We start from the raw sequence: 72,089 nt of genomic DNA on the forward strand, positions 1-72,089 counted from the left end.
TTCGTGCAGGTAACGCCGGTTCCAATCCCGCTCGGATCGGGTCGAGGATCGGTGAGACGAAAATAAATTTTATTAAAAGTGAGGGGGACACGTCCCCCTCGTCCCTCACGTAATCTACGCCCATGCCTGGTTGCCTTCAAATTTATTGAAATTAAAAAAATGTAGTTGATACAATGAAGGAAATTGGTTTAATAAATAGAAACTCAAAATATTATTGTATCTATCTACTGTTTTAGTTCTATAGACATGTACAAATTTGTTCAAAAACTGTGGTTACCTTGACGACTGTTGACCTTGTTTGTTTTGTGATAGTTTTTCACACATCACTTGTTTGTCCTGAGCAGTTAAACTGCCCACTGTTCTTTTCAGAAAAATCCCCAAGGTCCAGTTTTTGGTTTTCCAGCATATTTTAAATATATGAGCCCTTACCAAAAGTGATTGTATGATATTAAGATCTATCTATTCAAACTGAGCATAACTAATGGGACCCGCACACAACTATTATGAAGGGTGAATAAGTTAAGTTATAGATAAGAGTTTGGTTTTTAGACGTGTATTGAGAGTTGCTAGACGATACTCGCGGCAGATTTAGATTTGTGACAGTAAGTGATTTCTGTAAAAGCCTGAGGGGCTGTGTTAGATATTGCAGCCCTGTGCACAGACAGAGGTGCAATCTTACTCAAATCATTCAGAGTTATTTTGACAGGGATGAGGCACTTCCTGACACAACATCATATTTATCTGAAAGAAACACACTTTGTAGAGTGTAGAGTGCTCAGTTATGTAGAGTGGCTTTGTGTTTACAAATTAGGCCACCGTTACAGCTCACATCAGCGTGAAGCTCAAAAGAAAACAGGCACTTGCTTATTTCTTTTTTATTATTTCTCCTTTGGATTAGCTCATGGAAAAAGATGGTCCTCTGTGTTAATGTAATTTTAGTAACAAGCAACAGGGGGAGAGTGGGGTAAGCTGTGCTACCATTTAAGCAAAATAATCTTGTTTTAAGATTATTTTGCTTACCCCACTGGCAGATCATTTTGCTTATTTTAAGCAAAAACTCTCTTCATGTTGAGTATTTTTTCACCCCGAAACACGACAATTACTTTTGCTTGTCCAATAAATACTTCTTGTTTTTAAGAATTTTTAGATGTTTGGACTAGAAACAAGACAAAAATACGAATACTAAGTAAGAAAAGCATTTTTTGCAGTGCAATTCCTGCACTGTAAAAAAATTGTGGTAGTTTTTGTTGGTTTAACTTAAAAAAGTAAGTAACCTGGTTGCCTTAAAATTTTGAGTTTATTGAAATTAAAAATTTGAGTTGATACAATGAAGGAAATTAGTTTAATAAATAGAAACTCAAAATATTTTTGTATCTGAACCACATAAAAAATGTGATAAATCATGACAATAGCACAATTTGGCATGTTTCACTGCGTCATCAGAAATAACACACACATTATTACCCAATATGCTTACAAAATCTTTTAATAATCTTTTAATAAAGGTTGTCGAATCTCAAAAAATTTTTCATTGTATTAACTCAAAATTTTAATTTCAATGAACTCAAAATTTTAAGGCAACCTGGTAACTTTTTTTCTAAACAATTTTTTACAGTGTGTAATTATGTATAAATGAGTGGTTAAAAGGGTTCCTTTCTTATCTTTTTGTAGACCGAGTGCAGGTGGTACAGGGGTACATTTGAGACACCTCAAATAACGTGCATGCGCAACAAGTCTGATCTGTGATATTTGCTTCGCACATGCGTACTAGCGCCCTTTTCAATCGCGGGAAATTTGAAGTACGTGCGCCTCTCCAGTCCGAAGATATTGGGGAAAGTTTTTTAGGTAAGTTTTTCATTTCAACACATCCCTTCCACATTGAATAGCTTCTCATCCTTATGACTGTTAAAGTTAACTTACATTTGTGTAAACCAATCTGTGATCTGAAAACTGGCATATTGCATGACTGTGTGTCATGCAAGGCCATCGTAAAATCTGGAAAATGTGCGAGGTGGTCAGCGGGGTACAGTTGAGACGCAGCGTGTCAATTGCCCGCACTAGAATCCTATTGAGGCACGTTTAGTTGCACAATGTAAGATCACATTCATAATAGTCACATTCAGACAATGTACGAAGCAAATTAAAACTTGTGATATTTGAATTCTAATTGACATATTTTCTAACATGGAGGAAATAAGGATACTAGGGCATGTTGTAAGATATGTAAGGTGGTAAATGGGTACAGTTAATACGCTGCAAAAAATGCTTTTCTTAATTAGTATTTTTGTCTTGTCTGAAGTTCAAACACTCCGTTTGTTTTGTTAAGCTGAGCAAACAATTTAAGAATCTGTGAGTATGGTTTATATACTAATGGGATGAATAGCAAAACTGTGGCCACAAGTCTTGTTCTCTTACAGGGGACTTCCTTGGCAAGGGTTTTTAACAAAAAAGAGCAATCCAACCGCAGCCTGAGTGTGTGGGCCAATCAGAAATCAGGACTACCCGTTTAACAGTAGCAGATGTGAAACAGTTTCAGAATAATAATTAATGTGCTCTTCAACTCTTGAATATTTTGCTTCTAACTTTTCTTTCCTCTTATTTTTTTGTATAGGTATAGGCTTTTTGTAAGGGTGAGCCATGAGCTGTCATTATCAGCATTACATTTGCTTTTATTTCTTTAAATTGATATCATGAGTTAGTTGACATCTGACCACACTGACTTACCTCATCTTATTTGGAATCACTACTTTAGACAATGATAATACGAGTAGGAGTGGGGCATCTGACATCAGATTTCCAGAAGAGATGTGTCATAGTTACGCAGTCATCCCTACAGGACACAACACCTCCCTTCTTTAGAGATCACATTTTGCTGTCTCAACCTCTTTACTCCGCATTGTTCTCCAGACAATCCTTGAAACATGGACCTGACTGCAAGAAGACAAACATCCAGACAGGACAGGAATGATGAGAAGACGGCAAAAAGGTCAGATAAATCTAAATTGGAGCTAGTAAACAACACACAACCTGAGAAGTTTGTCCTGCACACATTGAGGAAGGACACAAACAGCCAGGCTTCGATATCAGAATATCAGATTGAGCGCTTACCACCAAATCTTGCATCCTGTTTGCCTCTGTACCACTGTTTGGGGGTCTGTTTACCTAAATCTATTGAGGACACATCAGTCTCAGTGGACTCCTGCTCAGCCACCAACTTTGTCTCTGCTGTTGGCAGCCCCATGAACTCTGAATCCCCCAGTGATATATCAACTTCCATGGATACAGAATTGATTGACGGTTCCCGTGCTGAGAAGCACACCAAGGGACAGGAAATGGCTCTTATGTCCACTCTCTTCTGCAGTATGGCCAGAGGAGGAAAGCAAACTAAGATGGATTTGTCCCTGTGGGAGATCAACATTGTGCTAAGAGTAGAACTCTGGGATACAGAAAATCAGCACGGGGCCAGACGCTACATGGCAAAGTGGCAGCTGTCAGATGGAAATACCCTGCTAGCGGAGGACTTATGGGTGCCTGGAGTGAATAATTGAGAGGATAAACAAACACTGCAAGAGTCATGCAGCATTTGTTCATGTTTTTGGAATTATAGATTTGTTTTGTGTTCCTTGATTGTAATGGTATCTTTATTGTTATAGTTCAAGCTGCTGTCCGTAACTGTGTTCAAGATTTACAAAAATTATATAATGAGAATGTATAACATTAATCCACTTTCCAAACTGTGTTTTTGTCTTACCCTGAATCATAATGGTACACTTATAATAAGTGTTTATATTGGGACTATTTCAGACCGGTCTGGTAAGAACCTCTGCGGAGGAGCACAGTCCCTGCGTGACTCGCCATAGACATAAACAGAGAGAAGTAGCTGCAATGTTCTTCCGCAAGACGCATATGCAGCTTATTACTGTCAGAGCCCAAAAGGTTACGGACTGCAGCTTTAAGGGTTAACTTACTGATTTGAAAAAACTTTAACCCCTAACAATTTAAGTGCCACTTGTAACAATTTGAGCTGCAGACATGAATGATAAATCAAATCATTCTACTTGTTGTGGAGAGGTACTGTTACTTTTCTAATTGATCGAAATTACAATTTTCACCCAGCAGTCAATAAAACATGCAGGCATGAAAACCTAGAACACACCGGCAACAGACAAACAACAACAACAACAATAAAATCACAGAATATGTTAGTCACCACATTTAAATGCCCTAGCAATCACCCACAACACCATAGCAACTGTATAGCAACAGACAAAAAACAAACAAACAAACACTCATTTGTTGTTAGCAAGCACATTTCAATGCCCTAGTAACAGCCCAGAATACCCTAGCAACTACATAGCAACAGACAAAAAAAATCACTCATATATGTTAGCAAACATATTTCAATGCCCTAGCAACCACCCACAACACCATGGCAACTGTATAGCAACAGACAAAAAACACTCATATGTTAGCAAGCACATTTCAATGCCCTAGTAACCGCCCAGAACACCCTAGCAACTACATAGCAACAGACAAAAAAAAAATCACCCATATATGTTAGCAAACACATTTCAATGCCCTAGTAACTGCCCATAACACCGTAGCAACTACATGGCAACAGACAAACAATCTTGTTAGCAAGCACATAGCAATGCCATAACAACCACCAAGAACTTATCAGCAACGGTATAGCAAAGGATAACAACAATGAAATAAAACAACTTGGAACATGTTAATAACCAGACAAAAATGACTCTGAACATGTTAACCAACACATTGCAAAGGTATAGCAACCATCCAGAATACAAAAGCAACTGAACAGAAATGAGAAAAAACTCTGAACATGTTAGCAACCACATCAACACCCTAGAAACTACCCAGAACTCAATTGCAAATGCATAGCAACAGACAAAAAAAAATATCTCAGAACATGTTAACAGCTACATAGCAACACCACAGCAATGAACAAAATAAATATCTAAGAGGTGCACTAGAGTTGAAACAATATTTTAAATTGTTCTCTGACATCTACATATAGGGTATGTGACTAATTTAAGGGTTAAAATTGTCCAGATAAGGTTTTACAGATCCATTTGTCCCTAGGATGTAATGCTCTGTTTTTGCCTTATTTGGAAGGTTCATGAATATTAATTTGGAGTTCGGCTCTGATTGGTTGTTTCACTCCGCAGTTCAGTGACAGAAAGAAACACATCTACCGTACAACTGTCAATCATGGAGAGAGTATGCATCCAATGTTTGATCCTGTTTCCGACGAAGATAAAGATTTTGAGTAACAACCAATTGTTTTGAGTTTGGAAAGGGATACTTTTAAGTGGTAAGTTTAGTCTTTATTTTCAGTAAGACCTGAAAAACGTAACGTCAGTACTATAACTTCAGCCCACATATAGCACATAACATTTACGTTAAAGGGGGGGTGAAACACTCAGTTTCAGTCAATCGCATGTCAGTCTTGAGTACCTATTGAGTAGTATTGCATCCTTCATATCTCCGAAAAGTCTTTAGTTTTATTATATTTATAAAAGAAATATGGGCTGTTTCTCTTTCCGGAAAAAAACGAGCGTATCGTGTGGCCGGAGCTAAAGAATGACGAGCGCGCAAAGCGGTGACGTCCTCAAGCGTGGAGAACCCATGGCTATCGATCTCAGCTAATAGATATATGATCCAGAATCAAATTCGGAGGCTGAAATAAATTGAACAGGAGAAACAACAACTGCAGGACGTCCGTCTCTGTGGTATGGACTGTATTTAGTGGCCCTGTCAACATTTGTGTGTCACCCATAGGAATAAAGTGGAGCGTGGCGCAGAGTGTTTATGGGCGTGCATTTCCTCTCTCGCTCTAGTCACACACGGCCCATACAAGGACCTTCTGCTCTAGTAACGTCAAGCCGAGCCATACTCGAAAAAAACTCTCTGAAACTTGTGAGAAACCGGAAGGAGTATTTTTGACACAGAAATACTCTATCAAACGTCCAACTTAGTTTTTGAAACTTTGTCTATGTTTAGGATGGGAATCCAAGTCTTTAACAGTGTAAAAAGCTCAGTATGCATGAAACAGCATTTCACCCCCCCTTTAACTCATATTGTCGCCAGTCACAGCTTTGTTTTTAACATTTTAAAAACATTTTATTCACTGTAATGCGTCACCTTTTTATTTATTACAATGATAGCTTCTTTACTTTGAATCACAAACTCTAAACAGCGAACTGGGTAACCTTAGTATTGTATAGTACAGTAACAGTTAGCCAAATTTTTTTTTTTTTTATTAAACAAATTGACGATGCCTTGTCAAATTACCGTTTCAACACAAGTGGTGGAGATGACGTTAGCTAGAAGGATCGAGTGAGCTATCTGTAAGCAACTAAACTAATATAGTTAGCTCCTGAGTTATGTGTTGTTGATGAAAATAGCCTATTATAATTCTATCTGTCAAAAGGGATTACCATATGTATCTACGGTTGTATTTTGTAGATTTGTATGACAACACTGGCAGGAAATAATATTAACTTGGACATTTGTCATTCTGATACTAGTTTCCTATTGTTACTTTACTAGGATCTTCCGTTGGATCTAGACAACACAGGGGATATTATCGTTAATGTTGTCTCAATAAGAAACTTCCAGTTTAATCAGAAATTGTTTAGACAGTCAATAAGTTGATAAAATCACTACTTACTGCTTGCGAGGATAGTTTGAATTTTCCCTTCTCCAGTGTCAGACGCTGAGTGAAGCCTGCTTTGTCCAGGTTAGAAAAACTATCTGTGGTGAAATGGGCAGAGCCAACCAACAACTTTAATGAAATTTTTGTGGTATCCGGTTATAGATAAACATGCCTGTTGACATTTTTTTTCATTGTGAAGGGTAAAGTCTTCATGTCAGCTGCACAGCCTGTAACATAAGCTATCCTTGCGTGACGCACATATTAATGATCCCCAGCAATTCCGTCACAGTTGCCGTTCGCCTGAAAATGGCCTGTTTTTCCGTGGGAATTTTTCACAAACAAGATTTACATATGAAGGAGGAAATAATGGTGTTTGAGACCCACTGTATGTGATGTCCATGTACTGAACTCTTGTTATTCAACTATGCCATAATTAATTCAATTTTCCATTGTAGGGCACCTTTAGAACATGTTAGAAAACACATAGCAACTCCATAGCAACCACTCAGAACACACTAACATTGTGTTTTGCAGTGCACTCATAAATCATAGCCAGCTTTCTTTAATATTTTTTGTTTGTTTAAAATCACAACTACAGTTTGAGTAGACAATTTTTAGTAGTTCAGCATGAGCTCTTTTCCTAATTTCACATTCTCAACACCTCTCTGCAGAGAGGACCAAGCCGAGCGAAAGGGCACACACATAAGAGCTTAAATTCATACAGTACAGCTTAATATTTTTGGCAGACCAAACAGGTTTTTATTCCTGTGGAGAGGATTATCATCCGTAATCGTGGCTATTAGGAAAATTCTGCTCCAGTGTATTTTATATGCTGCTCTTGGTGTGTAACAGAGAGCTTATGAATCACCAGAACTGAAACTGCCAGAAGGATCAAATCCGTCACAGAACGCGATCAAAGGAGGAAAGCTAGAAAGAGAAGGCAAGGGAAAAGAGAAAACTGCCTGCTGACAATGCACCCTCACAGTACGGAATAATTTCTGATAAACTCAGTCAAGAGAAAGCAATGTAGCATAGCTCGAATAATTTGGTCTGAGGAGAATTTGATAAGAAATGTGCATATTGAAATATTTGACTTTTGATTGTAGACAATCTTGGGAAATTTGAGCACAGTTTGTGACATCTCTTTTGAGACTCTAGAATAGGCAAATTATTTTTTTCTCAGGGGAAAAGTCTGTAAAGTTTGAGACCTGGGCAATTTGCTGTCAATTTAATCTCATTGCTGTCTAGGAGACCATAAACAAATATTCAGGATTAGGAGGACTAAGAATTATAATTGAAAAACCCATATTGGATGACCACTAATCTACATAATGTGTGGACCTGACTAGGAAAAACAATTGAGAGAGATCTTTTCTTTTCTACATGGTTTTATTATTTCATATTATATTAAATAATTTGTTATGAATTAATATTATAAAATGTCAATTTTATATTTTATGTGACATATTATTAATTCCTAGATTATTTGAAATGTATTTATTTATAAATAGTTAGCCCAAACAATTTCATTCTGTCATTATTTACGTACTCTCAAGTCGTTCCAACCCTATAAGACTTTTCAAAAGACAAATTAAGATATTACCTGATATTTCTGTACCTTCACCTGAAAGTCCATTCCACCAAAATATTCAAGCTTCAAAATGTTCACGTCATAATATTAATCCAAGTCTTTTGCAAGAGACAAAATTGCTTTATAATGAACATATTTAATTTAGCCTTACAGAAATGCATATTGATACGCACTGTGACAAGTGTCCCGAGCGCTCATCAGCGTCGCCCTGGAAACAAGGCGGGAACACCTGCACCCGCTCATTACAGGCTGAGCCGTCACAGCTGCAACTCATCAGCGGGCGGCTTTATAAGCCTGTCCGCCGCCCAAAGAGGTGAGAGATGTCTCCAGAAGACTCGGCTAACTGTTGTCTCCATTCTCCCTCCAGAGAGCAGCGTGTGACGGCCAGCACTCACTCTGAGCACGGATCCAGATCACCGCGAGCACCGAGGACGCAAGAAGAGACCACACCGAGCACGGAGCACCGCACTCAACGCACTTTCACTTTCACTCTGTTCAATAAATCCACCCTTCGGGGAAATTCACCTGCCCTCCTGTGTCGTGTACTTCTTCACCCCGTCACACTGGTGGAGAATGCGGGCAAGAGTGTGAAGAAGTACCGACATCAGGTTCACGTGGAGTGGTTCCCGTTTCCCCGAGACTTTTTCCCTGGATTTATTTTTTCCCCACACTTATTGGTTTTTTCCCTCTGTTTCCCCAGGTGGCGCTCCTCCCTGCAACGATGGCGGATGCCACCTTCCACCGGGAGGTCGGGGAGCGAGCGTCGCCTTTTCCCCGAAGGGTGGTCCAGGAGCGACGCACGCCGGAGGGTACCTCGCGACCAGTAGGCAGGCCGGCGGTTCCCGGGCCTCCGGACGAGCCCATGCCCACCGAAGCCCCGCGATCCCCTGGACGAGCATGGCTGGCAGGCTGCGCCGTGCACACAGAGAACGCGCCGCGGGCGGAGGTGAAGATTAACGGCCGTCCCTTCCTGGCTCTCCTGGACTCCGGCAGCGCCATCAGCCTCGTACAGGCGGCAATCCTGCCGCCGCGAGGAGATTCGAAGACCTCCGTCCCCATTGTGTGTGTGCACGGCGATACCCGAGAAGTCCCCTCACGTCGCGTGTCCATCGAGGCCGCCCCGGGCACCTGGGCCATCGAAGTCGGGATCGTCAAGGATCTGCCGGTCCCCGTGTTGCTCGGAAGGGACTGGCCGGGGTTCGACCGTCTCCTCACCGCCGCCACTCAGCCTGTCAGCCAGCCCGGGAGCCGCCCAAAGCGCCGGACCGCGCGGAGACCCAGACGGCGTCCTGTGCTGCTGGCTTCGGACAGCCCCCGAGACGGTGAGTCCACCCCCCAAGCTGCTAACCTATTCTATGATCTCTTCCAGCAGGTCTCGGGGGCCGGGGCGTTCGCCCGTGAGCAGCACGAGGACGACCGTCTGAAGCACTGCTGGGCTCAGGTACGGGTCGCGGAGGGGAAGGACCTACAGCCCGCGCCGCACCCTACGCCCCACTTCAGAATTGAACAAGGCCTGCTCTACTGTGTCGCTCAGCGAAGGGGGGAGGAAAAAAACCTGCTCGTCGTGCCCCGCAGCAAGACCGAGGCAGTGATGGAGATCGCCCACGCACACCCCATGGCAGGCCACCTCGGGGCTCAGAACACCATCCAACGGATCCGAGATCGCTTCCACTGGCCCGGCCTGGAGGCCGAGGTGAAGCGCTTCTGCCAAGCCTGCCCCACCTGCCAGCGGACATCGCCACGAGTTCCTCCCCCCAGCCCGCTGATTCCGCTGCCCATCATAGAGGTGCCCTTCGAGCGAATCGGAATGGATCTGGTGGGACCGCTGCCGAAGTCCGCCCGGGGGTTCGAACACATCCTCGTCATCGTGGACTATGCCACCCGCTACCCAGAGGCCATTCCCCTCCGGAAAGCCACCACCAAGGCCATCGCCCAGGAGCTCTTCCTTCTGTGTAGCCGGGTGGGCATCCCCGCCCAGATTCTGACTGACCAGGGCACCCCGTTCATGTCCCGGATGATGGCAGATCTCTGCAGGCTCCTGAAGGTCCAACAGCTCCGCACAACGGTGTACCACCCCCAGACCGACGGCCTCGTCGAGCGGTTCAACCAGACGCTCAAGCAGATGCTGCGGCGGGTGGCCGCCGAAGACCCGCGGGACTGGGACAAGATGCTGCCCTACGTCCTCTTTGGCATCCGGGAAGTCCCCCAAGCGTCCACCGGCTTCACCCCGTTTGAGCTCCTCTTCGGCCGGCAACCACGGGGACTGCTCGACGTGGCCAAGGAGGCCTGGGAGCAACAACCGGGGGTACACCGTTCCACGATCGAACACGTGCGGCAGATGCGCGACAGGATCGACCGCGTGATGCCCATTGTCCGGGAGCACCTGGCCAAAGCCCAGCAGGCCCAACGGAGGCACTACGACCGGGCCGCCCAACCCAGAGAGTTCCAGCGCGGGGACCATGTCTTGGTCCTGGTCCCGACCGCCGCCTGTAAATTCTTGGCCACCTGGCAGGGTCCCTTCACGGTCGCCGAGAAGGTCGGGCCCGTCACCTACCGGGTCCGGCAGCCTGGGAAGAGGAGAGCCGACCAGTTGTACCACATCAACCTCCTGAAGCGCTGGGTCGGGACCGGGCCCCAGCTCTCCGCGTTCACGGACTCCCCACCTGTGATGGTAGACATGGACCCCCAACTGTCGGCGGCCCAAAAGTCGGAGCTGCAACACCTGGTCAGTCAGTTTTCTGCGGTGTTCTCCCCTCGCCCCGGGCGGACTCACGTCCTGGAGCACGACGTCCGGACGGCCCCAGGAGTCGTCGTTCGGCAGCGGCCCTACCGTGTTCCGGAGGCTCGGCGACACGCCATTGAGGCAGAGGTACAGGAGATGTTGAGGTTAGGGGTCATCGAACCATCACGCAGCCCGTGGTCCAGCCCGATTGTGATGGTCCCAAAGCCCGATGGCACCTTCCGCTTCTGCAACGACTTCCGCCGGCTCAACGAGGTCTCGGAGTTTGACGGCTATCCCATGCCCCGCGTAGATGAGCTGCTGGACCGCCTGGGGAGGACGCGGTACATCTCCACCCTCGACCTCACAAAAGGGTATTGGCAGGTACCCCTCTCCGCTCAGGCCAAGCCAAAGACAGCCTTCTCCACTCCGAGCGGCCACTGGCAATACCGCGTCCTCCCTTTCGGCCTGCACGGAGCACCCGCCACCTTCCAGCGGCTCATGGACATCCTGCTCCGACCCCACCAAGCCTACGCGGCGGCCTACTTGGATGACGTGGTGGTACACTCCGAGACCTGGGAGGACCACCTGGACCGGCTGCGGAAGGTGCTGTCGGAGTTACGTCGGGCTGGGCTGACCGCCAACCCCCGGAAATGCCACCTAGGACTCGCGGAGGCCAAGTACCTCGGCTACCAGGTGGGACGGGGCCTGATCCGACCCCAGGAAAAGAAGGTCTCGGCGATTCTCTCCGCTCCCCGTCCCGCCACGAAGACGCAGGTACGAGCCTTTTTGGGGTTGGCGGGTTACTATCGGTGCTTTATCCCTGACTTCTCCTCCTTAGCCTCTCCCCTGACAGACCTGACCAGGAAGGGGCAGCCAGAGAAGACCCAGTGGAGCACCGAGGCGGAGGCGGCCTTCCACCGCATCAAGTCGGCCCTCACCTCGGCACCGGTCCTACGAGCGCCCGACTTCAATAGCCCCTTCCTGCTGCAAACGGACGCCTCCGACACCGGGTTGGGAGCCGTCCTCTCCCAGGTCACCGACGGCGAGGAACACCCGGTGATCTACATTAGCCGAAAGCTGACCCCAGCAGAACAGCGCTACGCAACCGTGGAACGGGAGGCGTTGGCCGTCAAGTGGGCAGTCCTGGAGCTCCGGTATTACCTCCTGGGCCGCCACTTCACCCTGACCACTGACCACGCACCACTACAATGGATGGCCCGGGCCAAGGAGACGAATGCCAGGGTGACGCGGTGGTTCCTGGCGCTCCAGGACTTCAACTTCACCGTCCAACATCGTGCCGGGACGGCCAACGCCAACGCCGATGGTCTTTCCCGGATGTGGTCAGCTTTCGCAGGTCTGTCAGGCTCCACTCCCCAACCCCCCCCAGTTTCCCCACTTCTCCGCAGGACCAGGACGTCGCTTAGGGGGGGGGAGTGTGACAAGTGTCCCGAGCGCTCATCAGCGTCGCCCTGGAAACAAGGCGGGAACACCTGCACCCGCTCATTACAGGCTGAGCCGTCACAGCTGCAACTCATCAGCGGGCGGCTTTATAAGCCTGTCCGCCGCCCAAAGAGGTGAGAGATGTCTCCAGAAGACTCGGCTAACTGTTGTCTCCATTCTCCCTCCAGAGAGCAGCGTGTGACGGCCAGCACTCACTCTGAGCACGGATCCAGATCACCGCGAGCACCGAGGACGCAAGAAGAGACCACACCGAGCACGGAGCACCGCACTCAACGCACTTTCACTTTCACTCTGTTCAATAAATCCACCCTTCGGGGAAATTCACCTGCCCTCCTGTGTCGTGTACTTCTTCACCCCGTCACAGCACATTATGGCGATTTATGTGAGATTTATACATCATCTGAAAGCTGAATTAATAAGCTTTCCATTGAGAACAATATTTGGTCGATATACAACTATTTGAAAATCTGGAATCTGAGGGTGCAAAAAAAATTGAAATATTGAGAAAATTGCCTTTTAAGGTTTCCAAATTAAGTGCTTAGCAACTGATATTACTAATAATAGTATTTTTAAAAATATATTTATGGTAGTACATTTACAAAATATCTTCATGGAACATGATCTGTAGACTTAATATCCTGATATTTGGCATAACAAATATTTTGATCATATAATTTTGACCCATACAATGTATTGTTGGCTATTGCCACAAATATACCTTTGCGGCTAGTTTTTTTTTTTGATGTCCAGGGTCACATATGGTAAATTAGGCTTAAACATGCTTGCTTGGTGAAGTATGCAAACTTTTTTTTCTCTTGCATGTCAGCAAGGTTGAGTTTTGAACCGACATGGGGGAAAGTGAATGATAACAGAATTTGTCAAACTATCTATTTTAACTATCCCTTAAAATAATATATTCTGCTATACCAGAAACTACTTTTGTGAGTCTTCTAAGTACTACAGTTTATCCATTTGCTGTAGACGGGTTAATGCTTGTAATGTGTCTACTGATCTGTTGTAGTGCACAGCTGCTCTAGTTTAGAGCCGTCAACACTCTGAGATGCTTTAATAGGGCTTAATCACCTCCTGATGTTACATGACACTACAGAATGTAATAGGCAGAGCACAATTTTCATTTCATTTGTCCAAGCAGTAACTAGCTCGCTTTAATCCCTCTGAGGTGTTAGGAAGGTTATTTTGTTGCGTGCTGGGAAATTAAATCGCATGCATGAGCTGGGCAATTTTGCTTGCGAGTCATGGCTTTTGTTTGACGGTAAGCCCTCATGCACTCTCAGTTAAATGGCTCAATAATGACCCTGACTTTAACACTCATCTAGCTGAGATATGAGCCTTAACCTTATATCGATTAACTTGTGTTTTGCTTATCTTGACTTGTCTTCTATATGACTCAAACAGCTTCTAGTGATTAGTCAATTAGCAATCCATATAGATTAGAGATAAAAACTTTGAGGTAATCTCTGATTATATTATCCACACTTCAGAGTCTGCTTTTAACACCTTTACATGACAGTAGCTATGTTTCCATCCAAAGCTGCAAAATGTTTTGTGAACTGAACTTGGAATATTGCATAAAGCTTGTCAGTTCCCGGGCATCTGACACAAATTGTCAATGATACAAGTTGCTGCAAGCCACTGAGGCTTCTTTTTAAAGGAAAAAAGGAAGAAAGTATGGATGTGAGCACAAACTTCGAATTGTTTTTGTTCTTCGAAAAGTAATTCTACCAAATAATTTTGATGACAGACATTGGCTTTCAGAATTTTCTAAAACAACATTTGAGATGGTGTGCATTGAGACTGGTCCTCTGATTAGTCCAGTTATCTATTTACATGATCTGTTAAAGCAGCCATATGCGCATTTTGTTGCATCTCAAGGAATTTATTCTGCTAATGTATTTCCATCATAGTTTATGCACATCTTCTCTGTAAAAAAAAATATCTGCCACAATTGAGAGAAGAGAAAAAAAGTTTTTTTGTTCGCATTGTAAGATTTATGGGGTATGGGGTATGGGGGTTAGGGGGGGTTGGAAACATACTGTCACAGGTGAGGTAAGATGTATCAAAACAATCATCTTAAAAACCTCTCTTATTCTCCTCCCATATTACTCACGCACAGCCTGAGAGGTAATGGCTTAGCAACACAAGAAGAAGATTTCAGGGTCATGTCTAAAAGCTAAGGCAGCTACATTTATAACATAATTTACTGCTTTCAACCGCTCCATCAGATACTTTTTTTTCCTGTCAACCTTCTGCTGAATAATAGGCTTTGTGAGATCCTATAGGCAGCAAAAGTTATGCTGCCTTTCAAAATCTTACCAAGCGAAACCATCTCCAAGACAATCTCAGTACAATGAGGATTCGTTAACCAACCACTTGTAACAAGTGTCGCAATGAAAATCATGTACATTTAGAATCAGCAATTACATTTTTTGTAATTTTCATAATCTATCCAATGCATTCGGCCAAATACAGCCTGTATTTTGAATTGAAAATAATAAGCAAGCTGTTTTGATGCAAACACTAGTGAATTAATGTATCTTGTTTCTTTATTAATACTTAGGTCAATACAAACATTCTTCCAAATATCTTACTTTGTGTTCAGCAGAAAACAGAAATTCATACTGGTTTTGAAAAACTTGAAGGTGAGTAAATTATGAAAGAATTCTAATTTTTCGGTGAACTATCCCTTTAATTTCATAGTCAGCCTTCCATCAAAGAAGGTGTAAATCCCAGCACAATCATATATATAAGAAAGGTGATTTAAGCAATTTTGAGCATGGCATGGTTGTTGGTGCCTGACGGGCCAGTCTGAGTATTTCACAATCTGCTCAGTTACTGGGATTTCCACGCACAACCATTTCTAGGTGTTACAACCCCTTGACTCGAGGAGAAGCAACATGAATAGAGAGGCCGAAATCCAATTTGCAAAATAATAGGTGTTTAATCAAGAAGACAAACATAACTACAAGGAAGGATTAAGATTACAGAAGTTACAAAACACATAAAGCCTTGGACTGAGAGGATGTCCAAGCTACCAGGAATGCAGAGATCATGCTCCCAGCCTTTTGTTCCAACACATCATATTCCTCTGACTTGTCAACTCTCAGACTTCTTATAAGCAGCATGGTCAATCACCGTCAATTCTCCACAACTGTTGCTGCGTTCCAATTCATTTTTATCATGCCCTTCACTCGCAAACTTCCCTCCGTCTCGTTCACTCGGATGTGTGTCATTGCTTACGTTGCATGAGTGCCCAATACTGGCGGAAACTTTGCAATGGACTGAACTGGAACGCCCTAAGCCCTTGATCACTTGGAATCCACTATGGAGTTGATTTATTATTTATTTTTTTCCTTTACGAAATTGTTTAATGCAGCATTCTATATGTATATGGATGTGTTTGAGTTGTTTTAACCTGTTAAGCTGATTTCTAAATTTTGAAAAAATCCTAAGAAATGTATACTCAGACTAAAACAAATACAGTTTGTGAATCCTTTGCACTAAAAGCATAATTATGGTCTCATTTGAAAGCAGACACCTGGCAGTTTACTGTAAAGTCAAAATGATAATATTTTTTATAATAAAAAAAAGCTATAATAAGCTTCAAAGTTTTGTAAAGTTATTAGAAATTTATTTGTATGATATATCTTTATGAAAATAAAATTGAAGTGGGCCTTGGAGAAATCTAGAAATGCACTACATCTAAAGCCACAAGTCTGACCATGTTATATTTCAGATCTGAAGATGATCAGTCTAAAACTCTGAATTTTATTAAACGTTTTACAAGATCGTTTCATGTGATTTTATTTTGAGATATCGCTGAAATATCAACTGATGTTTATTGCCACATCTTCTCAGCTTTCAGTCGCTGTATTGCCTCTATTGTTTAGAGGTGCAAACTGCCCCATTCAGTTTGTCTCCCCGGCATTCACACTTCTGCGGACTGGTTATGGCTCCAATTATTATTCTTTTGCCTGCATTATAATTACTAACGATTCTCTATTCAAACTGTTCTATTCAAACCTCATTTCTAAATCAAACCTCTCACTTTACCCTCACTGAGACTCTATTGAATGCATTTCGTCCAAATAAGCATTTCAGTAGTTTTAAATTTAGAAAATGTTCATAAAAATAAAGTATTTACTCAGTGGCAGGTGCCTCTAGGGCAAGCTAGCATGTTAGCTTAGCACACCAGCAAAACAACAATTTATACGATTAAAATCATGTTTTATTCAAAACTTGCTTCATATCACTTTATATTTTATATGTAGAGTGTTTTATATAACAATATGTGATCTCATATAGCTTCGGGTCAAAAAATCTGACAGAAAATATACAATGCTAAAAGCTATGTGGAATAGCATTGCATTATAAATATCATCTATTATGAAACCACCCAACATGGCATAAAGAACACAGACCAACCATATATTGCCGCGATTGTGTGTTTATTGTCTTAAAACGTGTTTATCTGCATAAAATAGCGATCTGACGATCCCAGGGAGCTGTGTGGATATGTCCATATGTCAGATACTTCCTGAATGTCACATGGTGTGTCTGTTCTTCATGTGTTCCCCATGGGGTGAATTTTCAGTAGTACAGCTTTCCAGCGCCCTCCGGCTGCCAGAATGAATTGAAAACACAGCATATCACAGCCTACTGCTCTCATAATCACACATCCGCGGATTTTGGATAAAGATTGAATAAATAATACTTCTCTGTATAGAAATTTGACTCAAACGTGTGAGAATCTATCAATATTTCTCCACATCTGCACACTTTTGAAGTAAAAGCCCTGAGGGAAGTTGTTTTGTCGAGTGTCTTCATGACGACCAAGGAGGATTTTTTTATGAATGGGAGCAAATGACGCGCATATTACAATCAAAAGGTAGCGACGCCCAAGATCATATTCATAACTCCTGGCACATATTAACACATTACGGTCATTATAAGACTTTAAAAATAAAACAGAGGTAAAAAAATTAAACTTTAGTCTTAGATCTTTTTAATGATGTATAGTTTGTCAAGGTAATTACTTACATCTGATAGTAATTTTGAGCTAATTTAAACAAAGAGACCTTCAGTGCGTCCTCGTCCTCGTGACGGTTATCAGGTTAAATGTTTTTAAAAATATCATAAAGTTGTTTGTGGTGGGGTAAATTAAACACGATATGTGGTGACGTCACAATCGCGTTGCATTGTGGTATATGAAGCTGCCTGAAGTGTACATATGAAGTAGACTCGCTCACTCGGTCAAAATCGAGGGAGCAAGGGTCTGTCCATATAAACTTCCCTTGTCCACTTCACGAAGTGGAACGCACTTCAAAATGGCGGCAGGGATTCCCCCAAGGGGAAGTGCTTAGGGAAGTTTGCAAGTGCGTGTCTAATAGTGGAGTGGAACGCAGCACGAGTCTCAGCGCTCAACCTGAAAACATACACAACATTTATCTAGAGACCCCTGCTGGACAAAATAAAGTACTACACCCCGTAAGTCGTCAGGGTTTTACAAAGTATGGTGTGAAAAGGGAAAAAAATCCAGTATGCAGAATTTCTATAGGCGAAAATCCCTTGTTGATGCTAGAAGTCAGAGGAGAATGGGCCGACTGATTCAAGCTGATAGAAGAGCAACTTTGACTGAAATAACCACTCGTTACAACCGAGGTATGCAGCAAAGCATTTGTTAAGCCACAACACGCACAACCTTGAGGTGGATGGGCTACAACAGCAGGAGACCCCACCGGGTAACACTCATCTCCACTACAAATAGGAAAAAGAGGTTACAATTTGCAGAAGCTCACCAAAATTGGACAGTTGAAGACTGAAAATTGTTGCCTTGTCTGATGAGTCTCGATTTCTGTTGATCCATCATGCCTTGTTACCACTGTGCAGGCTGGTGGTGGTGGTGTATTGGTGTGGGGGATGTTTTCTTGGCATACTTTAGGCCCCTTAGTGCCAATTGGGCCACGGCCTACCGGAGCATTGTTTCTGACCATGTCCATCCCTTTATGACCACCATGTACCCATCCTCTGATGGCTATACCAGCAGGATAATGCACCATGTCTCAAAGCTTGAATCATTTCAAACTGGTTTCTTGAACATGACAATGAGTTCACTGTACTAAAATGAGTTCACAGTCACCAGATCTCAACCCAATAGAGCATCTTTGAGATGTGGTGGAACGGGAGCTTCGTGCCCTGGATGTGCATCCCACAAATCTCCATCAACTGCAAGATGCTATGGGCCAACATTTCTAAAGAATGCTTTCAGCACCTTGTTGAATCAATGCCACATAGAATTAAGGAAGTTCTGAAGGTGAAAGGGGGTCAAACACAGTATTAGTATGGTTTTCCAGAATGCAGCTGCTTGGGTGGTCTTCCACAAGCTGTAGAAAACTCACGTCACACCTTTCTTCATCAGTTTGCACTGGCAGCCAATAGCTGCCCGCATCAAATTCAAGGCACTGGTGCTTGCCTACAAGACAACCACTGGTTCTGCACCAATTTACCTAAACTAGCGTCGTCAGACTTATGCACCCTCCCAAAAGCTTGCGTTCTGAAAGTAAACAACGCCTCGTGGTGCCATCCCAAAGAGGCAAAAAATCACTCTCACAGACCTTTTCATTAACCGTTCCAATCTGGTGGAGCTGCCAATCTCAATTTGATCTGTGGCCATTTTCCAAAAAACGTCTAAAGACGCATCTTTTTCAGCAGCAACTGACCAGTTAAGCACTTTTTCATTTTTCTTATTAAAAACAAACAAACAACAACAACAACAACAACAAAAAAAACTGCCAACTGAGACTCATTACAGCACTTGCATAATGTTGCCCCTTGTTGGTCTAATTGCTTATATTGCTCTCCTCATTTGTAACTCGTTTTGGATAAAAGCATCTGCTAAATGATTAAATGTAAATGTTTCAAATCAGATAATTCTTATATTATCAATATTTGTCAACCAACAAACACACTTTGTCATTCATAAAATAATGGTTTAGGGTTAGTTCTAAAGTACTGAGAAATGTGTCCTAGCGATTGTAAAAAATCATTGGCAAACAACATAAAAGAGCCTTATTCATAGTCAAAGAGAATTACAGAATACAAGGATGACAGAAGTTTGAAGCACTGTTGATTCCAGTTAATGAGGCAAGGGGAGTCTTCTTAATTAGCCTGTTAATCAGCAGTTTTGCAAGAGATAAATTAAAGCTTTTCAGCATAAAAGAGTAATTTGTTGGATCCCAGTATGGAGGAGAAAACACGAAAAGACACACAGCATGCACATACACATTACATACTCACTAACAGAAAAAAAAAAAGGAAAAAAAAGGCGAGAAAGCTCTGTTCTGTGTGGTTATCTAACACAAGCAATTAACAAATTTGTATTAATAAATATAGGAGTTTTTTGTGGTAGCTAAGATCACAGATGGTTCAACAAGTTCAAAAGGAAAGCTCCTCTAAACATTTCCGCCACCTACTGGATTGGAGTGTTAAGTGCTAGATGGCACAGAGGAAGAACAATGGATTGATTATGGATTAACTATTCTGTTAAAGCTGCAATATGTAAAATAAAATCTGAAAAATATCTAAAAAACCACTAGGCCATGTTATATATTTTGTTCACTTGAGTACTTAACAATATCCCAGATGTTTCCAACTATTTATAAATCATAAGAAAATGGCTTTTTTATCCAAGGAACCGGGACGTGTGACGAAGTCGCCTGTCAATTGCATCATATCTGCATTATTTTTTGCAGAAATACTTTTCTCTTATCCCGATTTTTCACCGGCTGTGAGGTGAAGACCACATGTCCAAAGACTGTGCTCAAACTTGGTGTGATCAAACTAAGCCTTTGTTTTGAATAGGATACCTCTAGTGCAGGGGTGTCCAACCCTGGTCCTGGAGAGCTACCTTCCTGCAGATTTTATCTCCAACCCGAATCAAACACACCTGAACCAGCTAATCATGGTAATCAGGGTGCTAGATAATTACAAACAGGTGTGTTGGAGCAGTGCTGGAACTGAAATCTGCAGGATGGTACTCCAGGAGGAGGGTTGGACACCCCTTCTCTAGTGGATGGAAAAGTTACATAGTGCACCTTTAAATCTTCCGAAAAGAAATAAAGAAATAAGTCTATTAAACAAAGAAAACAAACAGAATTTCAACAAGATGAACACTGCAACAATGTGACAATTTTTATTATGAAGTTTATATTTATTTGTCTATATTTTTCCTATTGCTTGTAATTTGTTTCTTTTTCTAATTTAATTACTGACTGTTTACTTGTCTTCAATAATTGCTTATTTAGCCTAGTTTTTGCTTTGGTAATCCATAAATTGTAAATGCAACGTGAATGGCATCTTAAACCCAGTCTTTTTGAGAAGTTGAGGTGAAATTAAAACATAAGTTTCTAAGCTGTGGTACTCACCAAAATGTTATGTTTAATTAAATACAGTTCCAGACAGATTGCAGCCTAATAGAGATACTTCACTCTTTGGCCAAATTTAGTATGTATTTTTTGTGTATTTTCAAAATTCAAAATACAGTATTTGTATTTAAATCATTTTCCCCCCATACAGCATTTAGAATTTTATTTTAATACATTTCAACTAACGTTTTTTTTTTTAAAAATACATGTTCATGTATTTATTCCTATCTCTGGCAATACTTTTAACCTTTTAATTGATCACACTTAGGGATTTTACCTGAAACAGGCAACTTGAGAACTGAACAGCCAGTGTGTGTGGCTTCTTTTTCATGTTTGCCAAAGCAACCACCCAGAACAAGCAAGTGGGCAAGCACCATTAACATTTTCATCAGAAAATGTAGCTACTTTTGCAATTCCATTTGGTAACGCTAGAGGCACAGCGATTTACACTTCATCTTTAAGCAAAAAACACAAATTCATCTTAAGATTAATAATGGCGTTAAAATGGCTTTTTAAAAGGATTTGTGGTTAAGGGCTTCAAAAATCCCTTTGGCAGTTAGAAATATGATTAGCTTGTTGGTTTTGCTAAGATTTAATGGAACAATAATTGGATTTGATTGCTTGTCTATGATGGCGCGTGACCACTGAATCTTGTGCAAATGGATTTCTGCTGTAAAGGTATGCTGGAAATCATCTTGGCCACATTAAGGAATTCAATTTGATGAAATATGTAAAACTTCCCTTTGTCCTTGGGACAGCTTCCTAAGGCGTGACAAGAAACTCATTAAGTTAAATCTCCAGGCAAAAGCATTACATAACCATATAGAGGCTGGATTAAGGCTCTGAAGTCAATGCCAAACAGTTACAAAATAGTACTGTGGTGGTTGAGGGATGACAGCATTGCTGTGTTACTTTAATAAGTATCTTAATACTGAATATACATGTACCAAATTCACGCATCATGCTATTTTGATGAAAATATAAGCTTATTTCAATATTTAAAAAATAGATCACTTCCAAAACATCAACCTTAATAAATAATAATGTAAAATATTCACTTTTTACATATTAGCCAATTAAAAATAATAATAATAAAAATAAAAAAAAACATGCAATGAGGACACTTCTGTCCCTATAGCATCTAACGCTCTTAAGGTAAAAAAAATAAAAAAAAACTGCTCCTGCAACACTGTAAAAAAAAATAAAAATAATCAGGTCTCCAATTGAAATTTTTCTAGTGGCTGATCACATCTAATTTTTTTAGTTGGACAAATTAAATTTCTGTGAATTAAATTGCATCAATTCACAGAAATTCAATTTGGCCAACTGAAAACTGTAGTTGTGATCAGTCAAATTTCAATTGGAGACCTGATTTTTATTATTATTATTATTATTTTATTTTTATTTTTTTATATAGTTTCTTTTTCTCTGATATATATGTCCATTGTGACTGGGAGCATGAACTTGTCCAGCAATGACATCCTGTTCCACAGGAGTAGGACACACAAAGGTCGAATTCCCTTAGTCATTAAAAAATGATGGCTTAGCTTCACAAAATAGAAAGTGGCTGTAAGAAAAACCCACATTTACACTATCAGATCAATAATCACATAAAGATGTTACAAATCTGCCTGAAAGAGGACATGTGTCTACATCATCCTAATGCATGGTTAGGAGGAGAGTTTGAGTGGTCATCCTCTCCAAGGATCACAGATGGAGAATTGCAGAGATTAGTTGAGTCTTAGGGGCAGAAAGACTAAAAAAAAAAAGATCAAACAGCAGATTAGTGCATTTGTTTGGTAGGGTTAAAAGAAAAATCCTCCTCGCTCATCCAAAAACAAACTCCAGCATGTTCAGTTGTCAGACACGACTGGAACTTCAAAAGGGACCGACTTTTATGGCAGTAAACTAGATGAATGTCCATGATTAAATATACTGCTGTTTTTTTTATGTTGGAGGCCTATTTTTTTTTTTTTTTTTTTTGCTGGAGGTCCTGGACATCTTGTTCAGATACATGGTTTCATGGATTCTAAATACCAGCAGACAAAAAAATCTAAACCTGACAGCCTCTGCTAGAAATCTTATAATAGACTTTAATAGTAAATCTATAATAGTAAATCTTTCATCAGGGCAACATCAGAGAATAAAATGAAGCTCCTGCCATGACCATCCCAGATCCCTGACCTGAATCCTATAGAAAATGATTTGGGTAAACTGAAGAGAAGAAGCACCAAAATGTAGCTAAGCATCTGAAGGATCTGGAGAGCTTCTTTATGAAGGAATTGTCTCAATGTCTTGTTGGGGGGTTCTAATTGGGTGCCAATAATTGTGGCCAACATTAACTAGAGAAAAACACCCCGAAAGGTATGAATTTTTTTACTTGAACGATAAAAAAGGAAAAGGATAAACAATGCAGATTTATTTTCACAGCTACCTTTGCTCATATTTACCAAGGGTGCCAATATTAGTGGAGGGCACTGCATATGAATGCATTGAGACTCATGTCCTTAGAGCTTGTGGTTGAAATGCAAAATCAATTCAGTCAAGTAAAAAAAAAAAAGCTCAAGTGATGACAAAGAAAGTAAAAACTAGGTTTTAGAGATTTCCCAAATGTACCCAACTTTTTCCTGTGTCTAATAGACATTAAACAGCTGTAATACACAAACACATACAAGCAGTCTAGCCAGCATTTGATCCCACTGAATTTATACATTATGTGACATTACAGTCAAGTCTAATAATTACACGCGTCCTCAGCTCAATGACTGACTCTCTCATCTGAAGGTCACAGATGACTTATGAGCAATTAATAATTGGAAGGATGGAGGGGGCTGGAGGGGGTCACATTGATTAAAGGCTTGCTAATATATGGGGGAAAGCACACAAGTCAGTGCTTCTTATTGATTACAGCTAATGTGATTACATTAAAATGTAATTTTAGATTAGATTAGCATTAGATGCTAAATGCACTAAAGAGCTAAGCAAATATTGGTTGTCATGACCTTTCTGCAGAATCCAGCCTGGAATTAGATTTAATTTAGTTTGCATTTCACACATTACATGATGCACCAAAGCAGTTTTACTTAAAGTGCCCCTATTTTGCTATTTTTAAGACTGCTAATTTTGTTTTGGAGGTCAACTACAACAAGTTTACATACATAAAAGGTAAAAAAAAAAAAAAAAACAGTTTAATTTTTTCATAATATACATTGCACATCACCACCACCAATGGTTCTCAAACGACTCATATGGATGAATCAGTCTCTCTAAATCCCTCCTTTCTGTGAGCTTACTCTGCTCTGATTGGCCAGATGGCCCAGTCTGTTATGATTGGTCCGGAAGCAAAACAGCCATTACCATAACTGAACTCCAGCTCCTATAGGCTTCCTTAGGCTCAGCAATTGTATATAGTGTGAAGACACTAATGATGGCATTGATTTTACCATAATCTGTGCGCGAGTCAGATGATGAAACATTGGATGTCATCACAAGAACAACTTGAGTAGGTTATTTCTCCATTTTGAGGTATGTTATATGTTACAACTTTAATTCCTCACCATCAGCATTAACAAGTGTATGCGTTACTCGCATCACTTACATTGGCGATCGCCAGCGTAACGTGATTTCAGCAGTTTGGCACGTGAATTAATACACTGATTCATAACCGCTCTAATCTTTATTTGAGGATTAAAAAACAAACCCAGAAGAGAAGACAATGCTGAATAAAGTTGTAGTTTGTTATTTTTGGATCAAAATGTATTTGGTGCTTCAAGAGATTCAAGTAACTGATGTCACATATGGACTACTTTGATGATGTTTATATTACCTTTCTAGACATGGACAGCACAGCATGCATACGCTCTTAGACTAAATAGAAAATATCCTAAACTGTGTTCTGAAGATGAACAGAGGTCTTATGGGTGTGGAATGACATTAGGAAAAGTCATTAATGACAAATTTTATTTTTGGGTGAACTAACCCTTTAAAGTTCCCAAAACAATTCTTACTCCATCCTTTATCTTTTATCAAAGTGAGAACAGACAATCCGTATTAATAGAAAGTTTTAGGTAATAGTGGCCCACAGCTGATTTGCAGTCAGTAATAGCTGGTTAGCCAGAAACGTACAATATGAAATACAAAACTACATATTTTGAACAGCCAGAAGAAAGGTAGACATTAGATACGTACAGGTTGTGCTTATGATGAGCAAGCTGGTTCAAGTAGACTTTAATAGGCACTGTTAAGATATAGACTTAAATAAAAAAAAGCTTAAGTGGGCAAGACTAAGTATTAACCGAAGTCACAATTTTTGCACTAACATAGTAAAATCCAAGTTGTTCTTAGACAGCTCTTCTTGCTGTGTAAATTTGTTTGCATTCCTAATAGTCGATTTCTGCATAAGTGAAAGCAGTGAGCTTCTCAAGTGAAAGTTACTGGTCCCCAACATGTGATTGGCTGTTCACTACTGATGTCACAGCCAAACCTGAGTTAACAGAAAGCAGATGAGCAGCATCACAAGACAAACACCTGAATTGTTTGGTTTCAAGTTGAGAGCGAGCCAATCCCGTAAGCCTGAGGTCACAAAGCTACCGTCATGGTACAGGCCCCAGGTTAGCAACTGGAGCTTGGCAAAGTTCAGGCTTGTGCAGAAATTGGTTTAGTTCAACACAAGCTCAACTTTGAACTTAGACCAAGAACAGTCACAAAAGAGCAGACTCTGAAAACAGACACTGAGTTTAAGAAGTTTATTAAACCACTAGAGTCACACGACCAGGTTAACTTCTCCACTAGACACCACAGTTTGCCCACTAGAGACGGTCTTGATGTTGGCATCTCTCCCTGGAAAAGCAGTGGTAGAATAATGAGGGGCATTTATAAAATAAATAAAAAAATAAATATATTCCTGAAAGTTTATTGAAAGCACTCACGTTTCCTAGTGCAGCTTTGCTCACAGGAGCCAGAAGAGGGATGGCACACTGCTGTACTACAGTGGATGAAGATCTAACAGGGTGAGAAAGGGTTAAGCCACAGAAATAAAAACTAAAGTTAAGGGGTTAAGGCAAGGCTGAGGATCATACGGTTTCTTGCAGAGGAGCCAGTGATGCTGGATCCACAAATGTGAACATCTTTACAGCAAAGCGCTTGTAGTGGGTTGGGAACTGAAGACCAGAAGATTCAGGCACAGGAACCAGTGTGGTCAGGTAACGGTCATCCTGGTAAGGGCATCTGAACGGCAAAGAGGCAGTCAGAAATGCCTTGCAGCACACTAGATGGAAAAAGACGGCCTTACTCACCCATCGACCAGAAGGTCCCACTGGGGTAGACTGAGTGGACTGGGGGTTGATGTCGCCCAGCAGCGTCCCAGCATTAGGACAATGTTGGGGTCAGTCCTCTCCAAAATATGCACCTCAACAAACACAGGCTCCCGTAGGACTTTTGTGACTGGATAATCAGCATCACTGTAGTAGGATGTGTAAGCCTCATCCCCTGAGGAAGAAAACCAGCTGTTAACCAGAAACTGCTGCAACCTGGAGTTTCAGAAAATACTTCTATATACTTGGGACAGACACTTACCTTCTGCACAGCCTTTGGTGACACATTGACCATTTGCCAGTCTAAGCTCCACCCTGAGGGGTCCAGGAGCAGCTACTGGTGACGGTGCAGGAACAGTGTTGACCTCCACAACCAGAGCTTCCACAGAAGTAGCGGAGTACCTACACTGGAAGAGAAGCCTGGACAACAAACAGTGAGCTTAGCATTTATTAAGGATTAACAAAATATACATTATATATATAAAAAAAAAACCTACTCAAAATGGCTGTCCCTTGTGATGGAACCAAGTGGTCCAACAGCCACTTCATATGAGGAGGTCATTCTGTTCTCATACACCACATATCCACTGTCCTCCTGCAAATAGTAAATGTTGGCATCCAGTCCATTCGAAGCCATGCAGAACAGAACCACAAGCAGCTACTCACAATCATGTTCGTACCACATGCAGTGACAGGGAACTGGTATATAGCAAAGGAAGGTGTGGATCCCACAGGACTGCAAGCTGGGTCACTTCCACCCAGGAGATGGACTGAATCCAGGCTCAAGCGAGGTAGGGTAACATCTCTAGCCACCACTACCACAAACTGACCATCTCTTATACACTGAACAGTCACTGGAACAAGGTACAAGAGCAGGCTATTGTGGAGCAGCAGTTTAACATGAACACCTTTACACTGACTGAAAACTCTTACCTGCCTTCCCATAGAAACACTGCTGTCCGTTAAAACAGCAGTTGATAGCTTGACACTCAGCACCACTGATACCAGGTGGGCCACACTGGATCTGCTCATAATCAGCTACAGCACATTTGTCAAAGGGCTCTGCCTGCGCCACTGGCTGCTTAGGCAACTTTTGACTAGCTTGCTGTTGAACCTGCTGAGGAAACTGTTGACTAGCTTGTTGAACTGGCTGTTGAAGCCACCGGTCAGTTTTCTGTAACATCAGAGTTTGAGGATTCTGGGGCAGATTACTCCACTGTGGAACTGCATGACAGAAAGTAAAAACCCACACACAAAGTGTCAGCAATTGACCAGCACACCAACTTCCTGCCATTGTTCAACAGCTAGTCACACTGTTTAGATGCTGCGCTTTGGTCTTTTTGTATTCTACAGATTTTGGCTAATTTACGATAATCCCTCCCCTTTTCATTAACAGTCATGATTCTCCAGACTTGCACAAATGGGAGCTCATGCTACTAGAAGATTATCATTGGTTCTCAAAATTAAACACGTGATGTTTTTTTTATTCCAATTATGGCCTGTTTCAATAAGTAGATTCAAGTTTAAAAATATTATTTAATCAGGTAAAGCTTTAAGCATAAAAGGTTCATAGGTGTAGGACTCATCACTCTGACATATTAAATAAATACCATTCAGTGTCTATTTCAATTTGCAGTAGCTGTTTCCTCAGTCTAATGCTCTTTTCACATAATGTAATCTAATCCAACCAGTTACATTTGCGAATTAGGATAATTTAATTCAAATTAAAATTTTACTAAGGCCAACAGCAATGACGATTTTCTTTTGCTTTGCAATTTCCAGTCAAATTATTTAAAGATTCTTAAATCAGTGTACATGTTCTAGGACTACTTAAATTTATTTCCTGGAACTTATTTTTTTTCTTCCTTTTCATATTTTGCAAATTATTTGGGCAATAGGGTAAGAACAATTACTCAGTAAGAAACGCATTTGTGCAGCATGAATGAACGAAGTATTTTAACACCACTGGTGCTTTAAAAAGGGGGAGGAGAGCAAAAGAAACTCTGGGTTTACGAAGAAAACCTGCTTCATACCAGGTTAGGTTCGCAGAGTAAAGCCCTATTCGGACGGGATTAGGTTAACATGGGGACGTGGGGGTAAAGTAATTTTACCTCAGGACATCTGTAATATTAATGGGAAATTCACACGGGATAAGACATCTCAGCAAGACTAGCAGAAGTGCGAGGAGTAACTCGCTTTACGCACCACAGTTACCTCCTTGTCGTCATGTGCATATGATGTTGCTGTTTTCACATGAACAAACACACAACATGAGTGACAGTATGAACTCTGTCTCATATATATATATATATATATATATATATATATATGTTTTATAAAACAGTTAGGTCCAGTCTTACGATTCTGATTGGATTGGTTTGTAAAAGACACTTTCCTTGAGCTAAAATAAGTGCTTTTGATCTTTTTGCTTTAAATGATATGCGGAAAATACTGGACCATTGCTACCAAGTTGTCCCACCACCTACAACGCAACCGAATGCTTCAAGCGCCTCCAAGCTTGCAAAATGCGCTTTTTTAACTTTTAAACAGGAAATGAGGGAATTTTACCATACATTTTTACAGCGGGTCTATTTGAACGGGAATAAGTATTACCCAAGGTAATTTTTCCGGACCTTTTTACAGAAATTAAAAGTATCGGTAATCTTCACTGACATTGTCCATAATGATTACAGAGATGGCACATTCGGACGGGACTTAAATCACAGAGAACCTCTGGTAATAATTACTTTACCCCCACACCCTTATGTTAATCTAATCCCGTCTGAATAGGGCTTAAATTACCTCTCTTTCAGAAACGTGCTTGACTTACCCTGTTTTTGGGGGTTAAACATACCTCCCATTCTGAAACAGAAAACATAGAGTTCACCTCATTTCAAGGTTAACATACTCAGAGTTTTCACTTAACATCCTTTCTGAAAGAGCCCCAGACTGCATAATGTTCAAACTCATCAGATCACTGCTCTATGGCAGAGGAAATGGTTGAGGAGACACTAGGAGCAAGCTGCAAAGGAAGTCGGAGGTAAATAAATAATTGTGTAATGTGATGCTGTTGCGGCTAGCCGAGCAAATGTTTGTGCTTTTTTTCTGTTTGATATAATTGTAAATATATCTATTAAAATACCGATATTTAGGTCTATAACTCCTCCCTGAACCTGCTGCCTCCCTTATTGGCTGTAGGTCATTTTCAGTCAGAACACATTTCACTCAGCAGGTTTTGAATCCCAAAACCTGTCAGCGGAAAAAGTGTAGCACCCACACCTCTCGCAGTTCAAAATGCTTACGCTACATCTGACGACACTGCACACCAGTTACGCTTGTCAGGCATAGCTTAAGCTTTTTGAACGGCGAGAAGCGCGGGCACTACGCTTTTCCCCAGAATTCAATATGGAAGGCGATTAGCCGAAAGCTAGATAATTTACTTTATAACATTTTAAATATGGAGATATTTCTTACACAAATGCATCAATTAGCTTCAGAAGGTCTTTATAAACCCCCCAGAGCCGTGTGGATACGTTTTATGATGGATATAGATGCACTTTTATGGACAGTCAATGCCATTATAAAGCTTGGAAGAGCCAGGACAATTTTTAAATAACTCTGATTTTATTCGTCTGAAAGAAGAATGTCATATACACCTAGGATAACTTGAGGATGAGTAAATCATGGGCTAATTTTCATTTTTTGGGTGAAATAACCCTTTAATGTGACAAATCATGGACAAATATCATAGAAGACTAGAATGGATAAACCCAGCCTGATCTGCCCGCAATTTGATTTCACCCAACAGCTCAGGCTGGAAAACTGTTCATACTTTTAACTTGCTTCTGTTACAAATTTGCGGGGACCAATCACAAACCGGCTAATCCACCTGCCGAGCTATAGGTGACAGATAAAGAAGCGATGAATCGTTGGTCTGATTTGGTTGAAGGACTATCTAATTGTGTACAGAGTCATTTGAACTATGCCCCTTGATCAGATCTCTTGTGGTCTGATTGGTTTAAGGACAATCCAATTTCATACAGTCATTTGAACTCTCCTGTTGATCACACCTTTGGGCAGTAAAAACACAGAGCAGACTCCCCAGACCAATGTTCAGTCTTAAAGGGATCCCCTGGTGTTGAGACTTGTATGGCTTAATATAACATAAATGATGTCTCTTACTGAATTATGTAGTAGAAAACCCATGAAAGATCTACGTTATTTTAAAAATCGATTTTATATTTGGACCATGGGCGGCGCCATTTTGTTTGCGTTCTAGGTTGATGACGTAGAGTGGTTGAACTCCTCAATCAGCTGGCATTACCCGTAGCTATTTTTACCACAACGCAACTCGAAAATTGTTTCAGAGTTAAACAAAACCAATGAATTCCTTTGTAATTATACTTAAAACACACTCAAACATACATGTGCACACAAACTCACCTACACAAGTCACAAACAGATCGGCGGGCGCGCACACGACAGGCTCTGTCTCAATCGAGATGTTGGGTTGCTCAGTCTCCACGACAGGGGCTGAATCTGAAATCGACCCTATACCCTTAAATAGGGCATTATTTGAAGGGACGGACATTTGTAGTCTTGTCCGACACCATAGTGGACATGTTCGAGTGCAGTCATTCAGTCTCACGTTCCACCGCAATAACTAGTGTAAAGCCGATTTACAAACAGCTGTCCGACTTCACGCACTCAAACATACATGTGCACACAAACTCTCTCTCTCACACAGACTCACACACACCCCAACAGATTGGCGCGAACACACACACACACACCCCAACAGATCGGCGCGAACACACACACACACACCCCAACAGATCGGCGCGAACACACACACACACCCCAACAGATCGGCGCGAACACACACAGTGCGTGCGCGCATACATAACCCTCAATCTATTCCCGTGTTGATATCCTGTTCAACACATCCTGTTCCCTAGATAGACTGTTGATAGTAGATTAACTATAATGCCTAATGTGACCAGCAGAGGGAAATATCTAGGTAGGACGATGGGATAAAGTAACGTGAGGAAGAGAGGCAGGATGTTTTGGTGATGATGCATGCGATTGAGACAGAGCAGTCTGTCAGAGGTGTGTGTGTGCGCGCCCGCCGATCTGTTTGTGACTTGTGTAGGTGAGTTTGTGTGCACATGTATGTTTGAGTGTGTTTTAAGTACAATTACAAAGCAATTCATTTGTTTTGTTTAACTCTGAAACAATTTTCGAGTTGCGTTGTGGTAAAAATAGCTACGGGTAACGCCAGCTGATTGAGGAGTTCAACCACTCTACGTCATCAACCTAGAACGCAAACAAAATGGCGCCGCCCATGGTCCAAATATAAAATCGATTTTTTAAATAACGTAGATCTTTCATGGGTTTTCTACCACATAATTCAGTAAGAGACATCATTTATGTTATATTAAGCCATACAAGTCTCAACACCATGGGATCCCTTTAAGAGATTGAGCTTGGTCTGGTGATAGCCTGACAAATAGAAGACCCCTTTTGAAGCATTTATTTCGCAAATATAATATACAACATATTTAGCTTTCAAATAGCATTGTAAAAATGGCCAAAAGTGACCAGAGGTACTGGGTATGCTTAAGTATTAGTACAGGCAGTTTTGTTAGTCCAGCCATAAAGGCACAAACACCAAAACAGACAAGTTGAACATCCAATTTGATATTAAGAACAGTGGCCCAGGAACCTATACCAAAGCCAGTATAGCTAGCCAGATGTTTAAGCTTAATGTTTGCCAGTCCTGGGTTTTTAAGTGCCATTAAAGTGGTCTGGCTGTTAGCAGTGTTCATCTTCATAGCAACTTATGCTCTACAGCTAATGCACTCTGGAGCAGGTTATTCTGGAGAAGACCTCAAATTAAATTTGGACCAATCATTTGTGAGAAAGTCACACCTCTATTGCAAAAAATTTAAGCCTCAAGTTTCTAGTACAGATTAATGGTCACTACTTGGCAAATGGTGCTTAGACTAAAGTGTCTGGCTTTTCAAATTTAGATATTACTAATTATGCCCTTAATCAATTACATACAATTTAAAATCACTGTTAAAATAGACTATACAAAAATTTAAATTCATACAAATGAGCTTAAAAGCAATAAAAAAAGTGACCACAGGTGAGCTTAAGTGGTCAAGACTAAGTATACAAGTCATAAATTTACTTGCACTAACAGCAAGATGTATCTTTAAGTTGTCCTTAGACAGCTCCTTTCTTGCTGTTTAAATTCTTAATATTAGTCATGTGTTCTGCAGGAGAGACAATAAGCGCACTTCTTTCACAACATGTGATTGGTTGTTCACTACTGATGTCAGTCAAACTCAGAGTCAAAGCCCAAGTTGACAGAAAGCAGCGTCACAGGACCAACAATGCTGGAATTGATTTGCTCGTCTCAACTTGAAACCAATCCCATAACCCTGAGTTTGCAAAGCTACCATCAAGTACAGACCCCAGATTAGAAACTGGAGCTTGGCAAAGTTCAGGCTTGGGCACAAACTGGTTTATTTCAAGATGAACACAACTTTGGGAGAAAGATAAATGGTTTAGTAATCTGGCCTAAAATCAAACCTAGAACAGTCACAAATAAGCAGACTCTGAAAACAGACACCGAGTTAAGAAGTTTATTAAACCACTAGTCACATGACCAGATTAACTTCTCCACTAGACACCACAGTTTGCCCACTAGAGACGGTCTTGATGTTAGCATCTCTCCCTGGAAAAGCAGTGGTAGAATCATGAGGCATTAATAAAAAAAATAAAATTCTCATGGTTCCTGAAAGTTTATAGAAAGCACTCACTTTTCCTAGTGCAGCTTTGCTCACAGGAGCCAGAAGAGGGATGGCACACTGCTGTACTACAGTGGATGAAGATCTAACATAGGGTGAGAAAGGGTTAAGCCACAGAAATAAAAACTGAAGTTAAGGGGTTAAGGCAAGGCTGAGGATCATACGGTTTCTTGCAGAGGAGCCAGTGATGCTGGATCCACAAATGTGAACATCTTTACAGCAAAGCGCTTGTAGTGGGTTGGGAACTGAAGACCAGAAGATCCAGGCACAGGAACCAGTGTGGTCAGGTAACGGTCATCCTGGTAAGGGCATCTGAACGGCAAAGAGGCAGTCAGAAATGCCTTGCAGCACACTAGATGGAGAAAGACAGCCTTACTCACCCGTCAACCAGAAGGTCCCACTGGGGTAGACTGAGTGGACTGGGGGTTGATGTCGCCCAGCAGCGTCCCAGCATTAGGACAATGTTGGGGTCGGTCCTCTCCAAAATATGCACCTCAACAAACACAGGCTCCCGTAGGACTTTAGTGACTGGATAATCAGCATCACTGTAGTAGGATGTGTATGCCTCATCCCCTGAGGAAGAAAACCAGCAGTTAACCAGAAACTGCTGCAACCAGGAGTTTTAGAAAATACTTCTGCATACTTGGGACAGACACTTACCTTCTGCACAGCCTTTGGTGACACATTGACCATTTGCCAGTCTAAGCTCCACCCTGAGGGGTCCAGGAGCAGCTACTGGTGGCGGTGCAGGAACAGTGTTGACCTCCACAACCAGAGCTTCCACAGAAGTAGCGGAGTACCTACACTGGAAAAGAAGCCTGGACAACAAACAGTGAGCTTAGCATTTAAGGATTAACAATTTATGCTAAAAAAAAAAAAAAAACCCACTCAAAATGGCTGTCCCTTGTGATGGAACCAAGTGGTCCAACACCCACTTCATACGAGGACATCATTCTGTTCTCATACACCACATATCCACTGTCCTCCTGCAAATAGTAAATGTTGGCATCCAGTCCAGTCGAAGCCATGCAGAACAGAACCACAAGCAGCTACTCACAATCATGCTCGTACCACATGCAGTGACAGGGAACTGGTATATAGCAAAGGAAGGTGTGGATCCCACAGGACTGCAAGCTGGGTCACTTCCACCCAGGAGATGGACTGAATCCAGGCTCAAGCGAGGTAGGGTAACATCTCTAGCCACCACTACCACAAACTGACCATCTCTTATACACTGAACAGTCACTGGAACAAGGTATAAGAGCAGGCTATTGCAGAGCAGCAGTTTAACATGAACACCTTTACATTGACTGAACACTCTTACCTGCCTTCCCATAGAAACACTGCTGTCCGTTAAAACAGCAGTTGATAGCTTGACACTCAGCACCACTGATACCAGGTGGGCCACACTGGATCTGCTCAAAATCAGCTACAGCACATTTGTCGAGGGGCTCTGCCTGCGCCACTGGCTGCTTAGGCTGAAACTGCTGAGGAAACTTTTGACTAGCTTGCTGTTGAACCTGCTGAGGAAACTGTTGACTAGCTTGTTGAACTGGCTGTTGAAGCCACCGGTCAGTTTTCTGTAACATCAGAGTTTGAGGATTCTGGGGCAGATTACTCCACTGTGGAACTGCATGACAGAAAGTAAAAACCCACACACAAAGTGTCAGCAATTGACCAGCACACCAACTTCCTGCCATTGTTCAACAGCTAGTCACACTGTTTAGATGCTGTGGTCTTTTAGTATTCTACAGATTTTGGCTAATTTACGATAATCCCTCCCTCTTCATTAACAGTCATGATTCTCCAGACTTGCCCAAATGGGAGCTCATGCTACCAGAAGATTCTCATTGATTGAAAAAATTAAACACGTGACGTTTTTTTTAATTCCAGTTATGGCCTGTTTCAATAAGGAGTTTCAAGTATAAAAATATTATTTAATCAGGTAAAGCTTTAAGCATAAAAGGTTCGTAAAAGGTTTGTAATTTCCAGTCAAAATATCTAAAGATTCTTAAATCAGTGTACATGTTCTAGGACTACCTAAGAAAAATTACATAAGTATTTAAATAAAAAAAATAAAAAAATACTCAGTAAGAAAAGCATTTGTGCAGCATGAATGAACGAAGTATTTAAACACCACTGGTGCTTTAAAGAGGGGGAGGAGAGCAAAAGAAACTGTGGGTTTACGATAAAAACCTGCTTCAGACCAGGTTAGGTTCACAGAGGAAACTCGCTTTACGCACCACTGTAATCTTGTTGTTGTCATATGCGTATGACATTGCTGTTATCACATGAGCAAACACACAACATGATATATATATATATATATATATATAGCTTTTTTTTAAAATAATGGAAACAGGAAATGAGGGAATTTTACCATACATTTACCATACAGCTGGTCTATTTGAACAGGACTAGTATTACCCGAGGTAATTTTTCCGGACCTTTTTACAGAAGTTAAAAGTCTCTGTAATCTTCACTGACATTGTCCGTAATGATTACAGAGATGGCACATTCGGACGGGACTTAAATCACAGAGAACCTCTGGTAATAATTACTTTACCCCCACACCCTTATGTTGATCTAATCCCGTCTGAAGAGGGCTTAAAGGGTTAGTTCACCCAAAAATGAAATTGATGTCATTAATGACTCACCCTAATGTCGTTCCACACCCGTAAGACCTCAGAGAGGTCAGAGAGGCCCGTGAGAATCATTGATCGATTCACTGATTCATGGCCATTTTAATCTTTATTTGAGAAACACGGAAGAGAAGACAATGCTGAATAATTAGGGGTTCAAGCACGAAGTGCTGAAACCCTATTGTAATTGTACTGATTTTTATTATTAGGGGTTCAAGCATGAAATGCTGAAACCCTATTGTAATTGTACTGATTTTTATTATTATTATTATTCTGCCGTAAAACTCATCGTGCAGACCAAACCGTAAATGCTAGAGACTTCAAACTTTGTCAATAGGTAGTCCAAAAATCGAGGAGAGGTTATCAAATTATGAGCCAGATTGGCCAATAGGTGGCGCTACAGCAACCAAAAACGCGAAATGGCTCATAACTCCTAAACCGTTCGTCCTAAGGGTCAAGTGTCTTATATCATTGGAAAGCTGAGACCATGACGAACAAAACGTATATCTCCGATTTAATTTCCGGTATGCAAATTTTTCCGCCATTTTGAATTTTGTCAAAAACCTACTTTTGCGAACTAGTCCCTGGTTTTTTGATATATCAGAACCAAACCAGTGCCAAAATGTTCTCTCTAGTCTGAATATCAATAATTATCAAAAAAAAGGTGAAATTTTGACTCAGGAACGAAAAGGGGCGTGGAAATGTACATTTAAGGCGGAGCCTATTTTACTAAAGAGGCTATAACTCCAGCAAGAAATGAGATATCTTCACCAAACTTGGTACACACGTTTATGGGCTCAGTCTTTGGTCACGATAAAAAAATCGCGATGATTGGCCACTTGGTGGCGCTATAACATGGAAAAAACACAAAAAGGGCTATAACCACGCGACCGCTAGTCCGATTGACTGGAAAATTGGTATGCAATGTCTTGGCCCAAGGTACCATGTCTGTCTATGAGAACATTGGCGTATCTCAAAAAACATGGCCGCCATTGGCCAATGAAATTTGAGCACCTATTAGACAGGGTTAACAGAAGTCAATCGGAACGAAACTCAGTGGGCATGTTTAACTCATGGTCCTAGAGGTCTGTAAGAATTTTGAAAGAAATCGGCCACTAGTTGGCGCTAACGAGTTTTATGGCTCTGCAATAACGTGGCGTTGCCCACATCGGCAAAATATGCATATCATATGATAGATCTCCTCATGTTGAACAACTTTGCCTCTAGAACCATTGCTGTCAATCAAATCATTAAATAAATATTTGCAATTATGTTAAAAACCTACTTTTGCGAACTAGTCCCTGTTTTTTTGCCCAATCAGAACCAAACCAGTCTAGGACAATTCTCTGGACTCTCTAGATCAATAATTATTAAAAAAAAGGTAATTTTTTGCATTTGGATGGCTATAACAGGGCCATTTAGAAAAGAGGCGTGGCAAAATACACTCAAAAGCCTATAAATCCTAAGGGGAAACTCAAAACTTCACGAAAATTGTTGGGTATATGTGGCATAACATGTTGAAGACACATGCAAAGTTTTATGGAGATCGGAGTATAGGGGGCGCTATAAGTGTTAAAAAGCTTTGAAAACCATGTATTCCCTATGGTGAATCTCTGTAATCAGGTGGGGTTAAAACAGCCACATAATATGCATATATTATGATAGATCTTCTCATACTGAACAACTTTGCCTCCATAACCAATACTGTCAATCAAATCTTTATTTAAATATTCACAATTATGTTAAAAACCTCGTTTTGCAAACTAGTCCTAGGTTTTTTGCCTGATCGGAACCAAACCACAGCAGTATGATTCTCTGCACTCTCCTGATCAATTCATATTTAGACTTTATAAAGTCACTATTATAATATTTAAAATCACATTTTGTCAGTTTATCACTTCATTTCACCTGATATCTCTCAAATTCATTCAGTGCTTAAAAGCCTTTCATGCAAAAGGTGTCAAATGCTTAAAGACCTTAAATGGCTTGAACCCCGCTAAATGCTGCTCGCAGCTTTAATTAGGGGTTCAAGCCTGAAGGGCTGAAACCCTATTGTTATTGTTAATTTTCCCATGATGCATCATTCTCCATCTAAAACTGATCGGGCAGACCAAACCGTAAGTCGCAGAGACTTGAAACTTTCAGGGCTGGTGGCACTCACACCGACTACCTACGCCACCGAGGCACGCCCCGATCGGCCTGACGGGGGCGCTACAGCGAGCAAAAGTACGAAACGGCTCATAACTCCTTAACCGTTAGGCGTGGGCTCAAGTGTCTTATATCGTTGGAATCCTTGGCTCGGGACGGACAAAACGCATGCCTCGGATTGCCTCGTCACCCTGGGAAAAATTTCGGGAATTTTGGCATTTTCCAAAAACCTACTTTTGCGAACTAGTCCTAGGTTTTTGGCCCGACCGGAACCAAACCAGTGCAGCCAGATTCTCTGGAGTCTGAATGTCAATAATTATTAAAAAAAAGTGCAAATTTGGGTTCACAGTCCCTAAGGGCCGCCAAAACGTTTGAGGTGGGAGGGGCCCCTTTTACTCAATTGGCTATTACTCGTCAACGAAACGAGATATTGTCACCAAACTCAGCACGCCTATGTAAGAGCTCACTCTGTGGCTGCGTGAAAAAGGACACGGCGGACCGCCACTCGGTGGCGCTATAGCAACTAAAAAGCTGTCAAAATGATGCATTTCTATGGAAAATCCCATTCAATGGCTGAAAGCGGCCCTCTTCCTGCCTGATTTGCATACAGCATCACCAAATCAAGCGTGCGCATGCGTCACGGGATGCTAAAGAAGCTGGCAGACTTTAATGGTGCTTCAACTCTTATAAAGGGGAAAAATGCTCCATATTATTCTGTGCAAAACGACCTTTAAATGACCGAAAAAGGGTCTGCTCTGCGCAAAACTTCACCAAATCGGCTGAGGACGTGCGCCATATTATCCCAAAGAAGCGTGCAAACTTTTACGGAGATCGGGCCATCGGTAGAGGTTTTACAGTTTTAAAGGTTAAAAAAAGCACCACATTCGCATGATAAATGAGCTGAAAATATGAAAATCGACATTTCCCCCCCCCGATGGGCATGTCAAGACGCTTGATAAAGTTTTTGTAACCAGCAGCCCGAAAATCAAGTTCTCAGACCCTATCGTTGTTTTTTTATAGGCCTTTTAAGGCTCTTTTTATGCCCTTTTTATTAGGGGTTCAAGCCTGAAGGGCTGAAACCCTATTGTTATTGTTAATTTTCCCATGATGCATCATTCTCCATCTAAAACTGATCGGGCAGACCAAACCGTAAGTCGCAGAGACTTGAAACTTTCAGGGCTGGTGGCACTCACACCGACTACCTACGCCACCGAGGCACGCCCCGATCGGCCTGACGGGGGCGCTACAGCGAGCAAAAGTACGAAACGGCTCATAACTCCTTAACCGTTAGGCGTGGGCTCAAGTGTCTTATATCGTTGGAATCCTTGGCTCGGGACGGACAAAACGCATGCCTCGGATTGCCTCGTCACCCTGGGAAAAATTTCGGGAATTTTGGCATTTTCCAAAAACCTACTTTTGCGAACTAGTCCTAGGTTTTTGGCCCGACCGGAACCAAACCAGTGCAGCCAGATTCTCTGGAGTCTGAATGTCAATAATTATTAAAAAAAAGTGCAAATTTGGGTTCACAGTCCCTAAGGGCCGCCAAAACGTTTGAGGTGGGAGGGGCCCCTTTTACTCAATTGGCTATTACTCGTCAACGAAACGAGATATTGTCACCAAACTCAGCACGCCTATGTAAGAGCTCACTCTGTGGCTGCGTGAAAAAGGACACGGCGGACCGCCACTCGGTGGCGCTATAGCAACTAAAAAGCTGTCAAAATGATGCATTTCTATGGAAAATCCCATTCAATGGCTGAAAGCGGCCCTCTTCCTGCCTGATTTGCATACAGCATCACCAAATCAAGCGTGCGCATGCGTCACGGGATGCTAAAGAAGCTGGCAGACTTTAATGGTGCTTCAACTCTTATAAAGGGGAAAAATGCTCCATATTATTCTGTGCAAAACGACCTTTAAATGACCGAAAAAGGGTCTGCTCTGCGCAAAACTTCACCAAATCGGCTGAGGACGTGCGCCATATTATCCCAAAGAAGCGTGCAAACTTTTACGGAGATCGGGCCATCGGTAGAGGTTTTACAGTTTTAAAGGTTAAAAAAAGCACCACATTCGCATGATAAATGAGCTGAAAATATGAAAATCGACATTTCCCCCCCCCGATGGGCATGTCAAGACGCTTGATAAAGTTTTTGTAACCAGCAGCCCGAAAATCAAGTTCTCAGACCCTATCGTTGTTTTTTTATAGGCCTTTTAAGGCTCTTTTTATGCCCTTTTTATTAGGGGTTCAAGCCTGAAGGGCTGAAACCCTATTGTTATTGTTAATTTTCCCATGATGCATCATTCTCCATCTAAAACTGATCGGGCAGACCAAACCGTAAGTCGCAGAGACTTGAAACTTTCAGGGCTGGTGGCACTCACACCGACTACCTACGCCACCGAGGCACGCCCCGATCGGCCTGACGGGGGCGCTACAGCGAGCAAAAGTACGAAACGGCTCATAACTCCTTAACCGTTAGGCGTGGGCTCAAGTGTCTTATATCGTTGGAATCCTTGGCTCGGGACGGACAAAACGCATGCCTCGGATTGCCTCGTCACCCTGGGAAAAATTTCGGGAATTTTGGCATTTTCCAAAAACCTACTTTTGCGAACTAGTCCTAGGTTTTTGGCCCGACCGGAACCAAACCAGTGCAGCCAGATTCTCTGGAGTCTGAATGTCAATAATTATTAAAAAAAAGTGCAAATTTGGGTTCACAGTCCCTAAGGGCCGCCAAAACGTTTGAGGTGGGAGGGGCCCCTTTTACTCAATTGGCTATTACTCGTCAACGAAACGAGATATTGTCACCAAACTCAGCACGCCTATGTAAGAGCTCACTCTGTGGCTGCGTGAAAAAGGACACGGCGGACCGCCACTCGGTGGCGCTATAGCAACTAAAAAGCTGTCAAAATGATGCATTTCTATGGAAAATCCCATTCAATGGCTGAAAGCGGCCCTCTTCCTGCCTGATTTGCATACAGCATCACCAAATCAAGCGTGCGCATGCGTCACGGGATGCTAAAGAAGCTGGCAGACTTTAATGGTGCTTCAACTCTTATAAAGGGGAAAAATGCTCCATATTATTCTGTGCAAAACGACCTTTAAATGACCGAAAAAGGGTCTGCTCTGCGCAAAACTTCACCAAATCGGCTGAGGACGTGCGCCATATTATCCCAAAGAAGCGTGCAAACTTTTACGGAGATCGGGCCATCGGTAGAGGTTTTACAGTTTTAAAGGTTAAAAAAAGCACCACATTCGCATGATAAATGAGCTGAAAATATGAAAATCGACATTTCCCCCCCCCGATGGGCATGTCAAGACGCTTGATAAAGTTTTTGTAACCAGCAGCCCGAAAATCAAGTTCTCAGACCCTATCGTTGTTTTTTTATAGGCCTTTTAAGGCTCTTTTTATGCCCTTTTTATTAGGGGTTCAAGCCTGAAGGGCTGAAACCCTATTGTTATTGTTAATTTTCCCATGATGCATCATTCTCCATCTAAAACTGATCGGGCAGACCAAACCGTAAGTCGCAGAGACTTGAAACTTTCAGGGCTGGTGGCACTCACACCGACTACCTACGCCACCGAGGCACGCCCCGATCGGCCTGACGGGGGCGCTACAGCGAGCAAAAGTACGAAACGGCTCATAACTCCTTAACCGTTAGGCGTGGGCTCAAGTGTCTTATATCGTTGGAATCCTTGGCTCGGGACGGACAAAACGCATGCCTCGGATTGCCTCGTCACCCTGGGAAAAATTTCGGGAATTTTGGCATTTTCCAAAAACCTACTTTTGCGAACTAGTCCTAGGTTTTTGGCCCGACCGGAACCAAACCAGTGCAGCCAGATTCTCTGGAGTCTGAATGTCAATAATTATTAAAAAAAAGTGCAAATTTGGGTTCACAGTCCCTAAGGGCCGCCAAAACGTTTGAGGTGGGAGGGGCCCCTTTTACTCAATTGGCTATTACTCGTCAACGAAACGAGATATTGTCACCAAACTCAGCACGCCTATGTAAGAGCTCACTCTGTGGCTGCGTGAAAAAGGACACGGCGGACCGCCACTCGGTGGCGCTATAGCAACTAAAAAGCTGTCAAAATGATGCATTTCTATGGAAAATCCCATTCAATGGCTGAAAGCGGCCCTCTTCCTGCCTGATTTGCATACAGCATCACCAAATCAAGCGTGCGCATGCGTCACGGGATGCTAAAGAAGCTGGCAGACTTTAATGGTGCTTCAACTCTTATAAAGGGGAAAAATGCTCCATATTATTCTGTGCAAAACGACCTTTAAATGACCGAAAAAGGGTCTGCTCTGCGCAAAACTTCACCAAATCGGCTGAGGACGTGCGCCATATTATCCCAAAGAAGCGTGCAAACTTTTACGGAGATCGGGCCATCGGTAGAGGTTTTACAGTTTTAAAGGTTAAAAAAAGCACCACATTCGCATGATAAATGAGCTGAAAATATGAAAATCGACATTTCCCCCCCCCGATGGGCATGTCAAGACGCTTGATAAAGTTTTTGTAACCAGCAGCCCGAAAATCAAGTTCTCAGACCCTATCGTTGTTTTTTTATAGGCCTTTTAAGGCTCTTTTTATGCCCTTTTTATTAGGGGTTCAAGCCTGAAGGGCTGAAACCCTATTGTTATTGTTAATTTTCCCATGATGCATCATTCTCCATCTAAAACTGATCGGGCAGACCAAACCGTAAGTCGCAGAGACTTGAAACTTTCAGGGCTGGTGGCACTCACACCGACTACCTACGCCACCGAGGCACGCCCCGATCGGCCTGACGGGGGCGCTACAGCGAGCAAAAGTACGAAACGGCTCATAACTCCTTAACCGTTAGGCGTGGGCTCAAGTGTCTTATATCGTTGGAATCCTTGGCTCGGGACGGACAAAACGCATGCCTCGGATTGCCTCGTCACCCTGGGAAAAATTTCGGGAATTTTGGCATTTTCCAAAAACCTACTTTTGCGAACTAGTCCTAGGTTTTTGGCCCGACCGGAACCAAACCAGTGCAGCCAGATTCTCTGGAGTCTGAATGTCAATAATTATTAAAAAAAAGTGCAAATTTGGGTTCACAGTCCCTAAGGGCCGCCAAAACGTTTGAGGTGGGAGGGGCCCCTTTTACTCAATTGGCTATTACTCGTCAACGAAACGAGATATTGTCACCAAACTCAGCACGCCTATGTAAGAGCTCACTCTGTGGCTGCGTGAAAAAGGACACGGCGGACCGCCACTCGGTGGCGCTATAGCAACTAAAAAGCTGTCAAAATGATGCATTTCTATGGAAAATCCCATTCAATGGCTGAAAGCGGCCCTCTTCCTGCCTGATTTGCATACAGCATCACCAAATCAAGCGTGCGCATGCGTCACGGGATGCTAAAGAAGCTGGCAGACTTTAATGGTGCTTCAACTCTTATAAAGGGGAAAAATGCTCCATATTATTCTGTGCAAAACGACCTTTAAATGACCGAAAAAGGGTCTGCTCTGCGCAAAACTTCACCAAATCGGCTGAGGACGTGCGCCATATTATCCCAAAGAAGCGTGCAAACTTTTACGGAGATCGGGCCATCGGTAGAGGTTTTACAGTTTTAAAGGTTAAAAAAAGCACCACATTCGCATGATAAATGAGCTGAAAATATGAAAATCGACATTTCCCCCCCCCGATGGGCATGTCAAGACGCTTGATAAAGTTTTTGTAACCAGCAGCCCGAAAATCAAGTTCTCAGACCCTATCGTTGTTTTTTTATAGGCCTTTTAAGGCTCTTTTTATGCCCTTTTTATTAGGGGTTCAAGCCTGAAGGGCTGAAACCCTATTGTTATTGTTAATTTTCCCATGATGCATCATTCTCCATCTAAAACTGATCGGGCAGACCAAACCGTAAGTCGCAGAGACTTGAAACTTTCAGGGCTGGTGGCACTCACACCGACTACCTACGCCACCGAGGCACGCCCCGATCGGCCTGACGGGGGCGCTACAGCGAGCAAAAGTACGAAACGGCTCATAACTCCTTAACCGTTAGGCGTGGGCTCAAGTGTCTTATATCGTTGGAATCCTTGGCTCGGGACGGACAAAACGCATGCCTCGGATTGCCTCGTCACCCTGGGAAAAATTTCGGGAATTTTGGCATTTTCCAAAAACCTACTTTTGCGAACTAGTCCTAGGTTTTTGGCCCGACCGGAACCAAACCAGTGCAGCCAGATTCTCTGGAGTCTGAATGTCAATAATTATTAAAAAAAAGTGCAAATTTGGGTTCACAGTCCCTAAGGGCCGCCAAAACGTTTGAGGTGGGAGGGGCCCCTTTTACTCAATTGGCTATTACTCGTCAACGAAACGAGATATTGTCACCAAACTCAGCACGCCTATGTAAGAGCTCACTCTGTGGCTGCGTGAAAAAGGACACGGCGGACCGCCACTCGGTGGCGCTATAGCAACTAAAAAGCTGTCAAAATGATGCATTTCTATGGAAAATCCCATTCAATGGCTGAAAGCGGCCCTCTTCCTGCCTGATTTGCATACAGCATCACCAAATCAAGCGTGCGCATGCGTCACGGGATGCTAAAGAAGCTGGCAGACTTTAATGGTGCTTCAACTCTTATAAAGGGGAAAAATGCTCCATATTATTCTGTGCAAAACGACCTTTAAATGACCGAAAAAGGGTCTGCTCTGCGCAAAACTTCACCAAATCGGCTGAGGACGTGCGCCATATTATCCCAAAGAAGCGTGCAAACTTTTACGGAGATCGGGCCATCGGTAGAGGTTTTACAGTTTTAAAGGTTAAAAAAAGCACCACATTCGCATGATAAATGAGCTGAAAATATGAAAATCGACATTTCCCCCCCCCGATGGGCATGTCAAGACGCTTGATAAAGTTTTTGTAACCAGCAGCCCGAAAATCAAGTTCTCAGACCCTATCGTTGTTTTTTTATAGGCCTTTTAAGGCTCTTTTTATGCCCTTTTTATTAGGGGTTCAAGCCTGAAGGGCTGAAACCCTATTGTTATTGTTAATTTTCCCATGATGCATCATTCTCCATCTAAAACTGATCGGGCAGACCAAACCGTAAGTCGCAGAGACTTGAAACTTTCAGGGCTGGTGGCACTCACACCGACTACCTACGCCACCGAGGCACGCCCCGATCGGCCTGACGGGGGCGCTACAGCGAGCAAAAGTACGAAACGGCTCATAACTCCTTAACCGTTAGGCGTGGGCTCAAGTGTCTTATATCGTTGGAATCCTTGGCTCGGGACGGACAAAACGCATGCCTCGGATTGCCTCGTCACCCTGGGAAAAATTTCGGGAATTTTGGCATTTTCCAAAAACCTACTTTTGCGAACTAGTCCTAGGTTTTTGGCCCGACCGGAACCAAACCAGTGCAGCCAGATTCTCTGGAGTCTGAATGTCAATAATTATTAAAAAAAAGTGCAAATTTGGGTTCACAGTCCCTAAGGGCCGCCAAAACGTTTGAGGTGGGAGGGGCCCCTTTTACTCAATTGGCTATTACTCGTCAACGAAACGAGATATTGTCACCAAACTCAGCACGCCTATGTAAGAGCTCACTCTGTGGCTGCGTGAAAAAGGACACGGCGGACCGCCACTCGGTGGCGCTATAGCAACTAAAAAGCTGTCAAAATGATGCATTTCTATGGAAAATCCCATTCAATGGCTGAAAGCGGCCCTCTTCCTGCCTGATTTGCATACAGCATCACCAAATCAAGCGTGCGCATGCGTCACGGGATGCTAAAGAAGCTGGCAGACTTTAATGGTGCTTCAACTCTTATAAAGGGGAAAAATGCTCCATATTATTCTGTGCAAAACGACCTTTAAATGACCGAAAAAGGGTCTGCTCTGCGCAAAACTTCACCAAATCGGCTGAGGACGTGCGCCATATTATCCCAAAGAAGCGTGCAAACTTTTACGGAGATCGGGCCATCGGTAGAGGTTTTACAGTTTTAAAGGTTAAAAAAAGCACCACATTCGCATGATAAATGAGCTGAAAATATGAAAATCGACATTTCCCCCCCCCGATGGGCATGTCAAGACGCTTGATAAAGTTTTTGTAACCAGCAGCCCGAAAATCAAGTTCTCAGACCCTATCGTTGTTTTTTTATAGGCCTTTTAAGGCTCTTTTTATGCCCTTTTTATTAGGGGTTCAAGCCTGAAGGGCTGAAACCCTATTGTTATTGTTAATTTTCCCATGATGCATCATTCTCCATCTAAAACTGATCGGGCAGACCAAACCGTAAGTCGCAGAGACTTGAAACTTTCAGGGCTGGTGGCACTCACACCGACTACCTACGCCACCGAGGCACGCCCCGATCGGCCTGACGGGGGCGCTACAGCGAGCAAAAGTACGAAACGGCTCATAACTCCTTAACCGTTAGGCGTGGGCTCAAGTGTCTTATATCGTTGGAATCCTTGGCTCGGGACGGACAAAACGCATGCCTCGGATTGCCTCGTCACCCTGGGAAAAATTTCGGGAATTTTGGCATTTTCCAAAAACCTACTTTTGCGAACTAGTCCTAGGTTTTTGGCCCGACCGGAACCAAACCAGTGCAGCCAGATTCTCTGGAGTCTGAATGTCAATAATTATTAAAAAAAAGTGCAAATTTGGGTTCACAGTCCCTAAGGGCCGCCAAAACGTTTGAGGTGGGAGGGGCCCCTTTTACTCAATTGGCTATTACTCGTCAACGAAACGAGATATTGTCACCAAACTCAGCACGCCTATGTAAGAGCTCACTCTGTGGCTGCGTGAAAAAGGACACGGCGGACCGCCACTCGGTGGCGCTATAGCAACTAAAAAGCTGTCAAAATGATGCATTTCTATGGAAAATCCCATTCAATGGCTGAAAGCGGCCCTCTTCCTGCCTGATTTGCATACAGCATCACCAAATCAAGCGTGCGCATGCGTCACGGGATGCTAAAGAAGCTGGCAGACTTTAATGGTGCTTCAACTCTTATAAAGGGGAAAAATGCTCCATATTATTCTGTGCAAAACGACCTTTAAATGACCGAAAAAGGGTCTGCTCTGCGCAAAACTTCACCAAATCGGCTGAGGACGTGCGCCATATTATCCCAAAGAAGCGTGCAAACTTTTACGGAGATCGGGCCATCGGTAGAGGTTTTACAGTTTTAAAGGTTAAAAAAAGCACCACATTCGCATGATAAATGAGCTGAAAATATGAAAATCGACATTTCCCCCCCCCGATGGGCATGTCAAGACGCTTGATAAAGTTTTTGTAACCAGCAGCCCGAAAATCAAGTTCTCAGACCCTATCGTTGTTTTTTTATAGGCCTTTTAAGGCTCTTTTTATGCCCTTTTTATTAGGGGTTCAAGCCTGAAGGGCTGAAACCCTATTGTTATTGTTAATTTTCCCATGATGCATCATTCTCCATCTAAAACTGATCGGGCAGACCAAACCGTAAGTCGCAGAGACTTGAAACTTTCAGGGCTGGTGGCACTCACACCGACTACCTACGCCACCGAGGCACGCCCCGATCGGCCTGACGGGGGCGCTACAGCGAGCAAAAGTACGAAACGGCTCATAACTCCTTAACCGTTAGGCGTGGGCTCAAGTGTCTTATATCGTTGGAATCCTTGGCTCGGGACGGACAAAACGCATGCCTCGGATTGCCTCGTCACCCTGGGAAAAATTTCGGGAATTTTGGCATTTTCCAAAAACCTACTTTTGCGAACTAGTCCTAGGTTTTTGGCCCGACCGGAACCAAACCAGTGCAGCCAGATTCTCTGGAGTCTGAATGTCAATAATTATTAAAAAAAAGTGCAAATTTGGGTTCACAGTCCCTAAGGGCCGCCAAAACGTTTGAGGTGGGAGGGGCCCCTTTTACTCAATTGGCTATTACTCGTCAACGAAACGAGATATTGTCACCAAACTCAGCACGCCTATGTAAGAGCTCACTCTGTGGCTGCGTGAAAAAGGACACGGCGGACCGCCACTCGGTGGCGCTATAGCAACTAAAAAGCTGTCAAAATGATGCATTTCTATGGAAAATCCCATTCAATGGCTGAAAGCGGCCCTCTTCCTGCCTGATTTGCATACAGCATCACCAAATCAAGCGTGCGCATGCGTCACGGGATGCTAAAGAAGCTGGCAGACTTTAATGGTGCTTCAACTCTTATAAAGGGGAAAAATGCTCCATATTATTCTGTGCAAAACGACCTTTAAATGACCGAAAAAGGGTCTGCTCTGCGCAAAACTTCACCAAATCGGCTGAGGACGTGCGCCATATTATCCCAAAGAAGCGTGCAAACTTTTACGGAGATCGGGCCATCGGTAGAGGTTTTACAGTTTTAAAGGTTAAAAAAAGCACCACATTCGCATGATAAATGAGCTGAAAATATGAAAATCGACATTTCCCCCCCCCGATGGGCATGTCAAGACGCTTGATAAAGTTTTTGTAACCAGCAGCCCGAAAATCAAGTTCTCAGACCCTATCGTTGTTTTTTTATAGGCCTTTTAAGGCTCTTTTTATGCCCTTTTTATTAGGGGTTCAAGCCTGAAGGGCTGAAACCCTATTGTTATTGTTAATTTTCCCATGATGCATCATTCTCCATCTAAAACTGATCGGGCAGACCAAACCGTAAGTCGCAGAGACTTGAAACTTTCAGGGCTGGTGGCACTCACACCGACTACCTACGCCACCGAGGCACGCCCCGATCGGCCTGACGGGGGCGCTACAGCGAGCAAAAGTACGAAACGGCTCATAACTCCTTAACCGTTAGGCGTGGGCTCAAGTGTCTTATATCGTTGGAATCCTTGGCTCGGGACGGACAAAACACATGCCTCGGATTGCCTCGCCCTTCAGGCGCCAATTTCGAGATATTTTGTTTTTTTTGAAAAACCTACTTTTGTAAACTTCTCCCACATCTTTTCCCTGATTGGAACCAAACCACTGTAGAAATGTTCTTTGGAGGGAGACTTTTAATAATTATGAAAAAAATTAAATTTTCCAATTCTTGGTCGCTAAGTGGAACCAAAATGTTCAACTGGTCGGGGGCCACTTTTACGAAAATGACTATAACTTGTGCATGGAAAGAGATATTTTCGCAAAAGTTGGGTCACATGTCTATGAGCTCATACTTCGGTCACTTGAAAAAAATTGCGATGATTGTCCACTTGGTGGCGCTATAACATGAAAAAAACACAAAAACGGCTATAACCACACGACCACTAGTCCGATTGACTTGAAAATTGGTCTGCGGTGTCTTGGCCCAAGCTACCATTTAGGTCTATGAGGACATTGGCGTATCTCAAAAAACATGACCACCATAGGCCAATGAAATTTGAGCACCTATTATGTTTATGGCTCTGTAATCAGGTGGTGTTGCACACATCCGCAAAATATTGCATATCATATAACAGATCTCCTCATGGTCAACAACTTTGCCTCTGGGGCCATTGCTGTCAATCAAATCGTTAATTAAATATTTGTAATTATGTTAAAAACCTACTTTTGTGAACTTGTCCCTGGTTTTTTGCCCGATCAGAACCAAACCAGTCTAGGACATTTCTTTGGACTCTTTAGATCAATAACTATCAAAAAAAGTTGAACTTTTGCATTTGAATGGCTATAACAGGGCCATTTAAAAAAGAGGCGTGGCAAAATACACTCAAAAGCCTATAAATCCTAAGGGAAAACTCAAAACTTCACGAAAATTGTTGGGTACATGTGGCATAACATGCTGATGAAGCATGCAATGTTTTTAAAGAGATCGGACAATAGGTAGCACTATAACTGTGAAAAAGCTTTAAAAACCATACATTTCCTACACTGAAAAAAATTTGGAGTGACATTTACTTAAAAAAAGCTAGGCAACTTTTTCCACACAAAAAGTGCTTGTAATATTTACTCGGGGTATTCTAAGTAATATTTACTTACTAGAACCACTTATTTTTTATGTAAAATACACAAGTAAATTGTACTGGCAAGATTGTAAGTTTCACTCAGATTACCATTGCATCCAATTACAAACCCAAGTGAACATTGTTAATATTTCTGAGTTTTGCATGATGCCCCCAGAATGCATTATGGCAGGAAGCATGTCACCATTGTTGAGATTCTTAGGCTGAATCTTTATATCTGTGTGTGAGAAAAGCTTGCAGGAGTTCAAAGTGCTTAGTGTACAGTCTGTTATAAAACGTATTTAACTTTTCTGGTTAAAACTGTGATGGATCTTTTCTAGAATAAAACAAGGTTAATAGTATATTGCTCATACTCAGGTATAAGATCTGTGAATTAAGCCACTACACAATGATCATATTCTGATCATCAAGCGGCCAAAAGCATCTGATCATGTTTTCTCTGCTTTTCTTGCCATAACAAACCCAGATACAGCAATGAGAGAAACATTAACATTAAAAAGTCATCAAACTGCCTAACTAAAGAAAACACTAATCGCCATAATGGTGACATAAAAAAACTCTCTTAATTCTCAATAGGAGCTTATGTAGCTTTAGCTATCGTTATTGTGATTACAACTCACGTTCAGTTAAAAGTCAAAACTTATTGAGAATAAGTCAGCCACATAAAAAGCAACATCCCGAAATGACCATCTCTGCCACCACTGAACAAGTGGGATCTTTGCGAAAAATCTGTGCGCATTTTCAAATGCACTTTGCTTTTCAGATTTAACTTCACTTAATATTGTAGGTGCATGTGCTGTGACTATAAAACATTAAATATTATTTGTAAATATATGATAAAATTCACTCTTTTTTCTCAGTTAAGTTATTACATGAATAGACTGTACATTTTACTTAAGATATATAGTTCCAACTTAAACTTGATTTTACAATGTAATACTTACATGAATTAATATAATAGATTTTACCATACCGCAAAGTCATTTTTATCAGTGTATGGTAAATTGCCTATATTGGCTGTAAATGGACTTTTCCATCTATTATTTCAGTATAAATAAACTTAAAATCTTTAATGCCTCTGTGCTTAAAAGGCCTTAAAAGCTTGAACCCCGCTAAATGCTGCTTGCAGCTTTAATTATTATTATTATTCTCCGATAAAACGCGTTGTGCAGCCCAAACCGTAAGGGCTAGAGACTTGAAAATTTACCCGAAGGTAGTCCAAAAATCGAGGAGAGGTTATCAAAATATGAGCCCAATCGGCCAATAGGTGGCGCTATAGCGCAAAAAACCAAATTTTTTTACATTTGTGAGCTTTTCTCATAAACCGGTGGTCGTAGACTCAAATGATTTATACTTTTGACATCCTTGGGCCAAGACGAAAAAACTGTAAGCGGGAATTTTTTTGTTTCGTCTTAAAATGTCCGCCATTTTGGAGTATGTCTGAAACCTATTTTTGAGAACTAGTCCCTGGTTTTTAGACCGATCGGAACCAAACCAGTGTCAAAATGTTCTCTGGTGGCTAATTATCAATAGTTATCGAAAAAAAGTTGAAATTTCGATTCATTTTTGCTAATTGGCTTCAAAATGGACATTCAGGGCGGAGCCTATTTTGCTAAAAAGGCTATAACTCAAGAAGGAAATGAGATATCGTCACCAAACTTGGTACACATGTGTATCAGCTCAATTTGAGGTCACGATAAAAAAATCGCGACGATTGGCCACTGGGTGGCGCTATAATGTGAAAAAAACATGAAAATAGCTATAACCACAAGACCGCTAGTCCGATTGACCTGAAAATTGGCATGCAGTGTCTTCGCCCAAGGTACCATGTATGTCTATGAGGACATTGGCGTATCTCAAAAAACATGGCCGCCATCGGCCAATTACATTTGAGCACCTATTAGATGGGGTTAACGAAGGCCGATCGGAACGAAACTTGATGGGCATGTTTGACTCATGGTCCTAGAGGTCTGTAAGAATTTTGAAAGAAATCGGCCACTAGTTGGCGCTAATGAGTTTTATGGCTCTGTAATCACGTGGTGTTGCACACATCTGCAAAATATGCATATCATTTGATAGAACTCCTCATGCTGAACAACTTTGCCTCTAGAATCATTTCTGTCAATCAAATTGTTAATTAAATATTCACTATTATGTTAAAAACCTACTTTTGCAAACTAGTCCCTTGTTTTTTGCCCAATCGGAACCAAACCAGTCTAGGACAAGTCTCTAGACTCTCTAGATAAATATTCATTGAAAAAAAGTTGAACTTTTGCATTTGGATGGCTATAACAGGGCCATTTATAAAAGAGGTGTGGCAAAATACACTCAAAAGCCTATAAATCCTAAGGGAAAACTCAAAACTTCACGAAAATTGTTGGGTACATGTGGCATAACATGCTGATAAAGCATGCAAAGTTTTAATTAGGGGTTCAAGCACGAAGTGCTGAACACCTATTGTATTTGTACTGATTTTTATTATTATTAGGGGTTCAAGCATGAAATGCTGAAACCCTATTGTAATTGTACCGATTTTTATTATTAGGGGTTCAAGCACGAAGTGCTTGAAAACCTATTGTATTTGTGCCGGTTTATTATTCTGCCGTAAAACGCATCGTGCAGACCAAACCATAAGGGCTAGAGACTTGAAACTTGCCCAATAGGTAGTACAAAAATCGAGGAGAGGTTATCAAATTATGAGCCAGATTGGCCCATAGGTGGCGCTATAGCGATCAATTGCGCAAAACTGCTCATAACTCCTAGACCGTTGGCCGTAGCCTCAAGTGCCTTATATCGTTGGAATCCTTGGCTCGAGACGGACCAGGCGCATGCCTCGGATTGGCTCGTGACCTGGGAAAATGTCCGGCTATTTTGGCTTTTTCCAAAAACCTACTTTTGCGAACTAGTCCCTGGTTTTTGGCCAAACCGGGACCAAACCAGTGCAGGCAGATTCTCTGGAGTCTGAATGTCAATAATCATTGAAAAAAAGTGGAAATTTGGGTTCAGGGTTCCTAAGGGCCGCCAAGTTTGAGGTGGGAGGAGCCCCTTTCGACTTAATTGGCTATAGCTCGTCAACGGAACGAGATGTTTTCACCAGACTCAGCACAGCTATGTAAGAGCTCATTCTGTGGTCACCCGAAAAAGGACGTGGCAACTGGCCTCTTGGTGGCGCTTTAACTGTTAGAAAGGTCAACTACATTATCCTACGCAAAATGACATTTAAATGTCTAAAAAATGTCTGTTCTGCGCAGAACTTCACCAAATTAGCTGAGCATGTGCACCCTATTATTGTGAAGCAGCGTGCAAACTTTTATGGAGATCGGGTCGTCGGTAGAGGTATTAAAGTTTAAAAGGGAAAAAATTTAAATAAAAAATAAAAATCATTTCCAAGATAAATGAGCTGAAAATGCAAAAATCTACCGTGTTCCTCTCTGCCGGCCATGTCAGAACGCTTGATAAAGTTTTTGTAACCAGCAGCTCAAAAATCAGGCGCTGAGACCCTATAGTTTTTTTTTTATAAGCCTTTTTAGGCCCTTTTACGCCTCTGTTATTAGGGGTTCAAGCACGAAGTGCTTGAAAACCTATTGTATTTGTGCCGGTTTATTATTCTGCCGTAAAACGCATCGTGCAGACCAAACCATAAGGGCTAGAGACTTGAAACTTGCCCAATAGGTAGTACAAAAATCGAGGAGAGGTTATCAAATTATGAGCCAGATTGGCCCATAGGTGGCGCTATAGCGATCAATTGCGCAAAACTGCTCATAACTCCTAGACCGTTGGCCGTAGCCTCAAGTGCCTTATATCGTTGGAATCCTTGGCTCGAGACGGACCAGGCGCATGCCTCGGATTGGCTCGCTCTTCAGGCGCCAATTTTGAGATATTTTGGGTTTTTTGAAAAACCTACTTTTGCAAACTGGTGCCTGGTTTTTTGACCTATCGGAACCAAACCAGTGCAGAAATATTCTCTGGAGTCAGATTATCAATAATCATTGAAAAAAAGTTGAAACTTTGATTCAATTTTGCTAAGGGGCGTCAAAATGGACGCTCAAGGCGGAGCCTATTTTATTAATAAGGCTATAACTCAAGAAAGAAATGATATATCATCACCAAACTTGGTGCACTTATGTATGGGCTCAATCTTTGGTCACGATAAAAAAATCGCGACGATTGGGCTCTAGGTGGCGCTATAATGTTAAAAAAACATAAAAACGGCTATAACCACCTGACTGTTAGTCTGATTTACTTGAAAATTGGTATGCAGTATCTTGGTCCAAGGCCCCATGTATGTATATGAGGACATCGGCGTATCTCAATCAACATGGCCGCCATCGGCCAATGAAGTTGATACCTATAAGACAAGGTTAACAGAGGCCAATCAGAACGAAACTTGATGGGCATGTTTGACTCATGGCCCTAGAGGTCTGTAAGAATTTTGAAAGAAATCAACCACTAGTTGGCACTAACGAGTTTTATGGCTCTGTAATCACGTGGTGTTTGACATATCCACACCATATGCATATCAATTGATAGATCTCCTCATGTTAAATAACTTTGCCTCTAGAGCCATTGCTGTCAATCAAATCGTTCATTAAATATTTGCAATTATGTTAAAAACCTACTTTTGCAAACTAGTCCCTGGTTTTTTACCCGATTGGAACCAAACCAGTCTAGGACAATTCTCTGGACTCTCTAGAGCAATCATCTTTGAAAAAAAAGTTGAACTTTTGCATTTGGATGGCCATAACAGGGACATTTAGAAAAGAGGTGTGGCAAAATACATTCAAAAGCCTATAAATACTAAGGGAAAACTCAAAACTTCACGACAATTGTTGGGTATATGTGGCATAACATGCTGAAGAAGCATGCAAAGTTTTATGGAGATCATACCATAGGTGGCGCTATACTGTTAAAAAGCTTTAAAACCATGCATTTCCTATGGTAAATTCCCTTTATTGGCTGTAAATGGCCTTTTCCATCTGTTATCATATAATGTTCAAATCATTTGTTAGATCTGCTCATTCTGACTCTCTAGATCAATTGAGAATGAGATGTCGTCACGACACAGTGCCCCGCCCATAGAGATCACGGAATCCTCCCCCTTCTGCCATTTTGGGAGGATAGTACTCGCCTTAGTGGATTCGGACAGAGACTGGAGAAGAGATATTCTGATGATTATTAAGTACAACATTTTCTAAACTCAATGTAACATGAAGTTTTAATCCACCCAAGCCGAGCTGAGAAAGCAGCTGCTGATAAACATACGCTATAATTCACCACAGGGTGTCAGTCATCGTCTAAACTCGTGACCGCGAAGCTGAAGTGTGTAACACCTGATGAATACGATCCTTTATTTATTTGTATTAAACATTTTGATCACTATTCTGTCATTTTCACTATCAATCATTTTACTGTATGTAATTTACATGTTTATGCCCAAAACGCTTAATTAATATTCAAAGAAGGCCTATAGTTGACAAATTTTCCTCTAACGTTACATTAATTTAAGGCACGTACCGAGCATTTGTTCTACTTAAGAAGGCTGGACTAAAAGCACCAGCACACACAAGCGATCCTTTTTATTAGTCAAATTCATTTAGAAATCAAAACTCAACAGGTATTAAATATGATCAGTACGAGAAAAACTCTTACTGAGAGGACGAGCACTGGACTGCTGCAGGATAGTGGGGAGATTTATTTATTTATTATTCAGAATGCACAGAAAATATATGTATAGAAACATTTCAGGAAGGTAGTAAAGCGTCTAACGTTAGGTCTATGTTCCATTGTGCTGCAGGCAGCTCGTATGGGTCGACGTTTTTGATCTCAGCCAGCTTAAATACCTCTGCCTGGCGCTGGTAGTAAGTTTCTCCCTGTAAGAGGCCTCAATTTCTCCGTTTAAACGCGGTGATGATAATTCCTCAAGCCGTCTTTCCTGCTCCGATCTCTGTATCGCTCTTACAATGTTGCCCCTGGCAACCGATAGCGTAGGATCCCAAAATGGTGGACGGGCTCAGACACCGCCCAATTCGTCACGTGACAGCAAGCTACCATGACATATGTCCTCATTCTCAATAATTATCCAAAAAAATTACTTTTGCATTTGGATAGCTATAATAGGGTCATATCAAAATGTGACTTTGACCAAGTGTACCTAAACCTTTAACTCCTCAATAAATGTTTAGATCTTCTCAAAAATAGTTTGAGAAAGTAAATGTGACATGTGACTCTAAACAAGCATTCAAACTTTTATGGAGATTGGTCAATAGGTGGCGCTATAACTATAAAAGCTTTGATGCGTTTGCTATGGTAAATTTCCTGTAATTGTTGTAAATGGTCTTTTGTATCTATTATCGTATAATGTTCAAATGATTTGTTAGATCTGCTCATTCTGACAGGTCAATAATTATCCAAAATGACTGGCATTTGCATTTGGATGGCTATAATTGGGTCATTTCAATATGTGGCCTTGACCAAGTGTCCCCGAAACCCTTTAATAAATCCTCAATGAATGCTCAGATCTTCATTTTATCTCAGTTTTAATTAATTTAATGCTTAAAGGCCTTAAATACAAAAGACCTTAACTGTTTAAAGGCCTTAAATGCTTGAACCCCGCTAAATGCTGCTTGCAGCTTTAATTAGGGGTTCAAGCACGAAGTGCTGAAACCCTATTGTAATTGTACTGATTTTTATTATTATTATTATTATTATTATTAGGGGTTCAAGCACGAAGTGCTGAAACCCTATTGTAATTGTACTGATTTTTATTATTAGGGGTTCAAGCACGAAGTGCTGAAACCCTATTGTAATTGTACTGATTTTTATTAGGGGTTCAAGCACGAAGTGCTGAAACCCTATTGTAATTGTAAAGATTTTTATTAGGGGTTCAAGCACGAAGTGCTGAAACCCTATTGTAATTGTACTGATTTTTATTATTATTATTATTATTATTATTCTGCCGTAAAACTCATCGTGCAGACCAAACCGTAAATGCTAGAGACTTCAAACTTTGTCAATAGGTAGTCCAAAAATCGAGGAGAGGTTATCAAATTATGAGCCAGATTGGCCAATAGGTGGCGCTACAGCAACCAAAAACGCGAAATGGCTCATAACTCCTAAACCTTTCATCCTAAGGGTCAAGTGTCTTATATCATTGGAAAGCTGAGACCATGACGAACAAAACGTATATCTCCGATTTCATTTCCGGTATGCAAATTTTTCCGCCATTTTGAATTTTGTCAAAAACCTACTTTTGCGAACTAGTCCCTGGTTTTTTGACATATCAGAACCAAACCAGGGCCAAAATGTTCTCTCTAGTCTGAATATCAATAATTATCAAAAAAAAGTTGAAATTTTGACTCATGAACGAAAAGGGGCGTGGAAATGAACATTTAAGGCGGAGCCTATTTTACTAAAGAGGCTATAACTACAGCAAGAAATGAGATATCTTCACCAAACTTGGTACACATGTTTATGGGCTCAGTCTTTGGTCACGATAAAAAAATCGCGACGATTGGCCACTTGGTGGCGCTATAACATGGAAAAAACACAAAAAGGGCTATAACCACGCGACCGCTAGTCCGATTGACTGGAAAATTGGTATGCAATGTCTTGGCCCAAGGTACCATGTCTGTCTATGAGAACATTGGCGTATCTCAAAAAACATGGCCGCCATCGGCCAATGAAATTTGAGCACCTATTAGACAGGGTTAACGGAGGTCGATCGGAACAAAACTCAGTGGGCATGTTTAACTCATGGTCCTAGAGGTCTGTAAGAATTTTGAAAGAAATCGGCCACTAGCTGGCGCTAACGAGTTTTATGGCTCTGCAATCACGTGGCGTTGCACACATCGGCAAAATATGCATATCATATGATAGATCTCCTCATGTTGAACAACTTTGCCTCTAGAACCATTGCTGTCAATCAAATCATTAAATAAATATTTGCAATTATGTTATAAACCTACTTTTGCGAACTAGTCCCTGGTTTTTTGCCCAATCAGAACCAAACCAGTCTAGGACAATTCTCTGGACTCTCTAGATCAATAATTATCAAAAAAAAGTTGATTTTTTGCATTTGGATGGCTATAACAGGGCCATTTAGAAAAGAGGCGTGGCAAAATACACTCAAAAGCCTATAAATCCTAAGGGAAAACTCAAAACTTCACGGAAATTGTTGGGTATATGTGGCATAACATGTTGAAGACACATGCAAAGTTTTATGGAGATCGGAGTATAGGGGGCGCTATAAGTGTTAAAAAGCTTTGAAAACCATGTATTCCCTATGGTGAATCTGTGTAATCAGGTGGGGTTAAAACAGCCACATAATATGCATATATTATGATAGATCTTCTCATACTGAACAACTTTGCCTCTATAACCAATACTGTCAATCAAATCTTTATTTAAATATTCACAATTATGTTAAAAACCTCGTTTTGCAAACTAGTCCTAGGTTTTTTGCCTGATCGGAACCAAACCACAGCAGTATGATTCTCTGCACTCTCCTGATCAATTCATATTTAGACTTTATAAAGTCATTATTATAATATTTAAAATCACATTTTGTCAGTTTATCACTTCATTTCACCTGATATCTCTCAAATTCATTCAGTGCTTAAAAGCCTTTCATGCAAAAGGTGTCAAATGCTTAAAAACCTTAAATGGCTTGAACCCCGCTAAATGCTGCTCGTTATTAGGGGTTCAAGCACGAAGTGCTGAACACCTATTGTATTTGTGCTGATTTTTATTATTATTATTAGGGGTTCAAGCACGAAGTGCTGAAACCCTATTGTAATTGTACTGATTTTTATTAGGGGTTCAAGCACGAAGTGCTGAAACCCTATTGTAATTGTACTGATTTTTATTATTATTATTATTAGGGGTTCAAGCACGAAGTGCTGAACACCTATTGTATTTGTGCTGATTTTTATTATTATTATTATTATTATTATTATTATTATTATTCTGCCGTAAAACTCATCGTGCAGACCAAACCGTAAATGCTAGAGACTTCAAACTTTGTCAATAGGTAGTCCAAAAATCGAGGAGAGGTTATCAAATTATGAGCCAGATTGGCCAATAGGTGGCGCTACAGCAACCAAAAACGCGAAATGGCTCATAACTCCTAAACCGTTCATCCTAAGGGTCAAGTGTCTTATATCATTGGAAAGCTGAGACCTTGGCGAACAAAACGTATATCTCCGATTTCATTTCCGGTATGCAAATTTTTCCGCCATTTTGAATTTTGTCAAAATTCTACTTTTGCGAACTAGTCCCTGGTTTTTTGACATATCAGAACCAAACCAGTGCCAAAATGTTCTCTCTAGACTGAGTATCAATAATTATCAAAATAAAGTTGAAATTTTGACTCATGAACGAAAAGGGGCGTGGAAATGTACATTTAAGGCGGAGCCTATTTTACTTAAGAGGCTATAACTCCAGCAAGAAATGAGATATCTTCACCAAACTTGGTACACATGTTTATGGGCTCAGTTTTTGGTCACGATAAAAAAATCGCGACGATTGGCCACTTGGTGGCGCTATAACATGGAAAAAACACAAAAAGGGCTATAACCACGCGACCGCTAGTCCGATTGACTTGAAAATTGGTAAGCAGTGTCTTGGCCCAAGGTACCATTTCTGTCTATGAGAACATTGGCGTATCTAAAAAAACATGGCCGCCATCGGCCAATGAAATTTGAGCACCTATTAGACAGGGTTAACGGAGGTCGACCAGAACGAAACTCAGTTGGCATGTTTGACTCATGGTCCTAGAGGTCTGTAAGAATTTTGAAAGAAATCGGCCACTAGTTGGCGCTAACGAGTTTTATGGCTCTGCAATCACGTGGTGTTGCACACATTGGCAAAATATGCATATCATATGATAGATCTCCTCATGTTGAACAACTTTGCCTCTAGAACCATTTCGGTCAATCAAATTGTTAAATAAATATTTGCAATAATGTTAAAAACCTACTTTTGCGAACTAGTCCCTGGTTTTTTGCGCAATCAGAACCAAACCAGTCTAGGACAATTCTCTGGACTCTCTAGATCAATAATTATCAAAAAAAAGTTGATTTCTTGCATTTGGATGGCTATAACGGAGCCATTTAGAAAAGAGGCGTGGCAAAATACACTCAAAAGCCTATAAATCCTAAGAGGAAACTCAAAACTTCACGAAAATTGTTGGGTATATGTGGCATAACATGTTGAAGACACATGCAATGTTTTATGGAGATCGGAGTATAGGGGGCGCTATAAGTGTTAAAAAGCTTTGAAAACCATGTATTCCCTATGGTGAATTGCCTGTACATGGTATTTTCCATCTCTGTAATCAGGTGGGGTTAAAACAGCCACATAATATGCATATATTATGATAGATCTTCTCATACTGAACAACTTTGCCTCTAAACTAGTCCTAGGTTTTTTGCCTGATCGGAACCAAACCACAGCAGTATGATTCTCTGCACTCTCCTGATCAATTCATATTTAGACTTTATAAAGTCACTATTATAATATTTAAAATCATATTTTGTCAGTTTATCACTTCATTTCACCTGATATCTCTCAAATTCATTCAGTGCTTAAAAACCTTTCATGCAAAAGGCGTCAAATGCTTAAAGACCTTAAATGGCTTGAACCCCGCTAAATGCTGCTCGCAGCTTTAATTATTATTATTATTATTCTCCGATAAAACGCATCGTGCAGACCAAACCGTAAGGGCTAGAGACTTCAAACTTTACCCGAAGGTAGTCCAAAAATCGAGGAGAGGTTATCAAATTATGAGCCAGATTGGCCTATAGGTGGCGCTATAGCAATCAATTGCGAGAAAGGGCTCATAACTCCTAAACCGTTTGGTCCACACTCAAGTGTCTTATATCATTGGAAAGCTGAGTCCTTGGCGAACAAAACGTATATCTCCGATTTCATTTCCGTCATAAAAATTTTTCCGCCATTTTGAATTTTGTTAAAAACCTACTTTTGCAAACTAGTCCCTGGTTTTTTGACATATCGGAACCAAACCAGTGTCAAAATGTTCTGTCTAGTCTGAATATCAATAATTATCAAAAAAAAGTTGAAATTTTGATTCATTTTTGCTAAGGGGCTTCAAAATGGACGTTCAGGGCGGAGCCTATTTTACTAAAAAGGCTATAACTCAAGAAGGAAATTAGATATCTTCACCAAACTTGGTACACATGTGTATGGGCTCAATATTTGGTCACGATAAAAATATCGCGACAGTTGGCCACTTGGTGGCGCTATAACATGAAAAAAACACAAAAACGGCTATAACCACACGACCGCTAGTCCGATTGACTTGAAAATTGGTATGCGGTGTCGTGGCCCAAGGTACCATGTATGTCTATGAGGACATTGGCGTATCTCAAAAAACATGGCCGCCATAGGCCAATGAAATTTGAGCACCTATTATGTTTATGCCTCTGTAATCACGTGTTGTTGCATACATCTGCAAAATATGCATATCATATGATAGATCTCCTCATGTTGAACAACTTTGCCTCTAGGGCCATTGCTGTCAATCAAATCGTTAATTAAATATTCGTAATTATGTTAAAAACCTACTTTTGTGAACTTGACCCTGGTTTTTTGCCCGATCAGAACCAAACAAGTCTAGGACAGTTGTCTGGACTCTTTAGATCAATAACTATCAAAAAAAAGTTGAACTTTTGCATTTGGATGGCTATAACAGGGGCATTTAAAAAAGAGGCGTGGCAAAATACACTCAAATGCCTATAAATCCTAAGGGGAAACTCAAAACTTCACGAAAATCGTTGGGTATATGTGGCATGACATGCTGATGAAGCATGCAATGTTTTAAAGAGATCGGACTATAGGTGGCGCTATAACTGTGAAAAAGCTATAAAAACCATGCATTTCCTATGGTAAATTGCCTATATTGGCTGTAAATGGACTTTTCCATCTATTATTTTAGTGTTTAAAACCTTGCTAAATAAAACTTAGTGTCTTTAATGCCTATGTGCTTAAAAGGCCTTAAAGGCTTGAACCCCGCTTAAATGCTGCTTGCAGCTTTAATTATTATTATTATTATTATTATTTTTCTTCTCCCCTAAAACTGAACGTGCAGACAAAACCGTAAGTGCTAGAGACTTCAAACTTGGCCAATAGGTAGTCCTCAATTTGGGGAGAAACTGAGAAGCTATGACCCCGATTGGCCTATAGGTGGCGCTACAGCGACCAAAAGCGCAAAAGGGCTCATAACTCCTAAACCGTGTACTCCACACTCAAGTGTCTTATATCATTGGAAAGCTGAGACCATGACGAACAAAACGTATATCTCCGATTTCATTTCCGTCATGAAAATTTTTCCGCCATTTTGAATTTTGTCGAAAACCTACTTTTGCGAACTAGTCCCTGGTTTTTTGACCGATCGGAACCAAACCAGTGCCAAAATGTTCTCTGTAGGCTGAATATCAATAATTATCGAAAAAATGTTGATATTTCGATTCACGGTTGCTAAGGGGATTCAAAATGGACGTTCAGGGCGGAGCCTATTTTACTAAAAAGGCTATAACTCCAGAAAGAAATGAGCTATCTTCACCAAACTTGGTACACTTGTTTATGGGCTCATTCTTTGGTCACGATAAAAAAATCGCGACGATTGGCCACTTGGTGGCGCTATAACATGAAAAAAACACTAAAACGGCTATAACCACGCGACCGCTAGTCCGATTGACTTGAAAATTGGTATGCGGTGTCTTGGCCCAAGGCCCCATGTATGTCTATGAGGACATTGGCGTATCTCAAAAAACATGGCCGCCATCAGCCAATGAAATTTGAGCACCTATTAGACGGGGTTAACGGAGGCCGATCGGAACGAAACTTGGTGGGCCTGTTTGACTCATGGTCCTAGAGGACTGTAAGAATTTTGAAAGAAATCGGCCACTAGTTGGCGCTAACGAGCTTTATGGCTCTGCAATCACGTGGTGTTGCAAACATCCCCAAAATATGCATATCATATGATAGATCTCCTCCTGCTGAACAACTTTGCCTCTGGAACCATTGCTGTCAATCAAATCGTTAGTTAAATATTCGCAATTATGTTAAAAACCTACTTTTGCGAACTAGTCCCTGATTTTTTGCACGACCGAAACCAAACCAGTCTAGGACAATTCTCTGGACTCTCTAGATCAATAATTATTAAAAAAAAGTTGAACTTTTGCATTTGGATGGCTATAACAGGGCCAATTAGAAAAGAGGCGTGGCAAAATACACTCAAAAGCCTATAAATCCTAAGCGAAAACTCAAAACTTCACGAAAATTGATGGGTATATGTGGCATAACAATGTGAAGAAGGATGCAACATTTCATGGAGATCGGAGTATAGGTGGCGCTATAAGTGTTAAAAAGCTTTGAAAACCATGTATTCCTATGGTGAATTGCCTGTATTGGCTGTAAATGGTATTTTCCATCGATTATTTCAGCATGCTAATTGTGTTACCAGTATGTTAAAAACATGCTAATCGTGTTAGCATTTTGCTAAAAACATGTCAGCAGTGTAGGGTAGCAACAGGGCCACAAGTTTTGCCATTGCAAGCACAACTCAAATTCAGTCTTTATAAAGTCACTATTTTAACATTTGCAATCGAATTTTGTCAATGTATCACTTCATTTCACCTGAGCTCCCAGATTTAATTATTTTACTGCTTTAGAGCCTTAAATGCAATATGCCTTAAATGCTTAAATGCCTTAAGTCGCTTGAACCCCGCTAATTGCTGCTCGCAGCTATATTTATTATTATTATTATTATTCTCCGATAAAACGCATCGTGCAGACCAAACCGTAAGGGCTAGAGACTTGAAACTTTACCCGAAGGTAGTCCAAAAATCGAGGAGAGGTTATCAAAATATGAGCCCAAACGGCCAGTAGGTGGCGCTACAGCGACCAAAAGCGCAAAATGGCTCATAACTCCTAAACCCTTTAGTCCACACTCAAGTGTCTTATATCATTGGAAAGCTGAGTCCTTGGCGGACAAAACGTTTATCTCCGATTTTATTTCCGTCATAAAAAATTTTTCGCCATTTTGAATTTTGTCGAAAATCTACTTTTGAGAACTAGTCCCTGGTTTTTTGAACGATCGGAACCAAACCAGTGTCAAAATGTTCTCTGGTGTCTAATTATCAATAATTATCGAACAAAAGTTGAAATTTCGATTCATTTTTGCTAAGGAGCTTCAAAATGGACGTTCAGGGCGGAGCCTATTTTACTAAAAAGGCTATAACTCAAGAAGGAAATGAGATATCTTCACCAAACTTGGTACCCATATGTATGGGCTCAAACTGAGGTCACAATAAAAAAAATGTGATTATTGACCACTTGGTGGCGCTATAATGTAAAAAAAACATGAAAATGGCTATAACCACACGACCGCTAGTCAGATTAACCTGAAAATTGGTATGCAGTGTCTTGGCCCAAGGTACTTTATAAGTCTATGAGGACATTGGCGTATCTCCAAAAACATGGCCGCCATCAGCCAATGAAGTTTGAGCACCAAAGAGACAGGGTTAACGGAGACCGATCGGAACGAAACTTGATGGGTATGTTTGACTCAAGGTCTTAGAGGTCTATAAGAATTTTGAAAGAAATCGGCCACTAGTTGGCGCTAACGAGTTGTATGGCTCTGTAATCACGTGGTGTTGTACACATCCATAAAATATGCATATCATGTGATAGATCTCCTCATGTTGAACAACTTTGCCTCTGGGACCATTGCTGTCCATCAAATCATTAATTAAATATTCACAATTATGTTAAAAACCTTCTATTAGGAACCAGTCCCTGGTTTTTGGCCCGATCGGAACCAAACCACTGCAGACTGATTCTCTGGACTCTCTTGATTAATAGTTATCACCAAAAAATGAACTTTTCCCTTTAGGTAGCTAATAAAATGGTCATTTAAAGATTGGGTCTGGCAAAAGGTGCTCAAAAGCCTATTAAGGCTGAACAAAAACTCAAAACTTCACGTAAGTAGGTAGGCACATGCAGCACATGTTTCTAAAGAAGCATGCAAACTTTTATGGAGATTGGAGTATATGTCGCGCTATAACTGTTAAAAAGCTTTAAAAACCATGCATTTGCTATGGTAAATTGCCTGTATTGGCTGTAAATGGTCTTTTCCATCTGTAATCATATAATGTTCAAATAATTTGTTAGATCTGCTCATTCTGAATCTCTAGGTGAATAATTATGCAAAAAAATTACTTTCGCATTTGGATGGCTATAATAGGGTTATATCAATATGTGACTTTAACCAAGTATCCCCGAAAGCCTTTAACTCAATGAATGTTTAGATCTTCTCAAAAAGAGTTAAGTACATGTGGCATATGACTCTAAACAAGCATGCTACATTTCATGGAGACCAGGCAATAAATGCCTCTTTGACAGGTAAAAAGGTTTCAATGTGCCAAAGCTTTATACCTAAATTTGATATAGCCACCAGAGGGCAGCAGAAGACCACTCATTGGTTCATTCTGCTCACTAAGCATAAATACATTTCATAAAATCATTATAATTACATTGTAAACAACATTTTGTCATTTTTTACCAGTTTGATTTTTTTTTTTTACAATAATATTACATTACAATTAAAATAAAACCTGAAAATATGGAAAAGCATGGAATAAGTCATTTGTTACCGATCATTGTATTCAAATATCTATATCTGCAACAAAATGTGTATGTGAGTTAGCACGTTTGAAAGCATTCACCTAGAAAATGTGCCCATTAAATGAAAAACAGACATTTAAAATGAAAATGAGCCAATGAGTGGTGCTCTGCTGCCACCTGGTGGTTACAAATGTCATTTTGTCATACTACCTACTTATAATGTTTTATAATTCAGATTTAGACATTATAAAACCACTATTATAAAATGTACAATCACATTTTCTCATATTGATCAATTTAGTTTTATTTAAACAGTGGTATTGACAATTCTGCCAAAAAATGATGGAATGATTAATGTGTAAAAATTACTAAATTAAGACTAGGAGTAAGTATTTTTTTTAATAATAATTTATTTAATATATGTATATGTAAAACAGAAGTGTGTGTGTCTGTCTTTCTCTCTCTCTCTCTCTCTCTCTCTCTCTCTCTCTCTCTCTCTCTCTCTCTCTCTCTCTGTATGTGTGTTTGTGGTGAATATCTACTCTAGAAATGCTCAGACTTTATTCAAATAAGAACATGTGACATATGACATTACAGTTTTTAGCTTTAAAATACATATTTAGGCATTGTAATATCATTATAATAACATTTAATATCACATTTTGTCAATGTTTATCAATGTCATAGATGTGTGCTGGCTGTAATACTAATGTTGTCCTGTAGAGGGGGCTGCAGGATTAGAAATGTACTCTCTTGTGTTTCCACAGGTTAAAATTAAATGTATAGGCTAGAATCATGGTAAATCATACCTCAATGTGGTAAATCATGGTAAACTATGGTAAATCAGGCTAGGATCATGAAAAATCATACTACAATGTGGTAAATCATGGTAAATCATATTAGAATGAGGTAATTCGTGGTAAATCATGGTAAACTATGGTAAATTAGGCTAGGATCATGGTAAATCATACTACAATGTGGTAAATCATGGTAAATCCTACTAGAATGTGGAATATGGCAAACAGTAAATCATCCGGGGAAAAATGGCATTTGGGGGGTAAAATGTGTGTTAATTTGGCAAGGTTGCCTGCTAATATTCACACTCATGGGTCTATATATCCACATAATAGTCGCTTCAACCCGCGGAAAAAAACGCGGACTTGGCAACACAGTGCAGTTGAGCTCTGTCTGTTGACATTTGACAATGCGTCGCTTCGTTGCTCTGATTAGTTGTAGGTCTATCCAATTCATATCTTTCCTGGTTCGGTTGAAACACGCCCCATAATCACAGCCCAATGGAGCATCAGACTCATGTTAGGCTTGTTTGAGATTTGCCTTGGCTCGCCTGAAATAAAGGCGAGACTAGGCGGCTGCAGTGAGGGAAGGAGTGAAAAAAGTGCAGGCAAGCCGGACAGTTCTCTCTTCTCGTAGTGGATCAGACACCTGCGAGATCAGTTGCGGATATCGCGGGATTCACACTTGTGCGCTCTGTTGCTGATAAACTGGATTTCATTTAAGTTCTGTTGCTTTTATATGAAAATAAATATAATGAACAAGACACCCAAAGTTTTTTTTTTTTGACCTGTTTATCAAGCATTTTTACTTTAATTACATACATGTTTTTTATTAATATGAAAACAATCACATAACCCACAGAGAGATCGCACTCTCCGAGAGTTTGAGAATATTCACACATAATTTATACACATAAAAACATGATATCAGAGTTTTAAAATCAAATATTTAAAAAAAAAAAAAAACATACATCACGGTTGTTTAAACCAATAAGCATTAAGCTGTGTCGTCAGCAAGTTGTTTCCCATCATGCTTTTGGCCAGCGCAGTCAGTGGAGAGCAACTGCGCTCGACTGCAGAATCCAACAAATCTGCCTTTCGCTCGCGAGAGATTTTTGACATACGTCAGCATGACATCAAGGCGGACCGCCCTCGGACACATTTCTAACCGGCATGCATCTCGCGCTGATCACCGGTGATCGGTTCTGCGCATATTTTGCTCATCTCAAACAAGCCTATTCTGACTAGAATTGAGTATGACCACGTCAGGCTAGTAAATCATCCCAGGACATGCTAACTCAATGTAAACTATGATAAATCATGTTAAAATATGTAAAATCACGGTAAAGTTTGGTAAATAACTAAAATTTGTAATATCATAGCAAATCAGGCTAGAACATAATAAATCATGGTAAACTATGCTAGTAAATGGTATTTGAACAATAATAATCTGGGCTGTCTCTGATCTTGTGCTGTGAAAGAGTAATATAAATATGTCATAAAAACAAAAACATTGAATAATACCAAGTCATAGAAAACAAAAATGTATTTATAATTTTAATGACAGAATAATACAATATTTCTTTAAAAACAATGCAAATGTAAATAAGAAATATGAAATTGCAAGAGAAAATTCATAATTTTGTTCATTCCATTTCAATTTGTTGCATATTAAAGTGTCTCTGTGGTCAAGTTTTTTTTTTTTTTTTTAAACAATCAAATGCATAATTGTAAAATATTAAGATTTGAAAAGACAAAATCTAGAAATAAAATGTAAAATACTACATATAAAAACTTAAAAAATGTTAAATAGTAACTGAAAAAAAGCATAAATTAAATAATAATATTTTTTGAATATTTGAAAAATTTCCAATAGTTGTAAATAAATAAATATTCATTCATTCATTCATTCATTCATTCATTCATTCATTCATTCATTCAATTTAAATTATTTCCATATATGAAAGTAGAAAAGTCTTAATGTTAATATAAGTTCAAAATAATATTGCAAATCAAATAAGAATAATTTTGAAGTATGAAATAAATTTTCAAATTACAGATTATAAAAATTAAATCAAAAATATAAATAATAAAAAATAAACCATTCATTCATTCCTTTTTAAACTAATTAAAAAATGTTGAAAGCAAAAATAACATTCAATAAAAACTATAGTTGTTAAATAGTAGGCTACATTTAAACAAGCAATAAACAGTAAAAGAGAACTCCACATAAAATATGTAATTAAAGTATATACAAATTAATTTATAAAAACTCAAAATGTCAACAACAAAAAATAAATCATTCATTCATTCATTCCTTTTGAAAGCACTGAAGAAAAACTACATTTTAAACGAAAAATGACATTCAACAAAACGAATAATTGTTAGGTTTACGCCTACATAAATAGCAATACAAAAAACATAAAAACAAATAAGAACTTGGGCAAGTGGTGACAGGGAAAGTCAAACTGAACATGAAAATAAAAGTAAACAGAATACTATTGTGACTTAACCTCCAATCACATACCACCAAAAATGTTGTGTTCGTGCTGCAAAATTTTGAACAGCGGCAACAAAGGTTGGCAATGAGCAGACAAAGATCAATGATCTGTCAAAATGAAACAAGACCGTGGAGATGATGTAGGAAGAAGTCAGACAGGATGTGATGGAGGGAAGAAGCAACAGGGGACGTATAGGAAATTCAGGATGATGGACCACAACAGAACTGACGGAGGTAAGGGGTGAGTAGAAACAGGAGCCAGGCTGACATAGCAGTAGTTGTGAACAGTGTAGATCCAGGCAGAGATGATGATGAAGGAAACTTAGAGTGGACTATACTCAGGTGTAGCAAATCACATTTGGAGCAGGGTAGTATCAGCAGTCATGAAGATTACTTGGGACTGTACTGAAGCAGTGGCAACAAAGACATCTAATGACTGGGCTGAACCAGCAGAGATGAAGACGCCCTATAATTTGACTGAACCAGGGGAGACTTGTTGTAGATTGTAAATATTTTACCATGGCATAATCCAGCTCAATAATTCATTGGGTGCTCAGATCATAGGCAAATTTTCAGAGATTATGGTGTGGTCAGGGCTTTAGCAGGACAACACTACTAAAATTCCATCGATGACACAAGATTGGCCTCTGTCAAACACAAAAACTGGAGATAAGCATTTTAGAATCTTTAACACATTGTAAGGTAAAATTACTAAATTAGGTTGATTTCCTGTTGAGAGCCAAGAACAAAAACGGTTAGCTGCAATGAGTCCAAACTCACAAAAATGAACAGTGGAAGAATTTACCTTATACTATGATGATTCTGAATTGCTGCTGAACTGATCCACACAGATGCATTTGATACCGGAAACAGGAATCCATGATTTGCCTTGAGTCAACAGTCCACAATGGTGATGGTGGTGTGATGATCTGGACATTGTTGTCTGCAGTCAAACGCTTTCCTTGAATTGCACATAATGGAATCTTCAGCTGGATCTGGAGTTGAATATTGTCCTAACGATGAAGATGATCTGGTCATCAAAGCAGCATAAGATATATCATGTACCTATAGACAATGAGGATGTGATTAGGATTTTTATTTTTTACAGTTTACAACTTATACAAGTAAATTATTTACTTACAAAAAAATGTGCTTAATGTAACCATTTATTTAATATAATATCCTTACACCACAAACATATTACAGAGTAATAAAAGTTATAATCAGATGAAAACATAAAAATATTCTTACCTTTTTATCCATACTTGAAGTGTTGGAATATGATGAGAATGAAGCAGCAAAGATAAAAACTTCATTTGTTAAAGTTCATCTTTGGCTTTCCTTTCTTTTTTTATATATCGTCCCATTTATTGTTTTGCTGCAAATCATTTTTTATACACCACATTTTGAATTACTTTACTATACATTTGCCAACAGTGAGATACAGTTGTCCATAAAAATAAAGGGGAAAATTTGATTAAACAGACATTTTGAACAATAATATACATCAAAGAAATTAATGAATGAATGAATGAATGAATTAATTAATTAATTAAAATTAATTAAATGTTTGTGTGTGTGTTAAGGCCATTGATTTAATATATATATATATATAGACAAGACATGAATATTTAAATAATAAAATATTATCAGTTCATCATGATAATTGAACAGGAATATGGAAATATGGCCTTAACACCCACTAATAATCCCAATGACTAATGCTGCCTTCACGTGCTATCGGAAATATCCTATTTCAGATTTCTTGAGTCATGATTATGAGTTTGACATTTTCATGTGTTATTTTGTAAAGAAAATGTGTATTTTTGATACCATCTGTAGTTATTCTTTCCTGTTTCTTTCAAACATCTTATTTATTAACATTCTGTAGTTGAAGATTTTTAATAAATGTTGTTACATTTCCCCCAAATAAAAATGTATTTACCGATAGCACGTGAAGGCAGCATGAATTCCCACAGAGGCCGTCCAGTGTTAGTCATCCACCTCTGTACCCCCCACCCCCCTTCTAGATGGACGTTGCATTATAACAGCCACTTCAGCACAACGCAGTCATGATAGCTGAAGTACGTAGGCATGATATCAATCTTTATTTTATTGTCGATATCTTTAATGTAAACATGGTCAATTAATGTGGCATTTTCAGTTGTTGAATTTTCAACTATTTGTGTGAAGCCAAAATGCTGCATAACATCATGAATAGTTGATTTATTGAAAATGTTTTCATTGAAATCTCCTAGAATTATTTTTCCACCTGACAAGCTGTTTATTTCATGAATTAAGTTAATCAAGTTATCTCTAAATAATGCTATGTTATATGATGATGGTCTGTACACGACTGCCACAGTTGTATTTAAATCTTGTATATTGCACATTAGACATTCAATGTTAATACATGGTAAATTAACTAAAGAAGCTTTTACATTCTCTCTGTGATATATACCAACACCACCATGATTTTCCTCTTTAAGTTTAGCAAAAACATCTTCACTTGTGTCATATGCAACATTTCGTGGTTTGCTATGGAAATTAAATCCAGAAAGACTGATATCAATCTCAGAATTGTTTGCTTTTAGCCACGTCTCTGTTACACAAATCATATCTGCTTGACGATATCTGTTATCTTGCCGAATATCTAAAATATGCAGAATGAGCCCTTGGACATTGTGTAACATCATTTGAAATTTTACATTTTCTGTAGTTTCACATGGATCAATGAATGCAGGCATTCTCTGTAGAACTTCCTCAATGTTCTCTTTTGCGTAAATAGCTTTTTCTGTGAAATCTTCTATTATGAGTCCATCAAGAGAGGTTACTCGACTTAATGCTACATATGCTTGTCCTGGAGCAAATATCTTTTTCAATGAAACAACAGCTTTGTTCACCGTCAGACCTTGCACTTTGTGAACTGTGGAAGCCCATGCTAATTTCAAAGGAAATTGTCTTCTGACACCACCACTGCTTGTCACTTTCTCTTCTTCAGGCTCAATTGGTGTGCTTTTCTCCAGTCCAGGTTTTAAACATGGATTTTTACCTCTAACTTCTTTACCAGCTCGTTCATCGTCAAATTCAATGTATATTTTTGATGGAAATATTTCATCATTTTCATAACTGAATTCTTTAATTGTTCCAAAAATTCCATTTACAAGACCATCTGATACATTGATATTTTTCAGTAGCATTACTCGAGCATTTATCGCTAATTCAAGGGATTTTTCCAAAGAACTGTTGTGAACTCTGAGATGAAACCCATTCTTTTTTTCCATTCGGCCAGTTTTAGCATTTCTCTCAAAATCTTGGGAGTTCACAGTAACAATATCACAGCATAATTTGTGCACCATTTTTAGGTTATGTTCATCAACCTCACTGTTAGTTGCATAAATATGGATATCTGTACTCTCATCACCATCACCTGTTTCACATGTTTTTAGCATAGTAATATCCTC

The 72,089-nt window shown here is 40.6% G+C and overlaps 2 protein-coding genes across 2 annotated transcripts; both read right to left on the reverse strand.

The window, feature by feature from the left end:
* Positions 1-25,624: 25,624 nt before the first annotated feature.
* Positions 25,625-27,534, reverse strand: LOC137047998 (zona pellucida sperm-binding protein 4-like). The gene is made up of 8 exons (XM_067425947.1): positions 27,140-27,534; positions 26,873-27,060; positions 26,704-26,801; positions 26,469-26,626; positions 26,189-26,381; positions 25,973-26,120; positions 25,823-25,895; positions 25,625-25,733 (listed from the first exon to the last, which is right to left on the reverse strand). Exons 1-8 carry the CDS (start codon positions 27,498-27,500, stop codon positions 25,657-25,659), a joined length of 1,296 nt encoding a protein of 431 aa, XP_067282048.1. The 5' UTR covers positions 27,501-27,534; the 3' UTR covers positions 25,625-25,656.
* A 5,311-nt stretch (positions 27,535-32,845) lies between these two features.
* LOC137047997 (zona pellucida sperm-binding protein 4-like) lies at positions 32,846-34,751 on the reverse strand. Its single transcript, XM_067425944.1, has 8 exons — positions 34,349-34,751; positions 34,082-34,269; positions 33,913-34,010; positions 33,685-33,842; positions 33,405-33,597; positions 33,189-33,336; positions 33,037-33,109; positions 32,846-32,951 (listed from the first exon to the last, which is right to left on the reverse strand). Exons 1-8 carry the CDS (start codon positions 34,722-34,724, stop codon positions 32,875-32,877), a joined length of 1,311 nt encoding a protein of 436 aa, XP_067282045.1. The 5' UTR covers positions 34,725-34,751; the 3' UTR covers positions 32,846-32,874.
* Between the last annotated feature and the right edge of the window lie 37,338 nt (positions 34,752-72,089).

Source organism: Pseudorasbora parva, chromosome 19 (genome assembly GCF_024679245.1).
Source record: "Pseudorasbora parva isolate DD20220531a chromosome 19, ASM2467924v1, whole genome shotgun sequence".
Classification (NCBI taxonomy): Eukaryota; Metazoa; Chordata; class Actinopteri; order Cypriniformes; family Gobionidae; genus Pseudorasbora; species Pseudorasbora parva.

What these genes read in the sequence shown, in the direction of transcription:
- LOC137047998 (XM_067425947.1), bottom strand. Translation starts at nt 27,500, where the DNA reads ATGGCAGGAAGTTGGTGTGCTGGTCAATTGCTGACACTTTGTGTGTGG. An exon ending in CATGTGGTACGAACATGATT is followed by an intron (nt 26,802 to 26,872) that starts GTGAGTAGCTGC and finishes TACTATTTGCAG; the next exon opens with GAGGACAGTGGATATGTGGT. An exon ending in TGGCTCCTCTGCAAGAAACC is followed by an intron (nt 25,896 to 25,972) that starts GTATGATCCTCA and finishes TCACCCTGTTAG; the next exon opens with ATCTTCATCCACTGTAGTAC.
- LOC137047997 (XM_067425944.1), bottom strand. Translation starts at nt 34,724, where the DNA reads ATGGCAGGAAGTTGGTGTGCTGGTCAATTGCTGACACTTTGTGTGTGG. An exon ending in CATGTGGTACGAGCATGATT is followed by an intron (nt 34,011 to 34,081) that starts GTGAGTAGCTGC and finishes TACTATTTGCAG; the next exon opens with GAGGACAGTGGATATGTGGT. An exon ending in TGGCTCCTCTGCAAGAAACC is followed by an intron (nt 33,110 to 33,188) that starts GTATGATCCTCA and finishes ACCCTATGTTAG; the next exon opens with ATCTTCATCCACTGTAGTAC.